Source organism: Cupressus sempervirens, chromosome 4 (genome assembly GCF_028749045.1).
Source record: "Cupressus sempervirens isolate cs-2001-9-10 chromosome 4, ASM2874904v1, whole genome shotgun sequence".
Taxonomy (NCBI): Eukaryota; Viridiplantae; Streptophyta; class Pinopsida; order Cupressales; family Cupressaceae; genus Cupressus; species Cupressus sempervirens.
The window spans coordinates 523,968,835-524,040,923 of NC_143121.1; the positions used below are offsets into that span (position 1 = coordinate 523,968,835).

The 72,089-nt window shown below is 34.6% G+C and overlaps 1 protein-coding gene across 6 annotated transcripts; it reads right to left on the reverse strand.

Moving 5' to 3' along the window:
• Positions 1-19,565: 19,565 nt before the first annotated feature.
• EML3 (Emsy N Terminus (ENT)/ plant Tudor-like domains-containing protein) lies at positions 19,566-59,294 on the reverse strand. 6 transcript variants are annotated; one of them, XM_089825776.1, is made up of 13 exons: positions 59,176-59,294; positions 58,993-59,067; positions 42,440-42,508; positions 31,264-31,443; positions 24,624-24,829; positions 24,299-24,408; positions 23,779-24,025; positions 23,431-23,655; positions 21,771-21,839; positions 21,423-21,668; positions 21,151-21,219; positions 20,940-21,003; positions 19,566-20,853 (listed from the first exon to the last, which is right to left on the reverse strand). In XM_089825776.1, the coding sequence occupies exons 4-13, from the start codon at positions 31,289-31,291 to the stop codon at positions 20,633-20,635; spliced, it is 1,485 nt and encodes a 494-aa protein (XP_089681902.1). In that variant the 5' UTR covers positions 31,292-31,443; positions 42,440-42,508; positions 58,993-59,067; positions 59,176-59,294; the 3' UTR covers positions 19,566-20,632. The 6 variants fall into 6 exon arrangements, with proteins under 6 accessions (XP_089681902.1, XP_089681901.1, XP_089681904.1 ...); XM_089825775.1 differs by lacking the exon at positions 42,440-42,508; XM_089825778.1 differs by lacking the exon at positions 42,440-42,508 and having other exon boundaries at positions 24,624-24,834.
• Between the last annotated feature and the right edge of the window lie 12,795 nt (positions 59,295-72,089).

Below are 72,089 nucleotides of genomic sequence, written 5' to 3' on the forward strand. Positions count from 1 at the left end.
GAACCCCCGCCAAGGATACCATATCCCTTGTAGTTCATTCTGGGTCTGCATTAACCATGGTAAAGAAGTAGAAAACATTTTCTATACTTGGGCAAGATCCAAAAATAGGGCACCTAAAAATGGAGATAGCCAAGCCCAATAAAGAAAAAAGAATTGAAGACATGACTCCTAATGATTTCACTATGCATTTGGTGGACCTTGGAGAAGCCAGACATGACACTAAGGTTGGCTTGTGGAACTCAACCAATGAAGTAATTGAAGGGAAATTGGAAAGACTGAAATTGTCAAAAGTTAGGATGAAGGCTGAGATAGAAGAGTTGAACAGATTCATCATACAATTGGTTACTCCATTGACAACTATCTTCGGAGTGTCAGTAACAAGAAATCCTAATGCTGATGAAGTTCAAGCTCTTATTTCTCAACTTCAGGAAGATAGGCACTTTGGCCAAATTGGTAAAGACTAGATTGGAAAGCTCAAAGTAGATGGAGTCGCCATTGTAGAACAAATTAGAAATGTTATCTTAAGATTAGAGATAGAGAAGGGTAATATTTTAGCAAATAGCAATACTCTGGCTGGAGAAAGAACGAAGTGTGATGATTGTATCTCTCTTCTAAAGATGATCATTCAAATGAAGGCAAAAGAAGTTGTTGAAGCAAAAATCTTGGCAAAGGGAGACAAACCTCTATTCGAATGGTTTTAGAGCATGTAGTTTAGGATAGAAATGATCCTATTAGTAGAAAAAGGACTTAAGGAAATAGAGGATAAAGTGAAGAAGGCCCAAGATAGAGGATTCAAACTTATGAAGGGCTTACATACAAATTCATAGTTAAGTGGCCAAGGGAAAGCACTTATTGGGATAAACGTCATGAAAGAGAATTTCTCCAAATTCTTAGATAGTTTGACTGATGTATCTTTCGGTGATCAAAATAGAGTTGTGAAGCTCCAGAAACTCAGCAGATGCATACACATGGCCACGGAGGATTACCAAATCAATTGAATGCTATGAAGGAGTTGGCCAGAGAGCATTCTAAGTGGATTTTGAGATAAACCAACATATACATGCTTAAGCATGAAGAGCTAATCCCAATCATAGTTATTGCTAAGGCCTATAGGACAAAAGTAGGAAAAGGGGAAGAAGACAATGTGATTCATATTCCACCCCTTTTTCACTTTCTTATGTAATTTTTGTAATATGACAAACTGATTTCTTGACATTTTTCATTCTTTGAGGAGATGAACCAATTGGACTTCCATTGTAATGGTCATCTCAAAATCCTATATGTATGAAATAGAAAGATTAATAAAAGGTTGGCAAATTTTTGGTGTGAAGTACTTGATGTTGTAGAATCAATTGAATGGTATTTCGTATCAACTATTTTTTATCCTATTCGTATTAATTGTAGTTATATGTTCCCTCTTTAATCTAGATTAAAGCAAGGAAAGAACAGAGTTTCATTCCCCTGTTTCAAGGTAGTGAATGGATGTGATAAGTAGCATCATTGCATGTTCAAAGAGGAATCCCTTAAAACATTTTTTTTCCTTTAGCTAACTTCTTCTTCTCTATAGTTTAGATTCTAATTGTTTCAGTTCAGTATTAGTTGTTATATTATTAATCTTTGTGAGTTCATAAGATGTGTGGATTCATTAATTTAATCAATTTTCCACAAGTATTTTTCTACTTGAGTTAGATCATGTTTAGGTATAGCTTGGTTTTACCTCATATGTTCTCGAGTCAAGAACATACCCCATATTAGTTTAGAAATAAAACATAATTCACTGCAAATCTACCATAGGGAGTTGTACCTACCAATTCAAAGAAAAGCCAGTCTATCCATAAGTAGCTTTTCAACTATTTGTAATAAGATATTGTTTATAATTTTGGCATTCAAGAGTCATAATCAAAAAAGAACAAATTTGTTTACCAACTAAAGATTCAAACCCAATCCATTATCTATAAGGACTAATTTTATTTTATGTCGCTATATAAGGACTTCAATGTGAAGTGACAAATTATGGCGTGGATTAGGACCTTGGAAATATTTATCTATGAAGACCAAGCGGTGTTGTGCAACAAGATTTCCAATCATAGTGGTGAATTGGGATGCATTAATATTTTTAGGAACACAAGACTCTAAAAGAGCAGTCTCCAAAATCTCTTTGTGGATGGGTGATGTGATGAGAAGTTCTAGAATGGATATTTGTGCAAGAGTGTTTCCTAACTAGAATAATACATCATAGCGAGAAGCAGGTCTTTGTGAAGTGGATGGTGCAGCAGGCACATGTGGAACTAATGGATTAGTGGGTTTGGGAGTGCCAACTTTCAATGTAATTCTTCCCCACTGAGTGATTGCATTACAATTGGCTGCTTGTAGGACAAGGGTATTTACATGAGTGTCCACTTCTTCAATGTGGCCACACATGGAGTCAAAACCACATATATCATTTGTTTCTATTTTACCAAACAAGGAGTCAAATCCTGATATGTGGTTAGTAGAATAGTCATAGCGGAGTGCATTTGATGTGAAAGCTTGGTTTGCATTGTTTGTATTGTTGTTATTGTCATTGTTGTGGTCAGGGAATGGCTTTTGAAATATCTTCAGTTTAGCATTTTTAGAGGGTGGTCCTCCTTCAATCTCAATTTCCCCATCACCAACATGATTTTGAATGAAGACTTTGAGTTTCATACACTTGTTTGTGTCATGTCCTTTGATGTGGTGGTATTTGCAATACTCATTTTTCGTATACCATTTCAATTTGGGTTGATTTTCATCAAAGGGTCGTGTATTGGGGAATATCATCGAATTGTGATCCACTAATTTTTGGAATATGACATCCAAGGGTTCACGAAAGTTAGCGAACTTCCTATTTTGATCATAGTCATGACTTTAATTATTGTTAGCATTGTTGTTGTTATGAGGAAAAAATTGTGTTTGATTGCAAGATTGCTGGTTGTTTTGATTTGTTTTTTATTCTGATTGTCATGGTTTTAATTGTTTTTTTTTTTGTTACGATAGTTGTTGTTGTTGTTTTTGTTTCCACCTTAGAGGTATTTTACAATTTTGACATTGGTGACACCACCATGAGTAACACCTTTGTTTTTGGACCAAAATTTGGGTCTACTATTATTGTTTGTGTCATTGTTTAAGCATGAAGAGCTATAATATTTAATAGAACCCTTGTCTAAAAGTCCATTTTCAATGTTATTTCCTTTCTTGACTAATGTGGCAAAGTCTTCAGGACTAGCCATCTTCATTTGGAAAGACATTTCTATTATTAAATTCTTGATAAATATATCCACAAGGTGGGGAATCCTCAATTTTGTATGGCATGCGATTAGCAAGATGCCTCCACCATTGTAGAAAGTTAGCAAATGTTTCATCATTTCGTTGTTTTGTGTTGCACAAATCACTCAAAGAGGTAAATGTTCAAAGTTGTAAGAGTATTGTGCTACAAATTTTCCTGTCAAATCACTAAAGGAAGTGATGGAACCCTTGGGTAAGTTCATTAGCTACTCAAGTGCAGGGCCTCCAAGACTTCGTGTCAAGAGCCTCTTAACATAATCCTCACTATAGGCCACTTCTTGACATGAGATAGAAAATTCCTTGAGATGTGTGATGGGACATGTTTCTCCTGTGTATTTTTCCAATTTAGGAATCTCAAAGTTTGGTGGAAACGGTATCATGTTAATGGATCTTCCAAACGGAAAGGGACAAATTTCCTCAAAAGAGAAATCCTTCAACCTTTGTTGCTCATGTTATGGACCAAATTTTGAAGTTCATGCAACTATTGGGCTAGATCTTGGTTTGGTTGCATTTGTGATTGTTGGGAATTGATGAACCCTCCTCCAAAGTTGTATGGATTCCCAAACGTATTATGAGGTGGTGGAGGTGGCAGTGCGCCACTTTGGCCAATGTATTAATATGCAATCGTTGGAATTGGCACAGATGTTTTCATCATACTTGTTGGCATTTGTAAATAAGAGGAAAATATCAGTTGTGTTGGAATTGCCATCTGTTGTGTAGATACTTGCCCAATGTTTAAGCATCCTATAGTTGGACCTGTCCAGGTTGACTGCGGAATACTAGCATGTGTAGTAGTGTTGGGCATAGCACTAATGATTTTTTGAATATGTTCCACACTTGATTGGAACGTAGGTTGTGTTGAAACACTTGATGTAGGTATGAAACTAGTTCTCACCACAGGTTCTTTTCCCTTGCCAAATATTTGGGCTATGTGTAAAGTTGTCAACACGGGAGCACCATCCTTGGTAATTTGTCTAAACAAAGTGCTCTCATCAAAACTCGTAGGGACATTAACATCATCTTTAACCAAGTTTAGGAAGATCTTAGTCTTTTTTTCCCTAATAGACTTTTCCAACATTTCCAAGTTGTATGGATCTGCAAGAAATGTTTGGACATCACTAGGGATGTTATTATTGTCAATGGATTTTCATCTTGGTACACTTCTTCATCATCATGTGAATTACTCCCTAGAGTGGTGTTTTGAAAAGGATTCTCTAGTTCTTGTGTGGATGTTGAGTTAGGCATACCAAAGTTTTTACTAAGGGGAAATGTGCTCCCTAATGAGGCTGATCGTGGAGGAAAAGGATTCTTCATCTCTTGTTGTCTTAGTGATTCCAACAAACAAGACATAGGGTTAAATGTGAATCTATTAGAACGTGTTTGTACCATACAATTGTGACCAAACCAATGGGTGGAAGGTTGTGGAAGAAAAAGAAAATGTGAGAGAGAAATTGAACCTTATATAATAAAAGGGGAAACAACCTAAAATGTAAACAAAAGACCTTGTTGATTTGGCAAACCAAGTGTGATGTAGGATAAAAAGTATCTTTCTCCTACCAAAGATGGACAAGTGGTCTTTGGACAAGATAGGACATCGAATAGATTACTCACCATTTGGAGATGGACTTGTGCTTCCAAATGAGTGAGTGCAACTATAATAAATGATTGCTTATGGATAAAGGTCTAGTGTTGTAATCTCGGAAGTTTTGTGACTAAGATGTTCTTAGGCCAAAAGATTAAGGTTCAAATGATCAAGCTCTCTAGAGAAAATTTTGTACATGGAAGATTAGAAATTTTGAAAATGGTTTGATGTGGAAAATGAGGGTGATATGGTCATTATGAGGATAACTCAATCTTCTCTTACTAGAAACAAAAACCTTGGGTTCACTCCAAGGAAAGTAGACCAATTTTGAAGTTTACCATTGTATAAGATTCTATCATAATGGTCATGTCCAGCTTCCTCTTTCTTGATGTCTTTGATAGCATATTGGAATTTTTTATCACTATGTACTAGGTTTTTCCTTTCCTTGTAGGCAAATGGTTTGGATAATTTCACCTTCTTAGGTTTAACTTTATCGATCATGGCAAGAATAAACCAAACCCGATTACAAGATCAAGTATGAAAATTTTGCAAATATTGTGACTAAAAGACCTAATGAATTTCAAATGCTAGACCAAATATAAGAACTCATGAAAATAACCTTAGGTCAAGAGGACCCACTTACAACCATTTCACTCACTAAATGTTTAGCTCACCATTTTACTCATTTTGAACTTGTCTGATGTTTGGTATTGGTTTTGAATGTTTAAAAAATCAAGCACGTTGAACACATCAACAATCCTAATAAGGTTGCCACTAGGATGTACAAAGATTATCTAGAGGGCATCCTCGATATACGCAAGGTATGTGAGGCCCAAATCTGTAGATGAAAGAAAATAGCGCCACACAGCTGGGAGGAGATGGTAACTCAAATCTTCACCTTCACTTCCCAAAGGTATAGATTTCTTTGAGGCTTAGCCAAGAGTGACAAAATTTTGCTTCCAAGAGAGGTGTCTTTCGATTCACCCCCCGATTCTTATACTCTGCTAGAATGCTAGAGTTGAGGTTGTTCCAAGGGGTGATGAAATCCCCTAGCGGGCCTCCTAAAAAATATAAACAAGACCACTTATTTCTTGTGCACTCAAGATCACCTGAAGGTGTGAGAAGAGAGAATACGCAAGTGACCTCGGAGTTTAAAAGACATTTGTTCTTTCCCAATGAAGCTTAGATTTTATATTTACTTTGAAGACACTCGTGTTCAAGCATACATTGTTCTTTCCAACTTGACAGTGTCATCAACATAATAAAAGTGAGTATTCGTCAACATAAAGTAAATCGATCATTTTCAACATAAGAAAAATGTTGAAAATAAACAAATTCCTTTAAGTCATTCAAGATTGAGTGAATTCATTTTTAAGTACCAAACCCAAATATTTCATAGCAAGCTTCTTTGACCTTAGGCATTCAAGAGTGTATTCGTTATCTAAACATTTATTCCAATGAAAGCATGTCAATTTCCTTAAGGCACTCAAGATTGGGTTTGATTACTCTACACATGCATTCCAATGAAAAACATGTTCATTCATTAAGGCATTCAAGAGTTTGTTTGAGCATTATTCATTCTAATGAAATATGTGTAAATTTTCTTAGATCATTCAAGAGTGTGTAATATTTTACCTTAGTGCATTCAAAAGTGTGTAATATTTTACTTTAGTGCATTCAAGAGTGTGTTTGGCTTTTGATATTAGTTACAACATGCATTCCAAGGAAAATGATTAGTTCATACAAGGTCATTCACCATTTAAATCTTACAAGTGATTAAAATTGCTACAAATTCTCAAGTGATTAAAATTACTATAAATCCCCATGTGACTAAAATCACTACAAATTCTCAAGTGATTAAAATCACTAAAAAAATTCCAAAGCTTGTTTCTTGCAATAAAAAATTGGATTAGAAATCCCTACAAATCAACCAATCAATGAGTTAAGTATTAACAATATCAACTAATTTGTCAAAACTTGAAGATGACAGACATCAGGTGCAGACGACAGAACAACATAGCCGACAAATATTGCAGATGACAGAATACAGAAAGATACCATTACTTTTCACTGACATATTGACAGTTGTAGACAACAGACCAATTTGCATAGATGCCAAAATACTAGGACAACAAAACACGCAGATGCCACAATTCAGGAAGTGTTGTCAAGCAATGACGACAAAATACACTAGCAGATACGACAGTATAACAGTGCTTAGGATTTACTCCGCCAACAACGGAGACAACAGAACTGGCTGGATTTCACAGACAACAGTCTAATAACAAGAAGTTTTTTGCCCGCCCACAACACAAATGACAAAATGGAAATATTCACAGATGATGCAGTAAGAATCACAGATGCCAAAACATCAGATGTTCATAGGATTAGACTGAGTTTTTATAACTAACAGGTGGAGATGGAAATCTACAAAGACATTGATCTGTAAGGACACTGATTTGTGTAGATGACAGAATGTCTTTGCAGAGGACATTGCATCCTAACGAAAATGACAGTGCGTAGGTTTTTTCAATGAGTTAATGGTTTTTGATAAAATTTGAAGGTGAAAAAAGGGACGTGAGTCCCACCGGGCATGCCAAAATGTATGCAAGAAAACCTAACCTATCAAGAGCATGCGTAAACAAGCAAACATTAGTTGCACATGTATATCAAATACTCAAAAAAAAAGCAAAATACAACTAACACTATGCTTGAGTTTTACAACTCAATGCAACCGAAAAGAAATGTCCTCATGCAACCTCAAAGCAGCTCAACAAGGGTGCCAATAAGAGGCCTTGTTGGTGAGCTTTAGATTGCAAGGATGTGAATGTGCTCTCCCCAAACACAACTATTGAATCCCAATATGTCCAAGAATGAAATGCAAAGTGTATGAACTAACTAGATATGAAGAAAGTGTTCCCAACAATGACTATGGATGCAACCATGTTCAAAACACTCAAGGAAGGTGAATGTGAATGCAAGAAATCAAACTAGATTAACAATGCAAATGCAAATGAACTAGCAACTACCAAAGGTTAGTAACAATGCAATAAAAACTCTAGAACTATACTAGCATGATAACAATGCAAATGAGGGAGATGAAAAATGTTTGAGACAAAGGCTCTATTTATAGGTTTGAGAGAGGCCTTGGAGAGGTGGCATTTATGTAGCATCCACATAGGTGCCACAAGGGAGACACATGGGTTGAAGGGAAAAGTCATGCAAAAGTCAAAAATAGCCTTTATGATTGACAAGCTCAAGGTGTGCTCACACATGTGAGAAACCTTGGGGGAAGGAGTGGGGGACAAAGGTGTAAGAGGTGCAAGAGGTGTAAATGAAGTGGAAGCTTTATTGGATCATGAGCTTCTCACACATGTGTGAGCAAACACTTAGGAGCTATAAAGGTGATTTAAAGAGGTTTAGGATAATAAAATGGGATAAAGTAGTGGGTAGGCTTAGAAGGATGAGAGTGATGGATGTAGACTAGGTTTTATGATGGGATTAAGATTAAGTTAAATAAGATTTAACTTAATCATAGGATTAAAGAATTTAATAAAGTGGAGGGAATTAAATAAATTAGAATTTAAAAGGGGATTTATGGAGCACTATGCATTAAATGAATTTAATATATTAGAGGGGTAGTATTTAAATTAAATTTAAATACATTAGGAAATGAACCTATTTAATTAAATAAGTAGAAGAATATGACAAATGTAATTAACTAATAAATAATTAATTATAATGTCACAGAAAATTTTAAAGAAATTAATATAGCGTTTGAGACGATTTTAAGCGTCTACACTAATACTCTAACAAATAAAATAATAATCAAAACATCACATTTCCTTACTGATTCGACCAAGAAATAAATTTCCTTTCTCTTTCCAATGATCAAACTGTCTTCCATGCAAATAATCCTCAAGAAAATCTGAAGAAACATAAGAATATGTCTCCATGATGTATCTTGAATTTTAGATCACAAACCTACACCATTGAAACTTTCTAAACTAAAAACTAGACCACTATCAAAGATAAATCACCAGTAAATACCAACAGTAACTAGTCAACATCAAAACCTTTATAACTCAACCAAAATAGTTCACCACCATTTGTGATGGAAAACATAAAATGTACTTCTAAATATCAATCCATAATGATTACAAAAATAGTTGAACCAAAATATGTCACCAACAAACCAATCTTTGAGCTAAACAATAAAAAATACTTAGTTTGATACATAGATATGTTGACATTAATGAAAAAATATTAATACTAAACATGACCAATAGAAATTTGACTCTCAAATAATTTATGAACTCTAGCAATATCTAGTAATTCACCAACACTTCTTTATTCCACGTGAAAATAACTTGACTCTTGGATGGTCGATTTAATCATTGGACTTAACTAGTCGAGATATAACCATATATTCTCCTACTTATCATATTGGATCATTCCTAATAAGCTGACTAAAAATGATAAAAGATGCTTGATTCATAGCACCTCATGATACATAATCATAGTTAATGACTTTTATAAGATAGGTCTAGATGGTATATTTCTTATATGTTTGGAATGAGAAGATTCTAATTGTGTATTAGTGAAGGTCCATTAAGGCATTTGTGGATTACATTCAAATTGTCTCTTGCTAGCCTAAAAATTACTATGATCTAGCTACTATTGGCCTAACATGGATATAGAAGCTACCAAATTTTCTAAAGTCTTGTAAAAAGTGTGACCTAAATGAAAACCTGATGCATGCTCTAGCCAGGGATCTCCTACACTTTATTAATCATTTGCCCTTTTAGAAATGGGCATTTGACCTTATAGCTCAAATTTATCATAGTTCATCCATTGAACATAAGTATATCATCATGGCTACAAAATAATTTACAAAGTATGTCGGGTTAGTTTCACTCATTAAGGTGACTGGAAAACAAGTGTCCATGTACCTACCCTATGCAAGTATGAAGGATGAAAACAAAGATTCACCTTCCAATGTAGGCCCAATTAACACAAGATAAAGTGTCAATTCATAACCTATGCAAAAGGATTGAATAGCTTGGAATTACTTCTCCCTCACCTCCACAAAGAGAGGGTCTTTATAGGTAGATATGTAAATCACAATCTAAAAGAATGGAAATACGTATTGAAATAGAGAATGGAAGAAAATGCACATTAAAGGGTACAAACCTCCAAATATATTATCAAATCATATCAAAAATTGTTGGAACTTGGTTTCTATACCTAAAACTATAAGATCTATAAAACCTAGAAATTGTTCGACTGTCAAATGATGAGAACTTGCAATAGAGTCAACTTGCAAGGCTAGGGAAGAAATGTGTCCCCATCTTTTGGTGCTTGATTATGAAACTGATTTTGGCTCTTAGTGTAATCGCCTAAAAATGGTCATCTAGACTATTACCCCCCTTCTCAGCATTTTAGCTAAATTAATTAATCATTTTCCTAGAGCAAATTGCTAAAAATCAATTAATTTGATTGTAACCTATAGTTTGACTATAATGGGTAAAAGTACAAACTTGTGTCACCCTTTTACAAAAGAAAAGGTTAACAAAAGTATAATCGTTCAACTTCAATGACATAAATCTTGTATTATTATTTAGAATTTGAGAATGAAGTAAACTAATGAAATGTGTAGAAAGGATGAAGTTTAGGATTATAATTTTTAATAATTATTTGCAAAAAGAAATGATAGATTTTCCTATTTTTTAAAGATAACTTTTTAGCTACTGAAAAACATTGAAAATTAGGGGTCTAGTTCCCACCACAAAACTACAAGGAAATAAACTTATTTCCTTTTGATCTTAGATTATGCTATATATAATATATGTAGCTAGAACAATCAAAAAAAAAAAATGACTTTTGACCTATATTTTCTCTTTTATGACGATTCAAATTTCAACTTATTCAAATCGATAGTCTTCATCTCCCACCACATTTTTGAAAATAAATCTATTCCAACCAAAAGAAAATTTATAGATTCTTGAAGAGGACTCTCTCCTCTAAAACGTCCTATAATTTTTGAATTTTTCTTATATGATTTACTATTTTTTTCTTTCTCAAAATTGACATCTTCTCAAGTGTTAAAATATGTACTTGTAGAATTTTTTAATTACAATAGATTATATCTAATTAAAACACTATGAGCTCTATAAAATGGTGTTTATATGTTATTAAAAAAAATTCATAAAAAATAGTAATAGTTATTGAAATGTCAGTTTTCTAAAATAATTTAATTTTTTTGGTAATTTGATACTATCTACTATAAAACATGTATTTAATAGACATTTCCAATTGGAACAGTGTGAGACTGTATATAACTTAGCTAGAATAAATTTAACATTATCATATGCTTGAAAAAAATTTATTTTTAGATAGAAGTACTCAAATTAATCATTCTGATTAGTCAGCCTAAAAGGTGACACAGCTTTGTACTTTCACCCCTATACTATCCTAAGTTTATTATTCCATTAAAATAACATATCCCCTTTTAATTATATAAAAGACCTCATTCTTCTAACCCACTCAATGTGCACACATAAAGTCCTTTTTCTATTTTACAAATTAAAAGAAAAGGCTTTTTGTCTACTTGAAAAGTCAACTCTTTTCTTATTGGTTGACTTCTTATTGAACATGGATCATGCTCAAAGTCAACTCCTACACTTGATCATCAATCATCTTGGTTTCAATCTCAACCATTTGTGCATCTTTAAAAGAAAGAGCTATCCCCCTTTTAAAGGATCCATCCACACTCTTAGTATTGTTATGTTTCAGGTTTATTGTTTGAATTCTTGAGAGCTTGTGGAGAACAACTTATTCCTCATCTCTTTCAATCATCCATGGCATTCTAGTTTAGATTCACGTAGTTTAATTCGTCTGGGTTTGTAACACTCTCATTTGTTTAATCTAGTTGCATTCTGCATATTCATGTTAGTTTAGTCTACATTTGCATTACATCCTTGAGGAATTCCTTGTGGACATTTGCATTCTTGCTTCTGTCTCAAAGAACCTCCCATTGCATGGTTTACTAGCAAGGAATGTGTTTCTAAGGCTCAGCTAAGAGCCCTTTCATGCTTAAAACAAATTTCTTGCACTCCATGGATAGCGAGCTCTAAGCTAGCATTTAAGCTTTCTAACTCATGGAATACCTTGGGTAGAAGGGTTTAGAGTGTGACACTTACTTAGTGTACACTTTGAAGTTTGAAAAATTATGTATTTGGGTCTATACTTTGTTCTACTTTCTGATATTTACAACTTGCAAGAAAAAAAAAATTGTTTATTGATGGGGGGTTTGCCTTGGTCAAACCCAAATTTAGGAATTAACCTTGAAATTAGAATCAATATAGAAATAGAGATGCTAATTAGTAGTAGATATAGATATAATATGAAGCAATATAAATATGTGAATATAGCCCTAAATTTAGAATGTAATCAAATTTGTTGATGCAATAGCCTTGACTAAACTTCAAAAACTCTAGAAAATGAAATCATAGCTAATCAAAACCTTCATCAATGAATTTTCTTGAAATTCAGCTTAGAAGAGAATGTAGACCTTGGAGAAATAAATGTAGAAGATGTAATAAAGGATCTTAATGTATGAAAGGTGGTCTTGAAAGTTGAAAATTCTATCAAAGGCCTTGCATAAACTCCTTCAATTGCTTGTATGCTTGAATCATTGGTCTTCAATGGAGAATTTTCTTGAACACCTTGAATGTTTGGGCACAAGAACACTATCAATTGTGGATCAATATGGAATCTTGGTATGTTTGATGTGTACATATAGAAAATGAGGCAATTGAGTGTGCTTATAAAGGATTTAAAATAAACTTTCTCTTGTAGATCGACCAAGCAAAGAAATGATGCCTCAGATCAACCCTGACACAAGGGCTGAGAAGGGGACCCATAATAGGTCCTGGAACCAAGATGCACTACGTCCCCATACTTGGGTAGGGAGGAACTACATCCTAGTCCTAAGATAGGGACATAATACATCCCAGTCTTAGGGCCCATAAAGCTCTGTAATTCCCCTGGGGTCCTAGAACATGTATTGATTTTGATAGATTTTGTACAGATTTCAAGAAAAGCCCTATTTTGGTGTAGAAAAATATTTTTGTGATTGGAAGATGAAAAGGAAGAACATCATGTGGACAAGTGCTTCCTCAAGTTTTGTAGCATGAAATAGGAATACAAAGGAGGATCCATAAGATCCTACTCCAATTCAATCTAGGCAAGATAAAAAGAGATATGCAAATTTATAATGAAATTGCATTAAATATGTTCTAAACCATCACTAAATTGAAGTGTTTTCAATTTAGTATGATACATTTAGCCCCCACTTTAGCAAGAGTGAGGGACTTTGACATACTCATGATAAAGTAGAGCAAAACAATTTTAATGAATCACAACAAGATAGAATATCACTTAGTTAAAGGCCATGTGTCCCCTAGATAGAGAATCTGCAATCAACACCCATGCACAAGGTGGCAAAAAGAAGGGAAAAAAAGCCAAAAATCCAAGATAGACACAAAAGGAGGTTAGTATTAAAACAAACCCAATTAACTAGTGAAGAGACCTCAGCCATTAATGTCTCACCCACTAGTATCATATTTGGAGGGTTATTACAAGAGGATAAGTGATGACATAAGAAAGAAAGGAGTTGTAATGCCCCAGTAGGGAACCCAAGAGGAATAATTCTATAATATCACCAAGTTTGTTGAACAACAAAAAAATTTATAAACAACATAATGTAAATCTATAATATCCTTGTCTGACCAAGCATTTGGTCCATTGTTGAATGTGGATGTCATGGTTGCCTCTCCCTCTGTGGGTCGAGATCTTGTGGGCAATCTTTTTGGCATGGTTTTGCCTGTTTCTCCAGTTGAGTCTAATGTCGATGATTTGGTTTGGGAGAAGGAAGCTTCTTTGGTGGAGGAAGGTTGGACAAAGGTTAAAGAAAAAGAGTACAAATGATCCCAATAGTCCTCCGATCGGCTTCTTAGATCTCACTCTTTTGGAACTAAAGGGTCCTAATTGGTTTTATTGAGTTGTTTTTTGGTGGCAGAAGTGAACTACGTAATCTGTGAGGCCACCCTGGTCACTTGTTTTTGGTTGGTGACCTATTTCACCTCTAGTCTATTGTAACTTTTGTTTGGGTTCCATTGAAAAAAAAATTGATGTGTAAAAGGTTTCAGGCACCCTTCAAAACCTGTTTTCCTTAATCAAAAACATAATGATAAAAATGTGAAAGCGATATATTAAATACAAATGACTTACACAATAAGCAATACATTCAAAGTTACATTTCTCAAGGATTCTATAACGTTGGATCACACACATGTAAGTTTTACTAATTCAACTTCAATAAATACAATGTCCATGTTCATAGATAAACCACATATAAAAGATCTCATAAAAGAATACATACAATAGCTAGGATGCCACAAGGAATTACTGGAATGCATAACATCTGATGCACATGCCACAGGGTATGTAATGATAAAATATAAACATGATATAATACAACATCCCATAGGATTTTTAGAAAAATAAAGTACAATATAAGAATGCATCCACTAAATATAGCAACAAATCTCCATATGATAAGAAAAGAATGCTATCACGATACATCCAACCTATGTACACATAAGATGAATCTCAAAGGAAAAAAAATTACTAGAACTCGACCTTGTGGAACCTAAGTAGCTCACTCACGCCATGCTAAGGAGGTAATGTCAGGTCTCATACGAATAACAATCCACAAATCACAAGGAACTAGGTAAGGGAATCCTGGTAGCTCTCTATCTCAAAGGTACTCATGGGCAACAAAGTAAAACATCTATTCACAAAGGAATCCAACAACACGTAGGAAGCCTGGTATGTATATAGGAAAGTGTCATTGTGTAAGCCAACTCTTAAGGTTTTATTGGTAATCTCTTTGGACCCCGACCACCTAGTGGCTCTATACAGCATTAGTAATCCCTTTGTACAAACAAGGAAACTAATTATGTAAGGTCACAACTAAGCACCTCATCACACTCCCATCATAGCATGTACTAGCACCTAATGCATGGGCCAAGAATACTTAAGTCTTTTTAATTCATGTTAACCTCTTTATTGTTTATGTAATCACCTACAATAAATTTACCCGGCAACTACTTCAAGGCCCCGACCCTCATTGTAATCTCCTTTCACCTATACACATAGATAACCTACCCCAAGCTCATAAGTCAAATGCATCTCATAAAATCACAATAGTCTCATTCAGTGTCATGAAAGCAATTGAAAATATCATTAGTTCTTAAATCAAGTCATCATAATGAATCATCAAATAATTGTAGATTAAGAGCTCCACATAAAAATGACTATATTTCATAATCAGAGACAAATAACAAACATGGCATAACCACTTATAGTTTTTTTAAAGTTGATTGATCACAGAGATAAGTTTATAGTTCATATTATCATTGATTTGGTGAAAATCAATATCAAAAATAAAGCTTCATTATTTTGAGATAATCACATTAATATTCCAATAAAATAAGAATAATAAGTTAACTAATATTTTATTTTGATTCTCCCAAATACATTATCAAGATGTAAATATCATTATATTTCTAATATATAATTATAACTTATTTCTTCTCATTGATGCATATTATTTATTATTATATTTTATATAATTTATAAATATGAAATATTAATAAAAATAATGTTATTTTTATATATTCAAACTAAATAATATTTAAACAAATTTAATTAAAGAAAAAATCACAAAAATATTGATTTTCAACAAACTTAGTGACATAGATTTATCTCTCGTGCAATCTTGTATAAAAGATGATCATGTGTGTGTGTATCCTACATAAAAGATGATCAAGTATATATATTGTGAATGTATGTGTGTGTGAATAAATGTATGTATATCTATGTATGCATATTTGTATCTATGTATGTATTTATATGGTGTGTGTGTGTGTGTGTGTGTGTGTGTGTGTAACTAAATAGGCAATGGAAGGGAGCGGTACATCGTGTAAATTTTAACTCACAGGTGACTATGATTCCCTCCCTCAACCACATTAGACACATCAAACAAAAATGTAAATAGACATGCACACCATACACATGCAATTATAGGATAAGTAATCAATAATCCATATCCATCATCAATATAACCATCATCTTAAAAATAATTGTACACTGTAAAAACATGTAAAACATCATCATCAAAATGAACAACCACATGTAATATCTCAAGTACGCAATAGCTCCAAATATACATGAATGCAACATGATGTAGTGTCAAACAACTAAGTAGCCAAGCATCACTGAATCAAATAACACATGTATGAAAATTGACCTAAAAGAGTTCAACAATATAAACTGAAAGCAAAGTAAGTGGGTACTACAAGAGCAACATCATAAACAACATGGCTTCATGATTTATTCCTACTAACATGAAAGCAAAAAGAAAAATAAAAAGATAAATGATTACCTCGCCCAATAAGGCAGCTACCCTATCGTGAATTACAGGAAGAGCTACTTGTAGAAGAGATGGTATTGAATAGTTTAATGGAATCGTTACCGACTAGTCAACCCATCAAAGTTCCACTGAAAGATCAATGTCCCCATATCACCATGGTGTAACCCAATAAAAATGTGTTACCCGTGTAATAGACTTGGCATGTTTTTTTGAATGCATTACCCATGTATGTGATTTAACATATTAACTTTGATTGTGTTACATGTACATGGGGTGTAGCATATCAAATTTGAATGCATTACCCATGTATGGGACTTAGAATATTAAATTTGAATGTGTTACCCATGTATGTCATTTAGCATATTCTAAAAGGCAAAAGTGCAAAACTATAATAGAAAGGAGGGCATATATATGCCCACCTTATAATCTTGTCTATATAATAGACATGAGAAGGGAAAGAAAGAGGATACCTACTTCACACAAGGAGTTATTGGACATAGCTTTATTGATAAAGAAGAGATGATGACGCATGACATCTCTTGACAAAGAGAGAATCCAAGTTAAGACACAATTTGTCATAAGGAACCAAGAATGTCACATAATAAACAAGTGCCAGTTGAATGAATACATGTTACTTTTAGGCATGATAGGAATTTGTTAAGCATTCTGGGTTCATCAAAGATAAGCTTTCGAATGATGATTGAATTGTTTCATCATGCACTGCAACCGAGTTTCATCAAGAATTGAGACATTGATTTTGTTGGAAACTATACACTAGATCATGTGCTAGTTTTCAAAACAATCAAGTTAGGAAAAACAATCGTTTTTTGGTCAACTTGAGACCTCGCCATACTCAATTCAGTTCAAACTTGACCAAATCACCAATTAAATAACTATCTAGGTTCTACACACTATGCATGTAGTACAACGCCCAACTAAAAACATTATTATCAACTTCCCTTTTCCAAACAGGCATTACATGCCAAAATCGTGCCTGTATGAAAAAACACATTACATATTTAATTATTTGGCATTGTATACATGATAGCTCTCCCATGTTGAAGAGCCACTTGAAATATGGTAGTTATCATTATGTCTGAGTTTATCACCACTATAAAGATTAGTTAAGATCCACAATTAACGAAAATACAAAAATTCTTATTGCACAATTGAGGACTAGCTCTCACCACTAGAGTTGTGAGACGATCAAGATGGAAAATTCCCAAAGAGGGGTCAAAAAACATGTAATTTTTGCAACTCAAGTAGTTGAAACCAAGTAGCATTTTATCATAGTGAAGCTTATGAAGACATTCGCGAACATTATGATAACTTACAAGTGAACATGAATGAACTTTTTAAAGAGGCAAGATTGCACCAAACAGCAACTTTTAATGCAAATCCACCATAAAAGGGTCCCATTGGTCTCTTAGACATCATTAAAATTCATTCATTAACAGATGAAAGACACTCGATGGTCTTGTTTTTAGATAGTTGTATTACATCATAGATGTCCATCATGTTTGTGTTATTGAATTTCAAAAAGCATACAACATATTGATGGTTAGTGCTTTCTATATATGATTTTTGGATTCTTGGATCAATCTGCATGGCCACTTAAAAGCCATTTACTTAATTTGTACGATTAGAGTTAATTATTATTTATGTATAAAATTTGCTCATTTGATATGAGCGAGTCGATGTTAATTGTAATGAGAAATCTAATACTCGTGAGGCTTAGAATTAAGTTGGGTCAATGTGAGGTTAAAACATGGTGAAGGTAGGAACTCGAAAGTAATTGATTTTTGTACCCTGCCGTCAGAGCAGGGTCAAATTAATGAAAAAATTTCTCCACTCGCCTTGCAGCTTGTAGCGGAAAATGATTGTTGTATGCATGTGAATTCCCCATAATATATGTACTTTACAAAAAATCCGGTCTTTTTATGTCAGAAAATATTGTCGTTTTCTTCTTGATGCAATTATCAAAATAAATAAACCACTTCAGCAATTTCAATCTATTTTTAATCGACAAATGGATGCTCTTTAATTATTCATTAAGAAAAAGTCGGAAACATGGCATCACTCGACAAAATCAAAGTTCAGAGGACAATCTAAAGTTATTACAATGATTACATGCATACATAAATAGAAAAGTAATTCCTCTAAAAAGAAATAGACATCTAATCAACATTGCGCATTGTTAAAAATATAAGTTTAATGATGGCCTTGATACATGTTAATGCATTAATAAGTAACTCGAGAAATCGCTCATAAGTTGAACAGCCTTTCAAATGTACACGCTGATTACTATTTTAAAGGATTGCAGTATTGAGTTCCCAGTCTAAAGTCAGATCAGTTGCATAGTGTTCTGAACTTGGTTCTTTCAACAAGCTTTCAATCATATCAAAACAAACATTTTAAAATACCGGTTATTCCTCTGAAAAATACACGCCTAATTATTGGCATTCATACGAGTATCTTGAGAGTGGCTCATACGTTGAATGGACTTTAATGTTTGATAAGAGGCATAGCTTTCCGTATACTGATCCCAGTCTCAGGTCATTTTTATTAGTGCTCTAAACATGATCCTTTAAAATCGCATCGAGATTAACATTTTAGGAGACCAGTCACATTACAACGGCTAATTAATTTAGTTTATGTAAACATCATATAAGAAATTATTTATTGTCGCAAAATTTTCTTCAAATCAGTGCAAAAAAACGCACTGAGAAGCTTTGGGCTTATTTTGACAAATAAATTAACTGAATGCGTGTCGTGAATATTTCTTATGAAATTTACAGTGAGTAAATATAACCTTATTAATCTTGAAAAATTAAACCAAGTGACCAAAATAGACAATAGTAAAATCTCGGCTTCAGTCAGTAGCGTGGAAGAACAAAATTAACAATTTAAAAGCTAAGATCGTAATGTATTAGTGTACAGACAGAAAGCCCGCTTTAGTTGGATTCATAAAAGAGGCGGACCAATTGTATGTTATGGATAATATAAAGGATTAAAAATCATCGCATCGTACAAGGAATCGAGCTTTGGATAGTCAGCAGTCTGCCCATACCAGTGCAAATTATTTGGTTGAATGTGCAATCTACTTCATCCATAATGAGACACGCCCCTAATTGGACTTAATGAAAAAGTCATGTCAGCAGTGAGTCACGGTGACAGTAATTTATTCATACAAATTGTGCAGATTTCAATTGGCTAATTTGATCCCAACATTTAAACCGTATCATACAATTACGCAAAATAACACGAGCAAGTAAAAGGCCAGTCAATCCTTTAATTGAGGCTTGACAATGGTAGAACAACTTGCAGCTCATGCTAGCTTATACAAAACAAAAACGACAAGTCATCATCTATGTCAGGAGCAATGAGAGAAAGCAAAGGTCAGGCTTGATGGCTTTGCCATTCACTCTGGTTTTTGTCAATGGTAGAAGTTGGGAACGCAACTCGCACTAAAATGTAATATGCAAAATCTTGTCCTGACTGGAAATTACCTATATAGAGGGTAATCCAGCTTTGTACACAATTTGCTGGTTGGCTAGTAGGCATGCAATTCAGTGCCAACCACTCTCTAACCGGTTAAGCTAATCTTTATATATGAGCTAGCAAATAATTTGGAGCTGCTGCAAATGAGATTTCATTAGAGGGGATATGTACCTTATATATTTCAAGGTTACTGCATACACCCATTGGTAACCTGAAGATGGTGCAATTTTTCGTTCACTTTGAAAATCAATTACCAAGTCCATTACCACCTGGGTACATCTGAAGCAGCATGGCATAGTACAGTAGTAGTAAGCCTGATTGAACCTGAGAACGATACAAATGGGAGCACTACTTGGGATCCCTATGTCTTTTAGCTTACTACTTGAGCAAGACATGAGAATGGAGCTGCAGCACATTAGCTTTGATCAAGTGCTGGCTCCAACAGGACAATCTTTTTCTCATTACAGTTCGTCTAAAGAACTTCACAAATTGCTCAACGATAATGATCCCAACATTTGTAATGTATACAAGGGGATAACAATGTCAAATAAAACCAACACGTAATAGCTTTCAAGTACCTGGGCACCATTCTAAGATATCAAGAGCATTTCTACAGCCCATGGAAACTACCAACATGAAAGCTTCCAGTTTGTAGCCTGTGTATGCATACATCATTCCTAGCACAATCAACAAGCTCAAATTTAATGTGATGACAGTAAAATCATAAAGAAAGACTTCTGTGAAGTTCACATATCTTCATCCCCATCTTCCCCCTCTTGTTGATCATCAGAGGCCACCCCGCCTTCACCATTCATATGTTCACCATCAGAGCCATCAGCCCTCCCATCTCCTGCAGTATCATCTTCATCATCAGCAACATGTTGATTTCTACTATACTGCCTGTTTCTCCATGCTCTTTCATGATCCACAGAAAGTGTTTGGGATTGATGGGGGTGTCGCCCATCTTCTGCACACATACAAGCTACTCATAAGCATTCTTTGTAATATGGGAAAAATCTAAAATTTGATACAAACAAATAATATAATTCGCACCGCTTTCTCCATCAGATGCCTCAACAAGCCTTGCAATGGCATCAAGCAGTGACTGTTCATGCTCCTGGTAAACAGAATATGATTAAACAATTTAATCAAGTAATGCTTAATACAGATTTCGCACATTAGATCTGAAAAATTCTATATATTCGCACATAAGATCTGAAATATTCTATGTGATTTAAAACATTGTATACTCAGAAACTCTTACTTTGAGGACTTTCTTAGCCTTTTCCATGTCTAAAGGATCAGGATGCGGTCCACCAGTAACCCTTTCCACCTATCACAAAACAAGTTTCGTTCAATTACCTTTGAAAGTTGTCCCTATATAGATCAATCCTCAAATTCTATCAATCTAGGTTCTAGATAGTCGTTATGGCATCACAACAATTAAACATTTGAAAGAGCATAAATTTATTTAAATGCTTATCCCTATACCATGAAAAATAATTCATTCTCTTAAATTGAGAATATAGAGTTCACCTCTTTAAGAAGTGCATCAGTATGGAGTATTTCGATATCACCTGCTACCTTCTTGCCAATCCCATTCTGAGAATGTCCAAAGTCCTTTCTAGACTGACCTTTTGAGACTCCTCTTCCCCTGCCAGAAGTGGAGACAAGCCCACCGCGACCACCTGATTTTTTACTCCCACGACCAGCTGCAAGTCGGCTTCCTCGACCAGATCCTGCAGGACTTTCCCAGTCCCACAGAATATCTCCTGGAGACATCTGGAATGAAAAGAAATAATTATTTGGAAACCTTGTAAATGAAACTCCTAGACTAGCGAGTAATCAAGATTTGAGTAATCAAAAGGGGGAAAGTGGCAATACCTCCTTCAAGTTAACCCATTCAAAAGTCTCCCTGCTCGTATTAATATCATAAATGAGTGCATGCAGTCCCTAACCATACACAACCCATTTTTTAATCAACAAGGGCAAAACCATATATATTAATATATATAGCTGTTTAGTTGTTAACAGTGTCCACATCTCTTGTTTGGAGACTCCAAGCAATGGGATGATGCTCACATTTTTTCATATGGTAAATGTAATATCACTCTTTCTTTAAGGTACCATGTATTCTGATAACAAAATCAACTTATAACTGGCAAAAAAATGGGACCTGAAGGAAAACAAGAATGGCTGTACATGTGCGGGCATGTGTGCATATTACTACAATACAAAAAGCACATGTAAAGCTAGATAGATAGAGAATAAACCGAGAATTATAAATAACCACAAGAACTAATAAAGTTTATTCTGCAAGAATCCATTTCTACAAGAAAGATCTGTATTTGGTGAAGGGTCAAAAAGTCTGGGAAAGGCCAGTAGACCAGCAGCAAGACAAGTGGAATTTGAGAGAAATCATGAGGAAGAGTTGCAAATTTCTACCTTCATGACTAGTTGGGCATATCAAGTCACTTTTGAAGTAAATAACCACTGCAACTAATAAAGTTTACTCTGCAAGAGCCCATTTGTACAAAAAAAAATCTCTATTTGGTGAAGGGTCAATAGGTCTGGAAAAGAGCAGCAGATAGGCAGCAGGACAAAGGGAGGGTGAGAGAAATAATTAGGAAGAACTGCAAATTTCTACCTGTACAACTAGTTGGTCATATCAGTCACTTTAAAAGTAACTTATTAAAAAATATCACAATAATCATATCCAAGTATCTACTTAACTGGTACTGTAATCTTATGACAATTCCTATTCATTTAAAAGTAAATTTCAAGGAAAGCTTTAGTTGTATAGTTGGGGTTATGCCTATTGCTATAAGTTTTTTCAATTTCAGATCCTTAGCAATCATGAATAATTGTGATATTCCTATCAGGATTTAACTATGTGATTTTGAGTCAAACTGATTGACCCGTGTTTCATGAGTAGTGATTCAACACGAATCCATCTCTCATGAGAATAAATGGAACACTTAGCACTCATTGGATCTAGGTGATGCTCACAGGGATCCAATGAGTGCTAAGTGTTCCATTTATTCTCATGAGAGATGGATTCATGTTGAATCACTACTCATGAAACAGAGGTCAATGAGTTTGACTCAAAATCACACAGTTAAATCCTGATAGCAATATCACAATTTGACTTGCTGTGGAAATTATCAACTACCTATCAAATCATGAATAATATTCAAACTTGTCATCTATACTAAAAAGGAAAGCATAAGCTGTGGATCTAGGTTTTTCAGACGACACATAAATGAAAAATATGAAAGAACGTATGCTAAAAGATACCAAATTAGTGGCACTGTAATCTTTAAAACCCCAACCTTGCAAAAAAAACACCAAGTAGACAACAAAATATTGTGGCAATGACCCTACGATTTATGAAGTGGGACCTCTTCAAGTATAAGGTTTTTTCAGTGGCCTTGTGTTATAACCAAAAAAAAATGTTTACTGAGTAGCAATATTTCACGTAGATATCATAATTTCCATAAAACAACAATCAAATTATTAACATTTAACTAAATAATTTCAATACCTTAACTGGATCATAATTGGTAATAACAGCCTCATAAAAGCTATTGTCTTCTGGCCACCTTGTCCTCACTTTCTTGCCCACCAAGGGGTCAAGAGCTGCAGCTTCACTCAAACCTGGAGGCTCTGATGGTCCTCGGTTCCCAAACTGTCCTCTCCCTGCTGCTGGAAGAGCAGGAGGTAACTGCTGAGCCTTGATTGGGGCAGACAACACAGGCATTTGCTGACTCTGCAGTAAACAACAGTTCTCTTTTATTATAGAACTTATAAAATACTTGGAATGATTTAGAAGACAAATATTTAAAGCAACAAAAAAACAATAATTGAGCAAATTTAGAAATTAATTCCTCACTGCTTTGGTTTTCTTGTTCTTAGTTCCAAGAGAAGCTCCTCTTTTTGCTGATGATGAAGGTTGTACTGTTGCAGCAGTTGGCAAAGGATGCATCGTTGAATGTGGTGGCATTGGTAGAGATGGCAACACATGAGCTGTTTTCTGTTTCTTCCGTGATGCTGAAACAGTTGGACTAGGGGATGGATCATGGGCTGGTGGACCAATGCTTATTAAGCCACCTTGGTTAAGAGTTCCCTGTCTCCATTCTCTGATCAAACATTTAAATAACTAATAAGAAACCTTTCATCCTGTACAGCTTTTGGAGATTCTCTAGTGTTAAACAAGCAAAACTACAGAGATCTAACAAGGAGTCTCACAAATAACAATGTGTATAATAGTTAACAATGTTTCATCATAAGAATTAGTCCATCTCCTTAGTCAAATGAATGAAACTACCTAAAACTTCAAAATGGGCAAAGATTTAATTTTCCCCATTAAAAAACTGTGTAATTGTATGTATTACAACGAGCATGAATTGAACCTTATTCGTCTCAATAAATCATCTGCATTGACTCTCCCCAAGAGTTCCCTATGCTCCTCATCAGAAACTCTAAGTTCTTTTCTCAACTCAGACATCAAACCCTCTTTTGCCTGAAACAGATTATTTTTAAAGAACCATAAGTTTCAAGATAAAAATATAAAATTCAAGACGTGTAAGTAAACTCCCTAAAATCTACAAGCTCAGCAAACAAAAAAGTCCTCCAAAAACAAAATAAATAGCAAGAAAAAAAAAGAAAATTAATGTCAAATAATGAAATGTGTGATAGAAGACACTGACGAGTACATAGTACAGAATAGGTAAATACCCATGTAATTGCATCTGATTGTGCCTTGAAGGCTCTAAGAACAGAACTGTATGCCTCTTGTTCAAGCCAGTGAATCTGAGGCTCCATATCATTCTGAATTCTAGCATATGACATTGGACCTGCAGAAGGTCTTCCATTCCCAGAAATCCGGCCACCACCTCTTGCTAGTCGATTTTGATGAGAAGGAGGAAGATCATCATCTGTTCCTGCTCTAGTTTCAGAACAAATGCATGAAAATCATTTGATAGTAGATAAAACATTTGAACATTGCAATAAGATAAAAACAGATATAGCATTATCAAAAAATGCAACAGTAAGTAAGAATAAGACATGCAGAAGTATCATTATGGCCTGAAAACAAGAAATAAGAAGCAAACAATGAATTTAACAGCTAAAAAAAAATGCTAGTTGAATATCAGAGGCTCACACTGGCACATATAGTGAAATTAATGACACCGAAGAAAAGAAAACAGGAAAAAAATCACCATCAGAAAGGATCTCAGATACTTTATGAGGGTATATTACATTCACTCACTTTGTTATAATTAAAGAAACTTCCATTATTTTCAAATTTTCCATCCTTTACTTAACAGATTAAAGAAAATGCTAGATAAATATAAGTGGTTCACCTTGTGGCCCATTCAGTAAAACTGAGCACACTGAAGGAAAAAAAAAAGTGAATAAGGAATTTCACCCTCAGAAACTTTATGAAAATGTATTGTGTGACCCCACTTGGTTTTGACACAGGCTAAGCTCCTCACAAAATGTACACAAGACAAAAAGAAAATGACAATTTTTCCTTTTTCCCAGATTCATAAAATATGTAGATCATGAACAGATACTGAAAATTTCGCAAAAATCTGTTGTATATTCAAGTTTTTGAAATTTGGTCATTGGTGCATTTTGTAGGGAGATATCGAATAAATGGCATATTTCAATAAATGTAAACAAATTTTGGTCATCAAATCACTGACATGCAATGGTCTGCAATTCAATTCTGCACAAAAATTTACAGACTATTGTAATTTGATTTTCTTTTTAAATGAAACTGGAAGCAGTACAAGATGATTGACAGCACTTAGTGACATGTTTATGGTAGATAATCTTTTTACATCATTCATTGTTAGTTGCAAGACTTGTGCCTGGGTAATAAGGTATGAGCAATGCTGGATTTGCTCATTTAAAGCTTGTTTTATGATAAGCTCTGGCCTGGTATAATTCTAAACTTTTTATTATAGAACTAAAAATATTGATGCAAAATCTGAATAATAACAAACAGCACTAAAAACTTATGGGGTTACCCACTCATTATATTGATCAATCAGCTCATGGCAAGGGGATGGTCAGCACCTACTAAACTAACTAGTCCATCTGTATATAAATCTCACTCAGCCTACCCATGTGCTAATATTGCAAGGACTTCATATATTTCTCCAACATGGACTACCATGGAATGGTGCACCCCTACACCAGTCTGCTAAGGTTCTGCTCATTTTGGCAGCCTACCACCTGGCGATCCTGCCTCTTCCAAGCTTTTCAAAGCCAAACTCCCTCCTATGTCATATGACTCTACAATATCAGTCTCCTCTCAGCTGCCTATTCCTAATTGAAATGGTCCATTTCTGAGCTGGACAAATTGGCATTGGTGGAAATACCTCCTTAAAGAATTGATTGATCACTTCATATGGCTTTGACCAACCCCTATTGCTCTAGAAAAACTTACAACGAACCCATAGCAAACTCAAAAGGGACCCTAGTTTTAGTTGGGTCCAACCACATCTGAACTATAATTCAATTCAGACGAGAACAAAACCCTGAGATTTCTGAGAAGAATCTAGCATCTTAGAAAAATTACCAAATAGAACTTATCACCATAGTTCTCAAAACCTTAATCTTTGCACTAGTTTGATTTCCAACAAAAAAGCCTAAAATCTTTAAAACAGTTAATGGCTTCGAATCTACTTCTTGGGAAATATGCTCATGTCCTCTAAGAGTGGTCATCTATGAAAGATACACAGTACAAAAGATTTGAAATCAATCGAAGTCAACAACCTAAAAGATTTGTGAGAACTTAAGTAGAATAGAAATCAATTTTGTTTTCCATATATGCAATGTTCACAAAAATCAAAATCAAATCAAGCAAATCAGAAAACCATCTAAAAGATCTTTATTTTTCATAGTCCTCGGACACTTCTTGCCTATGTGACCCATCCCTTGGTACCATGACATTATTTTCTCTATCGATAACAGGTTCTTAAGACAAGAACACCCTCACGTACCTAGAAAACACAGCCATCAAAAGTGGAACACTCCTCTTTAACATTTGTTCCCACAATGATGTAGCTTTCATAGTACTCTTCGTTGTAAGAACAAAAAGAACTATTGCGCTGAGTTGTGCACACATCAATTTGAAATAGAGTATTGATACTAACACCCTAAAAAGTACCATATCCTCTCTTGTTGTCTTCACCCTCCACTTGAAAAATCAACTTGCACAACCAAATCAATAAAGTTAATTTCCAAAAGGCAGGTTACATGCCAAACAAGGGATATGCAGTATGGTTCAAGGTACACCTTCCCACCATCACATTCTTCATATTTGAAAACAAATCTTGATAATTAAACACACACCTTGAAATGCATGTGTTGATACTATTGCACCAAAGGAATTACTATCCTTTTAAGAATACTCTTCGGAGTAATCATTTGAATCAATCTACTTTTTCCTCCTCCTAAAATGCCCAAGCTTACCATAGTTCCAATATTTATCCTTGGTCTTTCTAGGATATTTGGATCTCCCATAGGAATACAATCTATGCGTGTTTGTTTCTCTTATCCCTTTTTTTGAATTGATCTTTTGGTATTCCTTAAACAGCTACACATCTCCTATGAAAGTAACAATGCAACTACATCATCCTTTATGAGTTTCGATGTAGTATCCCTAGATGACATCACAAGGTGATCCTGCGAATCTAGTGAAGGAAACAACGATGTCACGCAAAGATTCTCCTTCATTATTTAAATAGAGTGCATGAATTACAAAACCAACATCCACCCCCCTAAAGGTAATTAACTTCCATCTCAAGAAAAGTTTATTAACCAAGGATTTAGCCCAAAGAAAACCCAACTTCTTCAGCAAAAATACAACATTCGCTTCTTACTGTACATTCAACAATATGAAGTCTACCAAACAAAAAAGTCTAATAAGGCCCTTTGCTTTGCTTTTAATTTTGTCTCAATTTCTTTATGACGTAGTAGCATGTTCAGATCCAGATGCTACAACCCATCAACATTTGTCCATGTGAACCCAAAACTAAAAGTTTGTGCCTAAGAATCAATTTACATCCTTGAAGTGTTTGCCATTTACCTATAACAAGATCTTCTGAAAATCTCTCTCTCAATCCAAGAAGTTATCAACCAAACAAAGCCTAACGAGGCCCTTTGCTTTGCTATGCATTTTGTCCCGATTTGTTTATGACACAGAAGCATGTTTGAATCCAGATGCTACAACCCATCGAACTTGTCAACGGACATCCAAAAAACTGAAAGATCGTACCTAAGAATTTCCTGATTTACATCCTTGATGTGTTTGTAAATTTTTCTACAAGATCTTCTAAAAAATCTCACTCGATCTAAAATGTCACCGACACCTAAAATTTTGAGGTGCACAAGCTCTATACCAAATGACAGAAATAAAAGATGAGGAATATGCTTCATAGTATCATACACTACTGTATAAGAGAGAAGATAATGGGAAGAAATTAAATATTCATTAACTTGTAATGAAATAAACACAAAAGCAATAGAAAACAACAAAACAGTTTGTGGTATTCATTCTGTAATCAGATGTTACAATACACTTCTTATATCATCGTGAGCTTTGGAATAATTCTTTGCAGCATAATAGTGCCTACAAAACTATCTACCTAAACCTCCATCTGAAGCGCTCAATAAATAGAAGCAGTAATATATGAAACCAGCAAACAGTAATCAGGAAACAATGAACTGAAGCATGCCAAAATGTGCCACCCAAATCTCAAGATGACACACAATAAAAATAGCAGATTCCTTCCACTACACACAAGATTTTTAATATCCACTCACATACATGAATGCAAGAAATGAGCTACAGTACAACAAATCTATGACATTACATGCATTGTAACTTTAGTCAACTAGAGCAACTCCATCTTACATAATAATTTTATTTGATGTTGCTCTGACATATTCACATGATTATTTCCATAAACTATTGACATATAAAACTTCAACATGGCTGTAGAAACGAAAAATACAAAGTTTGACTTGTAACAAAAGGCTATTCTTGAAAACAAGATATAGGCTAAGTTAAAACCTTTTCAGTTATATTGACATATAAAACTTCAACATGGCTGTAGAAACGAAAAATACAAAGCTTGACTTGTAACAAAAGGCTATTCTTGAAAACAAGATATAGGCTAAGTTAAAACCTTTTCAGTTATAGCTAGGATAAAAATCATCAAGGTGGTTCTTACTCTAGCTGCTAATTTTAGGTAGAAACTCAATAAAATGAATGGGAAACATGTTTTCCTTAGTGTTAACTTTGATGAATAAAATAATTTAAAGTAACACAGGTTTTAGAAGAAAGCATGAGCAATTGTTAATTCTAGGTAGAAACTCAATCAAACAAGTGAAATATGTATTCCTTGGTATTAATCATGATGAATAAAGTAAAATATGTTTTTAAAGCATAAAACTTGTTTTGATTGTCATGCCCAGGCAAAACTTGCAGACAGTGCTGACAAGTTGTGACAATCACACTGTTTCAAACTGTGTCACAGGGTTCGCCGAATTTTCGGCTCCACATTCGAAATTCGGCGAACCCATAAAAAAATAAACGAATTTGTCAAAGTTCACCATAAATTCGTATGGCAGGAAAAAAAAAAGTGTTTATTACTGTGTTTTTTAGGGTTTTCGACGGCAGAGGGAATGCATCAGTTGACGATGGGAGGAATGCATCAGTTGTTCAGAATTGTGAGAAGATTGCAGGTGCAGTGACGGCGGCTAAGAAGTTGGTTGCTGTAGCGACGGCGAGTGATTCCTTCTGGTCGTCCGCCATTGTTGCTTGTTCGTCTGCCATTGCTGCCCATTTGTCATTCCGAATGATTTCATTTCACATTATTTTGTTTTGTTTTCCTAAGGTGCTCGGTTATTTAGGTTTCAAAATTTATTTTAATTTATATTTTTGTCATTTGTTTTATAATATTGAAATATTAAAGTAAATTTATTATGATAGAAAAATTATATATTTTATATATTTTTTAATTTTAGAAACTATAAAATTGTTAACTGTAATAAGTTATTATTTTAATGATTTTATATTAAAATAGTTTGATATTTGTATTAAAACATTATAGTATTAAAATATTAGAATTAATTTTTATTATGATAGAAGACATTTTTAAAATTTTATAAACTATAAAATTGTTAACTGTAGAAGTTATATTTTTTATTTTATATTGAAATCATTCCATATTTATATTAAAAAATTATATTTATTTTTGTAAATAGTAAATAACATTTTTTTTTTTTAAATAGCATAAGGCGAATTTAATGTCGAATTTTTTTATTTTTTTTTGACTTGTCGAATTTCATCCAAACTTCATAGTTGTCGAACTCGAACTCGAACTCGAACCTTGTGACTTAGGTTTCAAAGCTAAAGGCATGGTTTACCTTAGTAAACCCTGAACTTATTATCTGCATATAATCCAATAGATCATATAATAACCACTACATAAAATGAGTTCACATTATGAATCTAAATGAATCATATTTCTCAAAATTTTACACACAAAAAATACTTGAGGATTAAGACCCAATATACGAAATTCTCAGAGGAATTATTAATGACTTTCACTAAAATAAAAAGAGAATTTTAACCAGAAGGCAAATTAGCTCCAGGATAGAAATTAATTATGAAATTACATTATGACACACTGCTAACTGCAAAGAAAGATATTTACTATTTAGAATAGGCATAAGCTTCTAGTATCAATTTTATAATAATCTTTGAAAAAATATACAACGATGAGCACCCTAGGAACTCAAAAGTCGGGCTTCTTCTTCTTCTAGAGAATCAAAAGGAAATGAAATCACTAATTGGCAAAATATTCAGGCCAACTCCCTCAGGGACCTGACAAGAGAAGGCCTATGCATCTTGGTAGCATTGAACTATATGTTAATTTGTTAAACATTAATGAAGACCTAATAGAATTTAGGAGCCTTGATAAACATGACTTGTCTGATCGAGTGAACCACTTAACTACATACTAATGATTCAAATGACCTCAACTCGGACAATTATAAATAATTCCTCTGCATCATATATATCACTGTACGAACCATTGTTCCCCTACGAGATGTCAAAAACTTCAAACTTATATTGTTTGATATGAAGTGAGTCTCAGATGACATTAAAGCTTTAGATAATGAAGTTAATTCCCAGCAACCATTTCTCCATGTTTTGGCATGAAGATATTAATTAAAGTTATTTCTCAGCAACCATTTATCCAAGTATTGACACAAACATATAAATTTATAAGATAATAATAACTTTGAGGTGCAAAAGTGTTATTAATAAAAGCACAAAATATGAGCTTACCACTGCTGTCTGATTGACCAAATTCCATAGTTTCTGAACCTTTCTTTTCTGTTTACGAAATTCCCCCAAGACTTTGTTGAGAACAATTATTATCCAAGAATATGCTCCCAAGTTTCTCAATATTCACCTATTAGAAGCTTCTTTACAGCCATCCACTTGAAAGTATCAACTAACATGACTCTGTCCAATCAAATTTATCAATTTCAGTTAATGCAACTTTGCTATCAATACACAGAGCTACAAATCCTAATAAAACTTGAATCATATGGGTCACACTAGCTGTATATAAATCATCACTGATGGCATTACACTAAGGGTAGTCATGTAAAATGTAGATTCATTTCAATTCCACATGTAAGAATGCGTATACCTTAACACAATGACCAGATATGCTATGTTATGTTCCAGTCTACTTGATTTCAAACATATTCAAGTATTACAACATTGAATATCATGTAGGCAATAAGATTGTAAATTATTACTGTGTCCATGTCATTCACAAGATATATTAGAAAAGGAAAAGGCATATACCCTCCACCTTGACTAATATAAACAATGAAATCTCGGTTGGCAAAAACAAACCTACGCCAGATGTTATTCACATAGGTGTTGGATTCAATATTTTTAGAAAAGAGCAAAGACTAACCATAACAAATAGCATAGAACGGAACAGAAATTCCCTATACAATTGTAAGCGAAGTTAAAAAATTTAACAATCAATACCATCACAACTTAGTGCCTCTTTATCCCAAACGCCCTTCTAATTTCTGTTTATCCTGAATGGCTTCCAGATCCTCAAAATCATCATCAGTTCAATAAATGATCCTCAAAATTTCAAATTGTTTTGTTGCTAGATAAGCACTAACATTCATCCCCACAAATTTTGCAAAAAATAACTTTATCCCTAAATCAAGTGCACAGCACTATAAGAACAAATTCTAGAGATAGTTTTATTTGAACAATTTTACAATAGTTTTATTTGAACAATTTTACAATTATTTCATGCTTATTAGAAAAAAATTAAAAATAATATTTTACTCCCCCTGGAAACGCATTTCTTATTTCATATGATCACATCTGCATTCAATTCTTTCTTATTTCTAAGACCGTTGTTATTACTTGAGAGTTGTCCATTTGGATCTTGGGGGCTGTGATCTTTCTGTTGATCTATATTGATGATGGCCTGTAGGAAAGAAACTGTCTCTATGTTGGTGTCATATCAATACAGATTTTGCAGTTTCCACTTTTTAAGATCGTTTTGTTGGAAATGAAAATCTGAGATTTTGCAGTTAACAAAAAATTCTGAGACCTCCACCTAGATCTAGCAAATGAAAATCTTATACTTCATCAAAGGCATTCCTCTGATATGTTTTTTCTATTCACTCTTTTCAAATTGTGAGTTTGTGGCTTGTGAGAACTTTGCATAGCCTACATTGACTTGCATTTTTGTCCGCTTAAGACCATGCTAATATAGTGGAGAAATACACTCCAAATTATCCCTCTACTTCAAATTGAGATAAGATGTGTTTGATGTCAAAATTTCTTTCCAGAAGGATCCTGTAGCAACACTTAAGACAATTCTCATTGTTTGCAGTGCTTGCGGTAACATTTCTATGGTTTATGTTACACAACAGTACCTCCCAAAGGATCAGAAGGGATCATCAACCTTTCCAGAAAATACAACAAATACTCCAATAGTGGCGCAAGACACACTTTAAAGATCTCTACGGTAATCAAAGTTTCTACTCAGGCTTTACTAGGGTCCAACACACCTCCAAGCCAAACCACAAAAGCTAGCTCACACCACTCATCACAACATTGTTCCAAGCATCACACTTCAGCCATTCAACACTACATGTATTACAATTGTAACTCTGGATGGCACCCCTAAGGCTCACAATAAGCCAGGCCATCCACAAACACATTGTGCGACTATCAACATCACAGCCACCAAAAAGCGAAGATGAGACCCACATGAAAATGTTTCCACTTCATGAGAACAGTTCAACTTTCCGAACTCTCAGACTTCACGTGTAAGCTATATTACATATACATATTGCATATCTATAAAAGAGCTTAGCATGTATATTAAGACAGATACATGAAAGAAATGGTAGTCATGCATCTTTCTCAAGGAGATGGCATCCAAACAGATAAATTCAATGCATTTACTGCTTCAGTTTTACATCTCTCTCAATTCTTACCCTACTCTCATCTCACAAAGTTTCTGCAAATCCAAATAACTTCCTCTAAATCCTCCACTATAGAGCTGTCCACCAGATTTGAAGCTAGACTCTAGATCAGCTACTCATTATACACCAAGATAAGAGGAAATTTCCAAACAGCCTCTGCTCAAGTAAACACCACTCTAAAATCAGTTGCCAAACTCTACAGGCCTTACCCTAGTTTCATCTTGTGGTTGCTAAAATGACATTGTTAGACATAGATTTGCCTCTGATCCCCTGGAAACCTGACCTAAGCTAGAATTTTATAAGATTGTCATAGCAGTTAATAAGTCTTCTAAGAGATGGATAACTAATAGTTTAAGGACCAGTTTGCAGCAATGAGACTTCATCAACTGAAGACTTCTTATCTGGCCAAAGATATTAATATAATGAAATAACACATTGAGCTCCTTTGGCAAGCTGTGAACTGTAGAGATAATGCTAAATTCTCAACAAACCATTACCACTTTCCCCACACAACAGGAAAGTAAAAAACTAAAATTCTAAATCGCCATCCTTCTTGCTCAATTCAAAACTCCAGGAAACAAAGCTCAGCGGCAACAAAACAATCCTGTCTACTTACCAAACAAAATCGAAGTGCAGAGGAGGAATATAATCAGTGTAAGGATTTAGATAAGCTGTATAATTTTCTCCAGGAAGCTGACATCTATAGCAATAGGGATAGTGTAAAGGAGCAGGTTCCTCAACTTTTCCATTGTATCTATGACAATTTGAACATATTTCCTGGATCCAGCCAACACAATATCAGTTTCAGAAAACATCTATTTAAGGATGCAGCTTAGTTGTAATTGGTAGTGTGGACATTCTCACAAGGACACCCATGCGCAAATCGTCACACACAGTCAACATAGTTTTAGAGGAGATACACCACTTTAATGAGGAGCTACAACTATACATTCTAAGTTGTGAGCACTAATAATGCCTCACAAAATGGGAACACACAGTATCTCAAGAGGCAGAGACAGATATACAGCAGAAAGCCAACAAATCTAATGATATCATTGCAAGTCAACTGATCTCTGGAGAGAGATTACAGATTGAAGAATTCAAATGAGAGCAAACTCTGTGCTCCTGCACACAAGAAATCCAAACAAAGTTGACAGCAAGAGAAAAAAAAGATTCACAACTCTCTCTTTCATCCAATGAAGTTAACACCACAAAATGATGAGATCTGAATCTAGTTTATAAATATCAGAAGGAGCTATAGCAGAAATGACAAGGAAACAACTGTTTTATTGAAATTAAAAACTGGTGAATCAAATGTTTGTCATGCTACTATTGATGATGCGAATTGATTACAGCACCAAAGATATGGACATCCTAATTTTCAAGGAATGCATATGTCCACACAAAAAAATGTGGTACATGAGTTACCAACTATATGGTTAGATTTCCTATAAGTGCAAACAGATATAGGCAGACATCGGAACCTATGATTTGTGTTGTCCCGTATCCAAGGAGAGCATAAGTATCAAACACTTCAGGATTCAACCTGGGCAAGCTCATTTTCAACCAAGGCTCAGATTCAGGACTCATACCCAGCAAAGACTTGGCAAATTAAAAAATAATAAAATATAGAGATTTTGATGGATATTAAACTTGTAGATTATATTATAAAACCCTTCAATGAGTAAGCTAAGATAATCAAATAGAAGCTACTTTGCTGACTACAAGTATAAATGTAATTTAATTATTAGGAATTTAAACTGAAAAATGTCAACAAAAATGAAAGATGTTAATCTGTCATCCAACATGGCCCAAAAATATTTTCATTTGTCGCTTTATAAAAGCAAAGTCAGGATTTGAGAGCAGTTCTCTCGGTTGAGTCAAGGTATCTGACATTTTCATGATTTATCACTTTTGACCATCCTCCAAACCCTTATTCATACACTTATAATTATGCATTTTCAATTTTTCCCTAGCCTTCATAGAGCTGATCAATTCTAGCAGTGAGAACATGCCAAGTCGAACCAGACTCAAAGGGCAACTGTGTCGCAAAAGAATCCTCCAGATCCTTCAAAATCTACATTGCTTTTATGCACTTACATTTACGCACTTTCAATTTTATCCTAGTTTTCATAGACCTGATCAAGTCTAGCTGTTGGGAGTTGCGATGTCTGACCAGACTCCCAAGGCAACCAACTAACAAGTCCCCAAGCCTTGTTTCAACCTGCTTGAATAGGGCTCCCCAAATCTGTCCTAGAATCTTGTTAAACTGCTCTATACCACATACAGCTGCATTAAAATCTCACACATTGTCTGTAGAAGACCATACCATAGTAAGACTATCAAATTTGAGATGAGTGTGCATTTGTACCTTGTTCTCAAATCCGTGCCTAAGTGAGCTTGACATTGTTATAACCGAATAACAAGGTCCAAATTCGAATTCAAGTTCGTCGATCATAAAATTCGGATGAAGTTTGGCAACGGTAAAAAATTCGGGAAAAAAAATCAACATTAAACTTAACCTATTTTTTTTGTTTGTATGTAAATATAAGTAATATATCACCAAATTTGTCAAAATATTGTCACATTGCTAAATAATTAAACAAAATAACTCAATATTATTTTAAAATAAAATAATGTTATTGTAAATAACAATATTATATTTGTTGTGATGTGGAGCCTAATCAAACTCGGAGGTTTTTCGGCACAGTCTTTTCCCCATATTATTTCTATTGGGTGGTTGGGGGCAGCGCCCCCAAAACCAGGTGCGCTCCCTGTTGCAGTACAAGGTGGGGTCGAGGGGCAACGCCCTTGAAGCCAAAGATGCCCTTATATTGTAAAAGGCATCGACTACTATTTTTCTATTAGTCTAGCCCTAATTTTGTATGCAGCAAAAGCTTGTATAAAAAGGCTTAGGGTTAGGCATTTCATAATGTAATGGTGATACTGTAGCTTCTTGCGGCAGTATTGAGCTGTAATATCAGGTTGTAATCACTGGATAATAATAATATTGGACTTGCTGTTGGTGGATGTAGCCCAGGGATTGGGTGAACCACGTTATATCTTGCTGTCTTGTGTTCTCTTTTATGCAATCTACTATTTTCTGGTATCGGTTATATTTGCATATAACTGTTATATTTGCATATAACTGTTATTTCTGTCTGAGGTTAATCCTAACAACAATATTTAAAATCATAAAATTCAGATGAAGTTCGAAAAAGGTAAAAATTCTCTGAAATGGGAACTTCTTGGATGAAATTCGGCATAACAAGTTAGTTATTGAGTCAGCTGATTTTGATATCGTTACTTCCAACAAGTTGCTTATTGAGTTAGCTGAAGTAAACAGCTCTGCTTTCTCCCTATGTGATTCACAGCCATGACCTCACCAATGAAGAGAAGGTTACCATGAATCTCAGTTGTACAACATACACCCATCTAAGCTTTGTGGTTGACAAAAGGTGCTCATACAAAGTTAATTTTCCTCTTCTTGGGCACACAACAATATGATCTGAGCACACAACAATATGATCTGAAAATGGGGAGGATCAATACAGGCATATTCACATTTTTTTAATTTCAGTTATGTTCATCACTAAGGTTAAGTGATTAACAGCATTAGTTTTAGTATCCATTATCTGCTGAAACTGCAACTTTTATTCTGCTGTTCACTTAATCATAATGCAGGTCCACGTACTGTACAGTGATTTTGATATGAAATTGGGAATAGTGGAACAAAACATTTATGAAGGATTGCTATTTCAACTGGACATTTATCAGATTGTACCTTTTTTAATCTTGCAACAGCCAGTAGAAAAGCATAATAATAAATTTCTAACTTATATCCTTATTCACAATTGAATAACTTCATTGGATGTTTTGATCTCTTTTCTTATGCAATGTTTAAATTACATATGCTTATCTCAATATATGGGTAATATCCTCACAGAATGACCACAAACAAACTTGATTGAGCCTAAGCAATGCAAAACAAAACACACACACACACACACACAAACATATATAATAAAAATTTGAAATTTAGTGTCACAACCTATTGGTGAAAAAAATCTCAAGACAGTGAAATTGCTTTTAATTGAAGGCCAAAGAATTGATCAGTAGAAATAACTGTACACTTTACAAATAACTTTAGGGAATTTTGGCAATAATAGTGAAATAAAGTATTATGCTGATGTTCAGCACATTAAATTAGCAATTAGGGGGTAGAGTTACACAAATGTGTGCAAGAATAGGATTTTGAAAATAGTTGGCAGTGCATTTTAAACAAATAGAATGACAGTTTTATAGATCAACACAGCTAAAAAAGTTTTTAAATAAAATATGATGATGAAAATGTCACAACGGATATGTTAAGTTATAAGAAGAAAATCCCATAGAAATAGCAGGAACTAACATAAGAATTTTTATTGACATTGCACAAACATAAAAAAATCCAATACACAATTTTTGCTCCTGTAGAATATTACTCTTTCAAGGTCTATTGTTTTTCAAATGTAACTTTTCACAATTTTGCTGAAAAGTTTGCCACCCTTTTAGCATTGTCCAACACATATTTACAACATTGTTTGGTAACTACTTGGGCAGATACAAGAATAAATGATTAGTACAATTTTTCCAAAACATACACATATTCCCAAGTCACTTTTCGAAATGATAAAGTTTGAACATTACAGAACACATATTTAAACATTATTCCCAGCGTTAGAATTGACAGCTAGATGACTGTCATCTAAGTTATCAGTTCAAAACATGATGTGTATACATGTACGAGAACCCAGAAGATGGATACACAAAAAAAAAATTCAGTTTTGGATGCGTTTGGGTAGGGGTGTGTGTGAATTAAAAAACTATATATACACAAAAAAACTAAAAAATATACAGAATTAAATCATTTGATAGCATGGAACTTCATCAAGACAACAACGATCAACAAAATCTGTATTGGTTCTTTTATATGTAAATGGGAAGAAATAATAAGTGGCATTTACAACTTGGTTGACTTGAATATCTTGTTTCACAAAATCTTTAACAAGGAACTTGTTCTTAGTTATCGTAATCTAGCTTTTCTAGTGTTCACAACACAATGTTGTCATTAGCCTCTCTTCTCATGGTCTTGTAGGCTAACCAAGAAATAAAAGGGACTTAGAGACCATTTCGCCTAGGCAGTTTTGAGCATACTTACTAAAGTCATTCTAGGCATGACTTACTATTATCAATGCCAAATGCCAAAGATATGCATTAAAATTTTAAATACTTGATCATTGATCTATGTTTGCAATTCTAATTAAAAATCATTACATAGAAAATAAAATATTAAAAATAAGGTTTTTGAATCAAGTTTAAGCCTACTTTTCTATCTCTGGGTTCTGGGTTCTCACAAGTTTGCGCAATTTTGTGTTGGGCGCGCACAAGGTGTGCGCCCAGCACAGTGGCTGCGCACAAGTCTGTGGATATGCGAACCAGGGTGCACCCACAATGTTGTTCAAGGACTCGGGGTGTGAACCTAGTAGCTTAGCTCAATAGCGCTAGAAATACATTTCATCTCATCAATTGATGAGAAATCTTCATGGGAGGTTGCCATAAGTGCAGATTGTCGCACTTGGAAAGACTAGAGAAGCCGAACTACATGTCTGACAAATAAAGTCAATTGTTCAAATTTCCCATTTAGTTGTTGCATGGCTTGGTAATTGTCATCCATTTTTGAAACAATAGTAGGAAAGGTAGATTGCATTTTCTCGATTTCAGATTGCCTTGTTTGAACTCCCAAATTCACTTTTGACACTTAATGGTTGCAAGCCTCTTCCATCTTTGGCAAGAACAAGAATGATGACATCTACCACCCTTAATGCCTGAGAAAAATAATTTGCAACTAATGATCTTGGACATCTTTATTTGTCAGCAGTTATTGAGAATTATTGCAATTTCAGATATATCTTTACTAAAAGGTTTAATAACTCTTTTTTCTTACCTTAATGACACTAGTGAACCAATTAGGAACAATACTGGCAAATTAATCAGCACTCTTCAATTAGTCCCCAGCCTAGTATTTTGGATATCTTGAATGGGTAATTGAGCACAAGGTGAGGAAGAAAGTGCGCTCAATGTTAGGATGGAGTTCCCTAAGCAGAAATAGAAGAAATAGGAGAATGGCCCTTGTGATTTGATTCTCAAAAATTTGTTCCTTCTCTATGTGTCTGTCAGGTGTGAGAAATTTCTCTATAGGAGGTACTTCTAAAGAACAAAATAAAAGCAACTTCATCGCAGAAGTGTCAAGAGTTTACCTAGGCTAGATAGAGAGGAAGTCAAGTTGAAACCTGATCAAGGAGGATGAGACCATCAAAAAATTCCTTTGTGGTATCTTTCTTATATTGCATCTCCCACTTTAAAGATATACTCATTTTTCTTTCCTATATATTGGGCATTTTCTCTTCCTTCCTCTTCTATTTTCTCATGTAAGTTGGGGCTCTCTTGCTCCTTCCCTTTCTAGTTCAAGGTTTGTGATACTCAGGCTTTGAGCTTCTAACCTTGTGAATTACTTTTGAGCTGGTACTTTCTAATGCTTACTTTCTCAATCTTTTCCTAACAAGATTCAGATCCTTTAATTTATGATCAAGCCATCTCAAACATTCAATACTATACCCCCAATCCATAACCCACTACAAATTATCTTCTGAAGACTAATCTGCACTAGTAATTGGTAGATTAAAGATGCCTCTAATATTGTAAATATAACATTAAATTATCCCTGTCGTCAAATATGCATTTAGGTACTCAACAATTTCAAAGGTCTTTTTAACTAGAACGTAATTAATCAAGAAAAATCTCTCTCACCTCCTTTTCAACATGTATCAGCAGAAAAGTCTGCTAAGCTGAAGTTGTGTCTGTGCATAGACCCTACAAACTTCTCAGTATCTCCTAAAAGATCAATAAAGATATTTTACCTTGTTTCATGAAGCTACAAATTACTACAAACTTCTCAATATTTCCTAAAAGATCACATAAAGACTTTTATCATGAAGGTACAACTTAAGTTTCAAGACTTCCTTGAAACTTTTTGCATGAGAAAGGGAAAATCAAAAATAAGCATTTATGTCAATTGGAAATGATACACTAGTCCTACTTGCTAGATAGCACTTTATGGACTCCACATAATTGCCTTGCATTTTCTTGTGAAACCAACTTGTGAATTCACATATTTGGGCAACCTACATAGTGCACTTTTAAAAACTCCTACTCTGATAAGGTTAGAATATATGTTGCATCCCAAAAAAAATTAATCTTTTAAAATAATATTATAGCCATTGTAATGGTTAGTTAGAAACTCTCGGATATCATGATCTTATGAAATGGAAGTTATGATTAACTGAATTGATTCGTGTGTAAGTGACTTGTTAGTTGATTATTGTTATTTTGACTAAAAATGAATGCTTATATTCTTAAAGATAAATGTTAGTGATGGATAGCTGTTGTGACAGTTATCAGTTATTGTGTTTTCTTGATATTTCAATTTAAATGGAGGAACATGTTATTATTGTGGAATATGGATTTTTGGTTGCAGAAGCAGACAAAGGGGAGGAAGATGGGATTCAAGGAATGGGGCACCAATATAGTCCATCATCAGACCATCAGGTATGGGTTCTAACTACTTTGATGAAGGATTTAACGGCTAGGCAACAAAGTATACCTTGGACAGTCATGAGTTACTTGGTCAATTTTTTATAAGAGAAATATTAAACATTTAATATCATGAGAAGAACTGTTACCTCTCTTTTCTTTTGAGACTGTGTAAGTGATGAACATTATAACTTTACACACACACACACACACACACACACACACACACACACACACACAAGTACATACATACATACATACATACATATATATATATATATACATATACTGCCACCATGATATGCAGATTATATCTATCAATTGCACTTACATGTATTTATACATATACATGTGTGTGCCTAGAGAGAATATAATGATAAAAAAGGAATTATACGTACTTTCAAAATTACACACATGTATAGATATATGTATATGTGGGTACAACTATAGGTAGAATTCAAGAGCATGATGACATAACATTTATATATACATATATATAAATATATTTGTTTTGAACCATGAGAAAGTATAATCTTTATGTCTTAATTTTGGCTTCATATCGATGAGCACTGCCACCATTCATATCGGCTTTACTTTTTTATTTCTTTTGAAAGTTATGAAAGTTTATTGTAACCAATATTGGCATTGATCGATTTTCCCGCTTGTAACTAAAGCGGGCAAGAGACATTACTTACTCTCCCCGCAACAAGAGTAAAGCACTCGAAATCATTTCTTTCCTCATGCGATTGCTCTAAATCAAACTTCCTCTCTTTCCATTGCACCTTTTTTGAGAATAGCGTATTGGAGGATCACATTCATATACCTCAATAACAGCATCAGCTACGCTTGATAGCATTTCCGTGCTGGAGCCGTATTGCTAGACCACAACATCAAATCCAAAGTTGCAATCTCAGGTCATGAAATCTTCGACCAGACTTATTTCTTTTTTTATATGTACGTCTTTTATGTTGCATTCTCTGAAATAAATTCTGCAACGAACGATAAAACATTATGTTTAATGCATCCATGATTTGAAAAAGTAGTGTAGCCGATACTGAGGCTCAAGAGTATAAAGAACTCTGAAAGAACATCAGCTCTGCCTTCCATTTTATGTAATCATTCTTACATGTCAGGTGCTACTAAAGACTTGTAGAGCCCAACCCAAAGAGACTCCTTTTTGGCTGTTCAACAATTAATTGAACAGTGCTTAATGCTGAAATATGGTATAAGAATAATTCTTTATATGTCACAAGAATATATCAGACTTATACAGTGGTGTTATAAATATAGCAGTTGAGCTAAGAATCAGATTTGTGTTCATAAGTCCTGATTGATGAAAAATACATAGATACCTGCATATCTCCAAGATGCACCCAAGACCAGCTGGGTCGAGTATAAATGGGTGAAGAGGAGAAGTATCCCTGCAAGAAATAAACTGAAAATCAGTAACCAAAGAGCATGAATATCTAAAGAAAAAGGGAAAATTGTTTAGTCCAAGTCAGCTCATGATTGTCCAAAGTATATTCAGTTGTCAACTCGAGCGGTGGTGATCGGGTTGTTTATTTGCCCATCTAAATCCTTGGCCAAGGTAGATTAGAGGCATGCTTGCCACGAATGATCACTAGAGGCCAAGAGTGCTAGCTGACAAAGGGAAAGTTGACAGAGGAATTCCTAAGCCTTGACTATTGCTTAGCCGACACTAACACCAGAATGCTCGGATGGCAGAACTATGGTGCCCCAAGTGTCACCCGAGGTAGAGAGGGCATTTCTCATAAGAGATTGTGTGGGGATATGATAAAGTCCGTGGTTGGGAGGTTAAGCCTATGTCAATGCTTCTCCTCTTCCCCTGATGTCGAGGCTTGCACAACTCATCAGCAGTTATTTCAGTTCATGTATGAGTTCTAAATCCTTCACTTGTACTCACCTTATGTTACTTGAAATGTATAGTTGCATAGTTAAAATGATTTGTTTCTTTCAAAATGAAAACGTAAAAGTTAGTTGTGATATTTAAATTAGTTGTCTTTCATATGAAACAGATATAGTTGTTGCTTAAATTTTGATTATATCTTGTATAACAAATTTAGTTAATAGCTTTATTTCTATAAGATGTAATGGGTTATAATCTCATAATATGTTCTCTATTTTCAGCTTAGTAAAAATGGTATGTTACAATATGGATGGCCTATAGAGATAAACATTAATTATAGCTTTCTCCATCCACCCAATAAAATAAAATACAAAGGTGTTGCCTACTATTTTTAAGTGATTTTGGCTTTCCTTGAGTTCTAGTTGTGAATGGAATTTATTAACTCTTTCTCCTTCTTGGACCAATTATCCCATATCTAGTTAAGAGAGCCAACACCACAATGGTAAATTGTGAGCCTCTTCTCCAAGAGGTTTTGGGTTCAAATCTACTTGCACTTAATAAATAATAATAATTAATCATAATACATAATAATTAATCTTGGCTTCAGCCTCTTACCGATCTAAAAAAAATTATCCCATATCTAGTTATCCTGATTGATAGCTCTCCTTGTCATTAAATAAACCACAATATTAAATCATAAAACTATTGACCTTCTTGGACCTGTGATTATTGACCACAAAATGTATCGCTGATGTGAACTGCCCAATCAATTCTTTTAAAATCTAAATGCCCAAGGTTGAAGTTCTTTAGCATTTTGACTTCCAACTACCTTGCTCAATGAAGTTATCAAATAATTTATCTCCATTAATAATTCACTCCTATTAGATGTCTTTGGGAGCCTTGTAAAAAGGTTGTCCTCACTTTAAACAACCAGGAGTACTAGTAATTCAAATTTCTTCTTAATTCAAATTATAGGATTCATTACCAACCTAACATACTCGAAGAACTGAAAGAGTTGGAAAGTGTCTTCAATATTCTCAGGAGTGATCCCCAAAAGAAGAAGTTATTAATGCACCTCCTATTGCTCCCTTTATAGCCCAAATTGATCTGCTACTACACTCTTCACCAAATTATACCTAGTTATGCTTTCTTCACGAGCAGCAAATCAATGCCTCAATACAACTCATCTTTTTGCAGCCTGCTTTTTCATGTGCCTCTAAATGGCACTTATAATCATAGTTCTCAGACTCTTCACGAGTCTGAGAGTCAACAAGTCGGGTCATCCCTACTGAGTAAAAACAACCTATGACCTTGACTCTCCACGTCATGACTATTGACTTGCCTGGGTGACTCGGCTAACTCGCCCAACTCACCTGATTTTTAATCTTAGGTTTTAAAATTTTATTAATACATCTAAAATTTACCTTAGTACGTACGTAATCGATGTATGTTTATGTATGTGATCAAATTACCTTCTATTTCATGAGGTTATAGCGTCTTTAAGCTTTATTCAACAATGAGTGCATGGAATGTTCTTTCTGTCTTAAGAAATCTCTAAACTTCAAGGGTTTAGTCACTTTGCTAAGTCACGACTGAGTACGAGACAGTTCACAAGTCGAGTTACCCTTGCCAAGTCAGAGTTGGGTCCAACTCTAGGAACTATGCTCAGAATCAACATCTTAAAAAACTATAGAGCTTGGACACAACATGACATTTCTTATGCCACTATAGGTCAAATCTTGGTTAACCATGCCTTCTTAGGCAGTTTGAATCTCATGGGTCTAGAAGTTTCAGGAATAGTATTACTATCCCTTCCTTTGCCATTCATAGGCGAAGACATCAACCATCTCTTTATAGACAATTCAACATCAGACAACATTGAATTCCTGAAATTCAGGCTTTATGAGAGCAACAGATTTGCGTCCACAAGGAACTTAATGGAAGACCATAGGACCTGTCCTGGAGCTTTACCAGCAACAAAACCATGCCATATGTTTTTATTGTTGCCAATATTCACAATATAACGTCTTCTATCTTGTTTCAACACCTCCATCTTCCATCATAGTACTCAGATTTTATGGTGCAGGCAACACATTTTCATAATTACTCTTGAACAATATTGAGCAAGTAACAAATAAACAACTTCAGCAAAGATAGAATACTACAAAGTGCAGAAAACATATGCAAACCTATGAATTCAGTTTAAACTATCAATCAACTAACATAGGAACTGCACAACTAATCAAAAATAATACATAATACTACTAGGCACAACCGTTTCACATCACAACATCCCACAAATTCAAGAAACACCACAAAAGGTAGTGGCATGTCCCATTTCTTTTGTAACAACTTAACCAGCGTTATATCAAAAACAATTATTGAACTCCCAACAAAACCTTGAACGTAAACAATCAAATGTTAATTTACTAATTTAAAAGATAGCATAAAGAAATTAGGATAACTTTCCTACACCCCTGCATTCTTCTTAAATAAGATTCATCTAAAGAAAAAAACATAGCAAGGGACTAGTGGAATGGTCATAAAGAGGCAACAAGATAAGCTCAAACTATATTGGAGTTACTTTATTTCACTAACAATAAATCAATGTCTAATACGTTTGTTGTTAGTAAATATTACTCAACAAAGGCCCAAAAAAGAAAGCCAAAAATATTTAGAGAAAATGGACGATAAAGATCTTCAAGGCCTCTCGATAGCAATGTCAGGCATAAGCTTGCCAACATAATAAAGCCTCCCTATGGCAACAAGAAGGAAGTTATATCCCTTTCATTATACTCAAAAAATATACAAGATTTAAGAGCAAGCGTTTTGCAAAAACCATAAGCTTAAGATGGCAAACAAGAGGAATCCCAAAACACAACCCAATAAACATAGGTCAATGGCTTCTCAACAAAATTGCTTTTCTAATCATAAGGTCGTTCTTATTTCTTCCAAGATCTTGCCACCAACTGCTAGCCGTCTCAAGTGATGAGCCTTTTTTGTGAAATGGACAGATAAATAGCCTGCTCATTCGAAAACTCACAATTGGTGGGAACATAAGTTCAAGTAAAATCCCTGACCAATGGCTTCTCTATGGAATGTGCCAAGGCTGAATTGAAAAGACATATACTATACCACATATTGTTTATGATGAATGGGCTATGCTTCTATATCAAAGATTGGGCACCTAGTTCCAATCTTTTACTGCAAAAATGTTGTGCCCAAAACCCTATTTATAGTCATCGAATAATATTCCCTCGGCAGCTGACTAAGCTGAACACCAAGATATTTCAAAATCAAAATAATACAGATGTTGAACACCTTGTATTACCACCCAAATGAAGGATACAGTAAGGTGTCATTCTTATTAATCAAGTTGTGCTAAACTTCATACTAGACAACCAAGCTGACCTTCATTATCTTTGCCTATTTTTAAGCAAGACAAAACAGATATACATAATAAAGCCGACTAATTCCAGGACAATTGCAGTGATTGCATTCACAAGAATTAAATTTAGAACTCTTTACAAGGCTGAATTATCCTACTGTAGCAGCTGTCCCCCCTTTTACGTAGTTGGCACTTTTGGTAAGGTTTGAAAGAAATTAAATTTAATATTCTGTCTACCTCCATTCTGAAGAAACACATCCTTTACAAAGAGACACACCCCTACATTACCAAGGGAGGGATGTTCAAGGGACTTCGATGAAATGAAGAGAAGGGGAACATGGGAAGGAAATCAAGAAGAGCCATGGGCTAATTTGTGCACGGCAGCAGTAGTATAAATATCAGCAATTACGCAGGACTGCAATAATTATCCAAACAACACTCCTTGTACATTTTCCAGCAGTCCTTGGGTATAGCAGTCTTCAAAATAAAAACCAAAGGGTGCAACCAGAATACCTAAAATTTAGTTAAGCAATTAATTAAAGATTGACAAACAGTCACATACCATCACAAGAGACAGCCATCCTAAAGGAATGTGCGCCTTCAAGATCATAGAAGCTACGTACAAAGGCTACAGGGAAGACAAGGGTGATCGATCGTCAAATCAAAATCATTACCAAGGGAGAGATATTTAAGGGTCTTTGATGGAAAGAAGAGAAGAGGGACATGGAAAGGAAATCAAGAAAACCCAATGGGCTAATTTGCACATAACAGCAACAGCATAAATAAAGGCAAATCAGCATTAGCGATTATGCAGGACTAGGATAATTATCCAAATGACAGTCCTTAATTCATTTTTCAGTGATCCTTGAGGATAGCAGTCTTAATCAAAATGTGTTTTACAATAATAATCAATGGGTCCAACCAGAATAACAAATTTGTAGATAAGCAATAATTAAAGATTGACAAGCAGTCACACATCCTTCACAAGGGACAGCCATTGTAAAGAAACGCACACCTTCATGATCATAGAAGCTACATAAGTAAGGCTACAGGGAGGACGGGGGATCATCAAATTGAAAACAAACTGCACAACCAATTACATCAAGGAAGATCAATCAGAAAAATCTGCCCAAAGCATTCAACACAAAAGCAAGTAAATCTAAGATCAACTCATTGATCTCTTAACAGCAAATACATCAAAAGAGTTGATTTTCGGATCTGGCATTATACAGAGGTCTGATATAAATCAGATCTGCCCTTCGCAGCACTCTAAATTCTCACAAATAATTTGTGGTATCCATGCATACATACAAACATATATATACAATGTAAAGACATAAACTAGTTTTGAACCCTAAGAACAAAAAGGTAGTTTTGTTGGATTGACCATAGTCTAATTTCTCTCACATCTATACAAAACCATTGCTAAAGCATTGGCTGGTCACTGTAAAACCATTTTGGCTTCTATAATTTCAGAGGAACAAAATGGATTAGTGCCCAGGTCAATTCCAGATAAAGTGACCATAGCTCAATAGACCATCCATTCAATTCAACATACCACAATCCAAAGTATGCTAGTTATGTTCGACTTTAAGAGAGCTTACTTCGAACAGGATACCACAGCCCTTTCAGATGGTTCCTATGAAAACATGCTAAAGAATGCTAGAACACTTCTTCACAATTGTCCTTTGACTTGAGAATGTCGACTTTGGCTTAGTGCTAAGCACTTCTTCACAATTGTCCTTTCACTCGAGAATGTTGACTTTGGCTTAGTGCTACAGCTCGGATAAAGTGAAGCTCTCCCAAATAACCATACTTGGTCCACTCTTATATTTAAATACTTACTCCTTCATACTACTCTTCAAGAGGTTTAGGAATGAAATAGAATAAATTTTGAAGCTAGAAAGGTGTACCTCGCTTCTTCCCTTAATAATCAAATTGCAATAGTCAAAGTCATCAATGTTAGATTGCTTCACTCTTCAAGGCTCCAGATTGACAACTTAGGACTCTCATTTTTGCCAAAACTGGTTCAGCCTCCACCATCCCCAAAATCATGCAGCTAATGGAATTGATTACTAACTCTGATTTCCCCTGGCTATTTGGCAAGCTCCTCAAAGCGGATGGGCAACCTAGGACATTCAAGAGTTGATAAAATCTTGTGGAATTCACATAGTTGAACTCTCCTCATATCGTCTCCACTGTTAGTCAAAGGCACTAATAATAAGTCCAAATTTCAAGTTTTTAATTATATTTTAAAATTGGCAAACACAGTACTTCAATAAAAATCAAAGGAGATTCCTCAAATATCACTTTTGCAATCCAATCTAGAACCATTCCTAGCTAGAGGCTTCCAGCTAGTAGTCTCGCAGAAATAATAACAATTTGTCTTTTATATTTTATGCTTCAAAAATAACTAAAAAAATCAATTTCCTTCTAATAACAAAAATCTGAAATTATAATATTTTTGACAAGTGACAAAAAGCATTACTAAGCTGGTGGGGCAATTTCTGGCCCCACCCCTTTTCACCCGCTTGCTAGAAAGTAAGGGCTCCTATTTTTGAGAGGAAGATTCCAAATAATCCCATAGCAAAATAGAATTTTATTAATAGGACCACGTTCTTCCTCAAAAATAGAGTTTTAGCCCCCCTCACGGGACGCCTACCTAATTCGTGGTCTCAAGAAGGGGACTTCCTAGAAAATTTCAGTGGGTGCTGCTGAGATTTTTTAGGATTATTTTGAATGGGTGGTTCCACTAATAGTTTAGTGCAGTTTAGGCTAACAGTTTATGCTCCAAAAGTTAATGAAGTTAGTGGGAGCTATTGGTCTCGTGAATTTTATTATTTAGCATATTCAATTTGTGACGGTAAATAAATATAGAAAATAGAAGTATTTGATAATATATTTAAAAACTTCAAATGACTGACATGTGAGAAAAAAAGTCTAAGCTGCCGAGACAATTTCTAGCCCCCATACGATTCCACCTGCATGGTCCCATGGAAGGGGAGGTGGGCTCTATTTTTGTGGAGTCGGGTACCATGATAAAAAATTTGGGTGGTCAAAGGTTTATTCCATAGATAAGCCGCCGTAGGGGACGGGGGACAGCAGAACAGGAGGGCAAGTTTCTGGGGTAGAGGAAAAGAGGAGCTTTAATTTGGGGATGGTTGGGGGATGGTGGCAAGGGACTGAGGGGGTTGTATATACTATACATATGGTACTTAAAATACTAGTTAGGAAAAGATGTATTGCGATATAAGATATAACAATGTAAAAGAGTAAATGCTTGAACATTGCATTGAATTGGAACAATAAACATTGAACATAAATAGTCAAATCAGCAAATAGTCAACATCAAGACTTCCCCCCATCCTCAGTTGAAATGGTGGAGTCTAGTGGCACCGTTGGGAATGGGGGAAAGAAGTCCCCAAGTCCCCGATGCATCCCCATCATCAGGATGTGGGGCAAAAAGTGGGGGGAATGCTTCCCCATGTTACTATGGTTTATTCGGAACCTTTTCCTACAAAATTAGAGCTGTGACTTTTCAACCCTCTCAATTTGAGCAGGTGGAAATGGGGTGGAGCTGAAAATAGCCCTACCAACTGAGGGAAATTTTTTGCCACATGTCAACAATTGCTCATTATTTTTCACCAAAACTTTAATGATAGATTTAAAATCTTAGGCTATCTTCACTCCTGAATTTATGGGTCCACCAGCCTCATCAAATTGAGGAGCTAAAAAAATTAAGCTGAAACAAACTAAAATATTCATGGAACCATTCACCACTAAATATTCCTGAAAAGTTTGTGCAGCCAGCTGCTCTGTTTTGAAGGAAAGGCCCCTCCGTGAGACCCCAGCATTAATCTGCAGACCTAAAGGGCAGGGCCTATTATATTTCAGAAAAAAATTCCAGTTAAGCTTAAGGCAATTTTTACAACTTAATGTGACCTTCCCCCACTCATTAAAAGTAGAACCTAAAGCCCCCTCATGAGATCCCACCAAGTAGAATTGGCTCCTCTGGCTTACAAATTTTTTAACACTTCAATCATCCAGAACTTTCTGATGCCTGCTAGGGAAAAAATTGAATAAAAATCATTTTATTTATTTATGTTTATCTATGTATTTATAGTTCATCCATCAGCTCCCCCAAATTTTAGAGCCACTGTGCTGCTAAATTTAGTGGGTGCTGATGAGTTTTTTTGGATTATTTTGAAGTGGGTGGTCCCACTAATATATTATAGTGCAGTTTAGGCTAAAAGCTTATGTTCCAAAAGTTAATGAAGTTAGTGGAAGCTAGTGGTCTCGTGAATTTTGCTAGCATATTCAATTTATGAGGGTAAATAAATATAGAAAATAAAAATAAATATTTGATAAAAATTAAAAAAACTTTGAATGATTGGCAACTGACAAAAAAAAACACTAAACTGCTGGGATAATTTCCAGCCCCCTTACATTTCAATTTGCATGGTCCCATAGAGGGGGGTGGGCTCTATTTTTGTAAAGTGGGAGGTCCCATGATAAAAAAAATTGAGTGGTTAAAGGTTTATTCGGAACCTTTTCCTACAAAATAAGAGCTGTGACTATTTAACCCTCTCAATTTTAGCAGGTGGAAATGGGAAGGGACTGAAAATAGCTCCACCAGCTTAGGGAAGTTTTTTGCCACATATCAACAATTGCTCATTATTTTTCACCAAATCTTTGATGATAAATTTAAAATCTTAGACTATCTTCACTCCAGAATTTATGGGACCACCAGCTTCATCAAATTGAGGATCCAAAAATTATAAATTGAAACAAACTAAAATATTCATGGGACCATTCACCATTAAATATTCCTGAAAAGTTTTGTTGATGTGAGTTTTGTATCACTTACATAACATATTAGGATTTGAATATTCGATATAGGATATCAAACATGCAACTCCTCTCTTGAAAAGTTATTGCTCATGGGATATGAGAATAACTCCAATGTTCCTTACTCTTGTGGATACTCACTCAGTTTTATCAATGTGATTTGCTGATAATCACGTAGGCGGCCTTACGCTATTCATTCAAGGATGACTTGGGCTTTGGTGGAATGATGGTGATGGTGGCTCGGTTTGTGAAATGTGCGGGTGGCAGATAATGTTAGTGGTGGTGATGAAGGATGTGTCTGCCAGTGATGATGTTGATGGGAAAGCGATGGTTGTGGAAGGTGAATGGATGTGCTCTGATACTTAACTTACTCCTCTAACTTGCTTTTCTAAAGCTTCGACTACCCAACTACTCACTATTCTACTCCTACTCCTATAAATGGAAGTTTAGCAAATGGACGGGGACCGAACCTAATGAGAGCTGACCAACGGCCTCACTTCCACAGGTACAATGATTCAAAGGAATAATAAACTAGTTTGCCACACAAGGCTTCACAACCAGCCGCTAGGATGCTAGTGGTCTAGTATTGATCCCTATCAAACATCTACCAATGCTACCATATAACTATCCATCTACTTCACTCCTACTTAGCAACTTGAAATGAAACCAACTTTAACAACTTGAAAGGAAATCTAACTAAGTGGAAGTAGAAAACATGCAATAACACCCAATGTTCTTAATCAACATGCAAATCGAAACAATGAAAAAGAGAGCAATTTTGGTATTATCTTCACAACAATTTCTCCAACCCCTTTACAAATGAGAGCAAATGGCATTTTATAGGGGCCAAAAATACAACGGACGGTGGAGATCAAAACAAGATCAATGATCCAAATTGGATCCTCAAAACCCTAATTAGGGTTGCCACCCCATCGGCCAATGAGAAGCCGCCACCTCATCAATGGACCAATGAAAAAGTGCAAAAAGTAGCAACCAATGAGAAGGCACCAAAATGGTGGCCAATCAGAAATAGACACTTGTCCTATTCTAGAAGAAAGGGAAATTGCCACTTGAGCTTACATCAAATGATCTTCTAATATAAATCTTCCTTTTTCTTTCGTCTTCTTAACTAAGGCAATGAACTTAGCTAGCCTTTCGTTTACTTCTTCCATAGGAGGACAAGGTGTGTGCTTCGCCCTGAGTTCCACTGACTTCGCCACGCCACTTGTTGCTTGTAGTATCCTTTCATGATCCTTCTCATATTCTTTCTCAAATCCAATAAAAGCATTGAGAGAGGAAAGGGTGCCCAAATGCTTCTTTTTTTATAGCAACCTTTCCCAACTCATCCAACCTCGATCCAAAACTTGTCTCATTGATATCCTCTTTGCCAAGGGGGATTGTCCTTCCTTCAATCTTTCCTTCATCCGTATCATGTCCACTATACCGATATTGGTGTCGGTTATTCTCTTCATTTTCGAGAATAAGGGCGTTTTGGGCATCATATCCTCTTTGTCTTTCTTAGTGTTTGCCTGCTTGGGATTCTTACTTGCACTAACATCCTCCATGCTCGTCGCTCTATTACGGGATGGTAGAGTGGTGAACCAGAAGGCAAGAAGAACCAAGGAGAGCAATCCTTAGACTAGAACGAAAGAAGGATATCAGCTTAAGGACCCCTTGGAACTCTAGATGATGAAAATTCACCTTAACCAATAATCTTACAGCGACTTTTTGGAATTAGGACTTGACCTTAAGAACTTCAAATCCCTTGCAAATCAGAAATTTATCATGCAATTCACCTCCAAATAAAATTACCCAACCTAGGGCAAAAATCGCAGCCTCTTGAAAAAATCAGAATTTTATCTTCCACAAACTTTGGCTCCCACAAATTTCGCCCTCCACAAATTTCGCCTTGCAAGAAGAGTGCAGATCTGTTCTTGCAAAATCAGCAACACCTTGAGAAGGAGAAGTGAGAAGTGAGGAAGAAATGGGAGAGAGGCCTCCTCTTATACCCAATTTTCTTACTTCCCCCAAGCTAGCCGACTTAGACCCTGGGAGCAAGAAAAACAATAATTAATGCAAAATTATGACCCACAATTAAATACTTTACCAAAATTAATTTTGCCAAAAGGAAAATTGCATTTTAAAATTGCCAATTAGTTCTAAATTGCAAAAAGAAATTAAATGGTGCCTTGGAGACGTTAAATATTTCCATTTAATGAGGATTTAGTAATTAATACGTCATTAAAATTGGATTTTGGCTAACCAAAAGCCATTTTTCAATATTAAATTACCAATTTCATTAAAGGCAAAAAGTTTTCAAGGCACTTTTAATCTATTAAAGCCATTTTTTTGCAATTTTTACCCAAATCGATTTTGCTATGCCAATAAAAAAAAATTTGACAAAAATAAAATAAAATTTCTTCTAGAGCCAAAAATTAATTTTCTTCACCAAAAAAAAATAATTAAGATTTTTCAAAAGACCAAATTTAACAAAAATTTCATTTTTTGAAAATTATCCAAATTTATACAATTATATCCAAATTTTCAAAAGAAAATGTCTAAGTGCAAAATTTACAATTTTATCCTGCCAAGTTGGAATTAACTTTGAAATTTGTTCGGCCTAAAGATAGAATTGGTGGCTCTAGAAAATCAAGTTGAAACTAGGTGAAAATAAATCTAACCTTTCTCCCATTGGCCCGAAAGTGTCCAAGGCTCAAAATTCTCAAAATTGTTGGACAATCCAAAAATTTGCTAAGGCGATCAAAAAAAAAGGGGGTCCCCCAAATTTTGGGGCGATGGTGTGAAAACCTCACAACATCTAGCATCAACCCAAAGAAATGTTCCTGAACATTTCAAGAAATAAGTAACTTAGAACAAAAATCTCAGGATGGCCTATTTGAAATCTACTTAAGGTCGAGCACTCAACAAGGGAAAGAACTCTCAAGTTGAACCTAAGCACTCTGATCATAAGTTACTCACGTGTGTGCAAATGATTTATTCCCCGCTCGACAAGAACTCGATAATCTCTTAGATCCATTAAACTTAGCTATTATAATATCCTTACTTCAAAAGCACCCTGGATAGAGCCCCGCTGCCAGTCGAGCATCTATAGCCCCAACGGAGTTATCGCTATGGCACCACAATCATGGTTCTACCTTTAGTGATTACTTTTATAGCACCGGTAGAGATGATTGCACACCCTTGAACCAAATTTCATTTTTATTTTCACCTTGATACTGCTTTTTTCTTTTTTCTCATGATATTTTCTCCCTTTTTTTCCCTCTTTTTTCTCTTTTCTATCTTTTGTTTGGTTTGCAGGCAATGAAGCTTGTGGAGGGTCTGCAAGACCACAGTGGCGCTGAAGTAGGTGTAAGATTTTTACTAAGTCCAATTTCACTTCGAAACATCAAGAACTCAAAGCAATTAAGTGTGAGTAGAATGTTATAACCATGCCAGAGATAGCTCAAGAACCTCTATCAAGTCTAACCCAAATTTAGTACAAGTCCTATCATAGAATGTTGTAGAATGGTGTAAGATTTTTACTAAGTCCAATTTCACTTCGAAACATCAAGAACGCAAAGCAATTAAGTGTGAGTAGAATGTTGTAACCATGCCAGAGATAGCTCAAGAACCTCTATCAAGTCTAACCCAAATTTAGTACAAGTCCTATCATAGCTTGTGGAGGGTCTGGAAGACCACAGTGGCGCTGAAGTAGGTGTAAGATTTTTACTAAGTCCAATTTCACTTCGAAACATCAAGAACTCAAAGCAATTAAGTGTGAGTAGAATGTTGTAACCATGCCAGAGATAGCTCAAGAACCTCTATCAAGTCTAACCCAAATTTAGTACAAGTCCTATCATAGACCAACGACTAAACACATCCTTTAACCTCTGAACTTTGTTGAGTGTATTTGAGAAATGAACAAGACAGACTCCGTTTTGTCACCAAAAATGTAAAATATACACACCTCGCCCACGAGTGATAACATGGACCCCCCTTTGCACCTGCAAAGACCCAAAACCAAAATGCCCTCTAAGTAGAGAAGTTAAAAGATCTCAAGTCAAATGACCTGATACAAATCAAACTCGAGCTCCCTCACAACACCCAAACTAAGCAGCTGAAAGAAAACTACCCTAACCAAAACTAAACAACTAACAGAAAACTACTCTAACCAACTGAAAGGGAAACAAACTACTCTCCTAAACCAAATGGTCCAAGACAAACCTACCCTAACTATGTACTAACAATTGAGGCAACACGTCGAGTCCATGATTAATCCAAATACAAGTTGTTTCTCCAAAATTTCCATAATCAAAACTTTCAAACCTTTCATCTTTAAGAGCAGGGAAAGAAACAACCTGGCATGACTCAAATTCGAATGGAACCTAAAAATTCTCCACGGTACTAGGAGGTCGAAATTGGTGGTGCACCATCCCTCTAACATCTACATCGAACTCATTGGTAGCCCAAGCAGGATCAATCTTGGAATCAAGCTCATGAAATATTGTCTTTGGGGGCTTGTCCCTGTGAAAAGTGAACCATGAATCCTTGTGAATCTCTTCAAGTGTATCCTAAAAAATCAAGGATTCCTTGATATTCTCCCCATCAAACACCTCTCCAAGTTGCCCGAACATAATATCCAACTATAGCATCAACCCAAACTATTCTTTATTTTCCTTTTCCATGGGAGCAACTTGATCATCACTCAACAATCCTTGTATATCCTTATAAATAGAAGCTCCATCATCTAGCATGTAATTTCCCTTTGGACTCTCTTCAGGAACATCTTGCCATTCTTTATATAGACTATCACCAAACATAGCACCTTCAAGACTGATAGGAGAACCATCATACGCCTTTGTGAATTGTCCATCAACTTCCATTTCAAGTGGCAAATTTTCTGGAGGTCAAAGTTGATGGTGAATCATGCCACCTGCTAGAACTTGATCACCTTGAAGTGCCTTGGGCAATGACTCCTTTTGTATTTCTCTTGTAGGATCTTCAAGCATCTCCCCAAAGAATGTGGTGGAGCTAGCATCTTGTATTGGTTTATCAAAATTTTCTTTATATTTGAACTCTCCTGTAATATCTTGTAATTCCTTGTTCAACTCACCCACTTGATTATCTTCCTCTTTAAGGGTATTTGAAACTTCTTGCAACCCATCCTCAAGAGTCACCTCTTGAATTATACATGAATGCTCACCAAAGATTTGTAGTCCTTCGTGTGTCTTTACCTGTTGATTTTTTGCTTCATCAACTTGTTGAATCTCAACCTTCTGTCTACCATGTTGATCTTCTTGTTTTAGAGCCCCTGGGATTCTCTTTTCTACTTGTTATAAGGCCACTGTACACAAGGAGCAAGATAACTCTAAGTGGAATGCATTGTGAATTCTGCACCAATTGGGTAATAATAAGTCTCTTATTGGCATTCGGTTACTCGACTCCATTCCTTGCTGTACAAGTTTGTGCTGCCAACCACTCTATTTTGAAAAAAAGCCCCTTCCATGAGACCCCAGCCTTAATCTGCAGCCCTAAAAACGAGGGCCTATTATTTTTCAGAAAAAGAAAATTTCCAATTAAGCTCAAAGCAATTTTTTCAACTTAATGCAACCTCCCCCCACTCCTTAAAAGTAGAATCTAATGCAGGGGTCCCATGGAGGGGGCTTGAGCTCTATGTTTTGGGAGCTGGAGGTCCGATGGATTTTTTTTTGGGGGGCGGGGGGGTGTGGGGGGCTAAAGTTTTAATTAGAATCTTTTCCTATTTTAAAGGAGCCCCTACTTTTTAGCTTTTTCATTTTGAGTGGATGAAAAAGGGGTGGGGCTAGAATTAGCCCCATCAGTTTAGGAGAGAATTTTACCACTTGTCAATAACCTATTTTCATTTTCCCACCAAAAACAAAATAATCCTGCCAAAGTTATGAAGAAATACAATTTTTATATTTAAAATAATGTTATCATAAATTATAAAATTTAACCAGTTTCATTTTAAAGTTCATGGGACCACCCCAGCTTCCTTGTTTTTAGGAGCTAATTGTTTAAAGGGGATTCACATTCAAAAACTCATGAGACCACTTCCCTTTAAATGTTCCTAAAAAACTCAGCGACACCCGCTCTATTTTTAAGCAAGTAGGTGCCCATGGGACCCCAGCCTAAAGCCCCCTCATGAGATCCAACCAGGTAGAATTGGCTCCACTAGCTTAAGAATTTTTTGACAGTTCAATCATCCAGAACTTTCAGATGCCTGCTAGGGAAAAAATTGAATAAAAATCATTTCATTTATTTATGTTTATCTCTGTATTCACAGTTCATCCACCAGCTCCCCTATATTTTAGAGCTACTGTACTGCTAAATTCATGGTACCACCAACAACAAAATATTCCTGATAAAATATCTCCAGCATCAGCTAACACTGTTTAGGAAGCCACCATCCATGGGACCCCAAGCTAAGCTGGTGCATTCAGCGTTACAAATCTCCTCACTACCTTAGAAAAGTTTCTATCACTTGCCAATCATCTATAGTTTTTAAATTACTACCAATTAATTATTTTGGCACTTTATATATTTGTAATATACAAAATAATAAAATTTCTGAGCAGCAGTTTCTGTAGATTTTGGAACTTCAGCTACACTACAAAATTCATGACAACAATTATTTAAATATGCTCCTAAAGAATCTCTGCAGGATCCCGCTGCAAAAAGTTTAAGAAAAAACCAACCACATAACTCCAAACTAAGCTGGTGCATTTGCCTGCGGCTAGAAATATCCCTCACCGGTTTAAGAAATTTTCTACCAATTGCCAATCACCTATCCGAAATGTTTTAGATTCCAGCCACTTAATTCTTTTATCATTTTAAACTTTTTATACTCTATAAGATGCAAAACAATAAAATTCCTGAGGCCACCAGATCCTATAATTTTGGAGCTTTAGCTGCAGTACAAGATTCATAGAACTGCAGCCTTAATTACTAAAATGAGATACTTTTTGTAGACAAATGTTACAACCATCAGCTTCCAATGATCATTTCTCTACATATAGAAATGCTACCATGCACACATAAAACTCCTAAGGCTATTCTGTAAACTTGCAACCGCTGTCGTGCACAGCCCCTAAAAAGTGTCCGCTTGACTGTCATCACTCGATTCCTTAGATATAGAACTCCGTTATTTACTGAATAAACAACTCTTCATCAAACTCCTGGAAATGGCATGACCACCCCCGAGAGCAATTTCAAGCGGCTACCTCGGGCCACGGCCGGTAAATATTAGCAAATACGCATCATCAACACTGTAAACCTGAAAAAACACATAATATAACTAGTTCTTTTTTAAAACCTTGCCAATGAAGCCTCTCCGTTCTGCAACAAAGAACTCGCATACAAAACTCATTTAACGCAAACTCTGATCCGAATGCCCTCACGAATTTTTTCCCCGAAATTCGAACAAAAATAATACCAAATACATCAACGGCGTCAAATTCGATGAAGCGAGCTATTCTGCAACCATCTCCACACGACATTTAATAAAACAAAAAATTAACTTTAACACACAAGCGAAAAACTCGTTAGCCCTAATTGAACAAAACCCTAGGTGCCGCTAGTGACTTGAAACCCTTCCATTATTTAAAAATCTGATTTTTGGGTAACAGAAGCCTCAAAAATAACAGGAAAGCTGGCCACATCGGAAATTTACAGTAGTTAGTCCCAAAACGAAAACCATGACAAAATCGGACGCAATGCAGTGTGCAACAGTTGTACAATTAAGAGCTTCAAAAAAAAACAAAAATTTAAACAAAAGTACTCACCACTGGTATCCAGCTGGCCCTGGCACTTTCCACTGCTTCTTCTTATGTAGCTAATTGCCTTGGCCAGACCAATTACTGTGAAAAATCATGAAAATGCACAATTTTAAGCTCCTTCGAAGCCGCTCTTTTATAAATAGGGTGTGGAATGTCAAACGGAGCAGTTGAATCAATTTAAATTATTACAAATCTTATGGAAATGAAGCTGCAGCTATGCATAAACTTATTCGTTTCAGCAACCATGGAATTTAACCCGCTCCAGTTCGTCAATGTTGCTTACTGCAAATATCGATTGGAATAAGCTCAAAAAGTCACGGACGCGAGGCTGTTTATATATAACAGTTAAATTGCGTTTTATCTTGTTCCTATATATAGAAGAGCCAATCGCCTAATTTGTTATCATCATTATTGTCAATTTGCATATTCTTGGATGCCTCCATAGAGAAACAACTTCGAATTTTTGGATGAAGCTAGAGTTTTCTAATAAAAAATCAAAAAAAAAAAAAGTTAAAGATATATTTTTTTAATTAAAAGAGTTAAGCTGCAAAGTAATAATGGTTAATTTCTTACAATTTTATGAAGGCATATCTTTGCATGTTCTAAAGAGATAGATTCTAATACAATAGCTAAGTACTTGTTCTTAATGGCTAAGTACTTGTGGTTAGTTTTAGTATAAATTTAATTTTCAATTAATAAATTTATTATATAATATAGAATATTTAAATTAATAAAAATATTATATAGTATTTTTATAATAATAATATATATAAATAGTTTTTCTTAAAAGAGTAGTATATAAGTATATGTAATATTTTGAATGAATGAAAAAAATTAATTTGCAAACTATAATATTAAGAATTCTAAAATGTATTAAGGTATGATGTTTTACAATCGAGCTAAAATTACATAAATCAATTATTAATTATTAAAAATATAAATCTTAAAACTACTATGTTTTTAATCCATGAAATCCACCTTGTATAAGAATTAAAATGATTCATGAGAGAAAAAAGTATTTTATAGAAATTATTAAGTTAAAAATGTTGCATCTAACTATGCACAATGTATTGATTTTATAATTAAATTTATAAATTAAACTACATGAAACAAAAACTTTTAATAACGAGTTAGTGCATGAAATGCAAAAAGTATCACAAGAGTACTTAGCCTACGACAAGTACTAATAACTAGCAGTTGCACGTTTATTTAGGTGCAACAATTAGCCGATAGGAATTATTTTTCTTCATGAATGCAATCTAGAGAAAATGTTAACTCAATTGTAGATTTCGACATTATTACTTGCATTGAGAACATCTCTCAATCTTATATGAAAGAATACCAAATTTTTAAAACTTTCCTTTTAGTAAATGGCTACAGTTAACAATTGAATGCCTTTGATAAATAGAAAAATTATGACCTGACATTTATTCAAATATAAATTAATGATGAAGGTGCAATTATGATTGTTGAATTGTGGAAGACTAAAAAATAGTTACATGACATTTGCTCAAATTTGAATTATAAAAGAACATAAATTAAATACATTTTAAATAAATGGGAACATCACAATATCAATAAAGATGTTATTTTTTATGGAGGCATTCTCATGGTTGCCAATTTTTCAAACACCCCACAAGATGTGAGTTAATGATGCACATAGTGCAAATGATCAAGTTGCTAAAAAAACACCATATTTTGATACTAAAACAACCAAAAACAAAGAAGCTCAACATCAAAAAACAATAGCAAAAAAATCATGTAAAAACAAGACTAAAATAAAATCTATCATTTTAGTGTAAAATTTTCACATATGCTTTTCTTTTTATCAATTGATTGTCCCAATTTTATGAGATTTCTAATCATTCTTATTTTATTCCTCTCATATTCAAAATTAGATTTCGGCATTATTACTTGCATTGAAAATAGTTGTGCATCTTATATGAAAGAACTCCAAAATTTTAAAACTTTCCTTTTAGTAAATGGCTACGAACAACAATTGAATGCCTTTGAGAAATAGAAAAATTATGACCTGACATCTATTCAAATTTGAATTTAAAAAATGATTTACTCCAATAAGTTGTAGACATTTCAAATAAATGAGACAATCATAATATCAATAAAGATGACATTTTGCTCTGCTTTGACATTATGACGAAAAAAGCGAATTCATACTTCAAACTCAGTCGCCCCTTCACGAAATTGGTCGTGCACCAGCAGAAGATCTCTCCTCAACCCATTTTGGCAATCAATAATCAATTTGAAGTCCTTTCGCAATCAAAACCAGGGAAAAGAGAAACCAACAAGGCAATTAATAATAGCTTTGAATCGTTTGTGCAACTCCATTCCAACCGAATTTCAAAAATCTACAATAATCAATCTCACAGAACAAAAGATGGTTGGCAAACAGTGTGGAGTCGAAAAAATCAAACCCGTATTCAGCAAAAATCAGATATTGGGAAAGAAAAAATTCCAAAGCAAAAATCGGACCACCATCAAATCAATTCTGCGGCAAAATTCGAGTACAACCCTTGCTCAAAATCAAAGGAGAATCCCCACCAGACGAAGCTCCCAAAATAGCCCTGTAGAATATCAGAAGTTAATGCAATCCCTATTGGAAAACGAATGAGAAATTGCCACATAAATTGGAAGGCTCCACCAAAGCAACCCAATGAGAGAGATAAGCAAATCATCTATACGGATAGAAGGAAATCGGTATACATACCTCCACACTAAAAAATAGATCAATCAACGCATAAAGGAAGGATTCAAGCCGGCCCTAAACAAATACCCACCGAGCATAATACCTCTGATGAAGAAATTATTATAAGCAATCCTTATAATGAAAAAAGATGGAAGGATTGCGAGGATAAAGGCATCTATGTACATTGGAATGGTCTATCAAGGAAGAGATCTAGGCTGGTACGCATCATTTCCATGATATGGGGCAACGAGGTAAGTACCCTTAACTCTTTTGCAAATAAGCTCTGGTTTATTTTATGTAGAACTAAACAGGACAAGGAAGAAATTCTGAATTTCGATAAACTATTTTACAAGGTCATCATATTAAACTTATAAAATGGCAACCTAACTTCAATAAAAATCACATTGAAAGTTTGGAAGCAATTAAATGGATGGAATGTAAAGAAATCCCATCAGAATTAATGGAAGAAACTACCATTAAAAAAATTGGTAATTCATTAGGAAATTTAATTGGATTTCAAGATAACCCTAATAAAGTAAATAGGATTAGGGTTTTGGTTAAATCTGATCAAAATCAACCTATAAATAGAAAGATTATTACAAATCGTTCCATATATAAATTAACTTTTAAAGAATACACAGGAGAAATACATAAATTTTTAGATGCTAACTTGGCCAAATCTCGAACTATCAATAACATTAAAGAACATTTAAAAACCAAAAGAAATATAGGCAAGAAGGCAACAAGCAAGGAAGTAGATACTGCAACGAATCCAATCCTACAAGAAAGAGGAAAATTTTCAGATCTAAGACCCCTTGATAGCAAAATTGCAGTAGGAACAATCGAAGAAAATGGGGATAAATCGAGGGAGATAGAAGTAGAAGAGCAGATCAACTACCAGCATTCACTCAACAAAATCAAGAATTGTATGGACTGTCAGAGAGAAAAAGAGAATATTAAAGAAATGGAATCAAATATAGTTAAATTAAATCAGCTTTATCATGAAATTTTGTTGATACAGAATGACCTAATTGATCAGAGTCTATTAGCAGAAGAGTCACATAAGAAACATAAAGGAAAAGAGATTCAAGCTTCTAGATCAGAAGGCATATTAGAAACAAATGCAAATTGGACACAGGGAATGAAGATGAAGGCAGAATCGATTCACATTGGATCGATTGAACTTAAACTAAAAGAGCAAAGGACAGGAAGCAGAATGGAACAAGCTTTAGAAACATGAAAAGAAATGGTTAATCAAAATAATGATAGTATGCAAGAAGTGAACACTCCGCTAGCAGATTCAGCACAGTGGAGCAATATAACCATTAGAAAGAAAGGAAAGGGAAAAAGTTATAAATTTTGGAAAACCCCAAGTAATGGGAGAGACATGTTTGCTTTAGATAGAGAGGACAATGATTCAGTCACAAAAGTAAACCCAAGTTCAAAAGATATAGAATCCTTGTGGGGAAACGAAGAACGACAGAGTCTCATCAATATAGATGGCCACAAAGAGAATGAGGAATTAAAGTGCACCTAAACAGAAACAGGAGAGAATCAGCAAATTAGTACGCAGTTAATCACAGAAATAATCTCAGAGGATTTACAAGAAGGGGAGGTCTCTTTAATAGCAGAGAAGGTATTGGATGAACAAAATCTTGACAAATTAGGTATTGCAATGAATCAAGAAGGATTGAAAACACCAATTTGTGGAAAATCTAAGCAGAAACATGGAAGGAAATCACTTAAAGAACTTAGAGAGGTAGCAGGGCAGGTTAAGGACCAAACAAAGATCTTTGACATACTTAACAATGGGAAGGGGAAGTTCCTTCCCAAGGAGCTATGAAGATAACAACTTGGAATGCTAGGGGTCTTAATGCCTCTAGCAAAAAATGCTTATTAAAGCGTAACCTCAACCTTCTTGACTTCAAACATTTTACTATTACAAGAAACTAAACTTAGCAAAGATGAAGGACTAAGAATGAGTCAGAAACTGGGAAAATGGACATCAGTTTTCCAGCAGTCTCAAGGAGCCTCGGGAGGAATAGGAATAATTTGGAACCCCCGACAAGCTAATATGGAATTACTCTCTCTTCAAGCAAACTGGATGGGAATGAGAGCTATTAGCACAAAATCAAACCTGCAATTAGTAATTATCAATGTATATGGACCGACTTCTATAGATGATAAACAGACAGTCTGGAATGAGATCAGCTCTTTCCTCAATTCAATGCCAAAGGAAATAGCCATTATAGGTGGAGATTTCAATGCGGTCTCAAGTAAGGAAGAAAAACAAGGAGGGATGAGCCAAACTAATAAAACCATGGAAGGATTTAAAAGCTGGATCCAAAGGGACTCTCTCATGAACATCAAAACCAAGAATGGAATTTATGCTTGGAATAACTGTAGGAAAGGATTCTGTTATATTGCCGAAAGATTAGACAGATTTCTTCTAAAAGGTGAATTAAAAATGGACAATTTGATAACAGCAGAAATATTACATGTGGCAGGGTCAGATCATTTTCTAGTAAAAATGGAAATCAAGGAATAGAGTAAACCTAGCAGAAATCCTTTCAAATGTGAGAAAATGTGGTTTTTGGACAAAAGCTTTATGGATCAAATTAGAAATTGGTGGAAGGAGAATCAGTTTGAAGGATCTAAAATGTTTTGCCTGGTCTCCAAGCTTAAAAACTTAAAACATAAGATTCTCAATTGGAACAATCAACATTTTAAAAATATATTTAAAGAAAATTAGACATTGAAGATAAAATGAGCAAATTGAATAAAGAAATTATTTTGAAAGGAATGAATAATGAATCATATCAATTAGAAAAAGAATACCTTTTAAGACAGGAAGAAATTCTAGCAAAAGAAGAAATATTCTGGAAGCAGAAATCTAGAGAAAAATGGCTCCTAAAAGGAGATTGTGATACAAAAATTTTCCACAATAGCACCATTAACAATAGGAATTATATCAATATAACCAAAATTAGGAATCTAGAAGGGGGGCAAACTGAAAATCCAGTAGAAATAGCAGAAATATTTACTGAATACTTTCATAATACACTCAATGACTTTGAATCTTCCAACAAATGTGCTCAAGAGGAAATGCTAAAACATATTCCTAAGCTGATCTCAGAGGCAAATAATAAAGTCCTTAATGAACCTATTTCCCTTACGGAGGTCAAGACCGCACTCTTTAGTATGAACCCAGACAAATCCTCGGGTCCCAATGGCTTCCAAGCCTTCTTCTTTCAAAAATGTTGGGATATCTTAGGAGAGGATTTATGGAAAGCATTAGAAGTGACTCGTAAAGGTGGCTCCATCTTAACTGAAATCAATCACACATTTTTAACCCTTATACCTAAAAAGCAAGTAAGTGTTGCACCGGGAGATTTTAGGCCTATTGCATTATGCAACACTATCTACAAAGTGTTTTAGAAAATTCTAGCTAATCGTCTCAAAAAATTCTTGCCCAAACTTATCTCAAAAGAACAAACTGGATTTGTTCTAGGCAGATCTATACTAGATGACATCTCAATTATTCAGGAAACCATCCATTCAGCATTAAAAAATAAAGAAGCTTGTATGCTACTCAAACTTGATATTCAAAAAGCATACGACAAGGTAGATTGGAGATTTCTTTGTAAAACTTTAGAAGCCTTTGGCTTCTCCAAACAATGGATTAAAATTATTTATCAATGCTTATCAACCCCCAAAATCTCTATCCTTATCAATGGCTCCTTGGAAGGTTTCTTTAATATTTCAAGAGGTATCATACAAGGAGATCCAATTTCTCCTTTCCTATTTATCATAATGGTAGAAGCATTTGGAAGGGCTATTAAAGTAGTGCAAGGAGAAAGGAAAATTATCGGGGTAAAAGTCACTAATGGAGTTGAAAATACTACCCATCAACAATTTGCAGATGACACAATCCTTGTTGGAATGAGCACCTTGGAAGAGGCGGATCAGATGCAACACATCCTGAATACTTACCCAAATGCATCTGGGCAAATGATAAATGCCAAAAAATCAAAAAAATTCTTTCTAAATATTGATATTGAAGTGGAAAATCTAATTTGTCAAAAACTAGGATTTAAAAAAGGCAAATTCCCATTCAGATACTTGGGGATTTACCTGGATAAAAATAAGCAAAGTAATCCAGGTTGGGAGCATATTATTAGTAAAATTGACCACCAAACTAAATCTTAGAAAGGTAGATGGTTAACTAAGGCAGGAAGAGCAACTAAAATCAAGGCAGCATTGGCAGCCATCCCTTCTTATCAATTGTCATGTTCTTATCTTCCAAAACAAACCAATGCTAAATTGGAAAGTAAACTACAAAACTTCTTCTGGAAAGGACTGGACGACAAGAAAAAAGCAACATTAATCAGTTGGAATAAGATTTGTAGACCAAAAGCATATGGAGGATTAGGTATCAAAAACCTTGAATGGCAGAATGAAGCATTAGGAGCAAAACAAGTTTGGAGACTCTATCAAGAAAGCGACAGGAAATGGGCAAAAATTTTATACAATAAATATCTTAACCCTTTAGATAAAACCTCCCTCTTTAGAATTAATACTCCTCCCAAAGGATCTGCAGGTTGGAACTTTCTACTGAATAATCATAGTTTGATTTCTAAATATCTTACATGGGATGTAGGGAATGGAAGGGAAGCTTTGTTTTGGGAAGATTCCTGGAATGGAAATCCTCCTTTGATTAACTCAAACTTCTCCCCTAAAACTTTATTACATCTGAAAACCCTTTGGGGCACAAAAGTCAAAGACTACCTAGAGGAATTTGAATTAGACTTGGGAAAGGCATGGAAATGGAAATTAGTTTCAGAATCCAACATCAATCCAGAAGATAAGAATAAATTGGAACTGTTATTAAAAAATCGGATCGTTGCATGTAAAGATAAGGAGGATAAACTTATCTGGGCAGCATCAAAGGATGGAGCCTATAAAGTTAGAGACGGATATAGGATGAAAACCAACTCACAGCAATGGGATGTCAATGCCCTTCCTTTGAACCTATGTTGGGATTCAACAAATCTTCCTAAAGCAAGAATGTTTCTTTGGGTAGCTATGCAAAAGAAAATATTAATAGAGGATAGGATTAGGAAAATGGGTTTTGAAGGGCCATCTAGATGTCCCCTTTGTAAAGAGGAAGAAGAAAACGCAGATCGCCTCCTATTCTCATGTAAATTCTCTCAGGAATGCTGGAGATGGATTCAAAGGAAACTCAATTGGTCTTCCCCATTAGCAGGACATTGGGAAGGTCATTTGATGGGATGGCCAAAAGAGGATCCTAAGAAAATATATGGAAAACTCTGGAACATATCTTCGGCAATAGTTATGTGGGAAATTTGGAAAGAACACAACTGCCTAATCTTCTCAGATCAATATCTCTCAGAAACAGTTCTATTTTCAAAAATAGAAATAGCAATTTCGGAAGTAATGAATAGTGCTCTCAAAAAGAGACCTAGAGAAGAGGGATCCTTCTCTGATTGGGATGCAGAAATTAAAAAGCTATGGCCACTATTAATAAATCCCCCCTTAACTTATAAAAAGAAGAATGACCTTGCTAGACTTTCCTACAAATGGGAGCCCTCCCCTTCTGGGTGGAAGAAACTGAATTTTGACAAGGCATCAAGAGGAAATCCTGGGAAAGCAGGAATAGGATGTATCATTAGAGATGAATCAGGTAACTGGATTATTAAAAGATCAAAATCATTAGAAATAGTTTCCAATAATATGGTTGAACTGGAAGCGGTAGAAGAAGGAATTAATCTATGTATTAAATCAAATATTAAAAAAACTTATAATTGAAGGGGATTCCCAAATCATTATTAATGCACTACGAAAAGGAGTCACACCAAACTGGGTATTAAACTCTAAACTAGAAGCAATTATAAATTCTCTTTCAGCATTTGAAGATATAAGATTCGCTCACATCTTCAGAGAAGGCAACAAAGAGGCCGATATATTAGCAAATCTTGGAACCAATGGTGTTAATTCCTTAACTTTCAATCATTGATAAATCCGCACAACAAAGTTGGACTAATCATAATCTTCCCAACTTCAATATTTAGTAAGATCTCACATGTATCAGACAGAGTACCATTTTACGGGAAATCCCTCACTTTCGCCCAGTAATCCTTTCGATATGATGATTTTGAGAGGAGTTGTATTAATCATTCGCATGCCTTCCCATCATTAGGTATCTAGAAATTTCGACTCATCCTATTTATCAGCTACTATAGGGGTTTTCACAAAACATTCCCTCATAATTTGAAGTTCAGCTTTAAACTAGGCATCAGTATAGCCAGGGTAAGATAGATTCCAACATCAGTCTGTTTCATACTCATGAAAACCCCACAATGGCTTTCTGTGGGCCAATCACGCAAGAGCGATGGAATAGGATTTTGAGACCCATAGATGACATGAGCCGTATAGCAGTTAGTCGGGCTTTAGGGGAAGGAGTGTTCAATTATGACTACTCTTGGAGGACTAACAACAACATAGTTCGGTTGTGGGTAGGTTGTTTGGCTCGGGCAAGGATTGAAAAATGGGATATTATTAGGATCACCCATAATATTTTTGATCCTTATTGGTTAGTGGGCTTGGAAATTGTTGTTGCAAACATTGATGATTGGCTCCGCATTCCTCTCCCAGAAGCATACATAGAATTTGAGGTCAACAATCAGGAATTGGAAAGGAGCCCAAGACACCCTTGCATGTTTATTAGGGATAATATTAAGTTTTTCAACGAATGGTCATGTATGGAGACGAGCATCAATTTTCTGTTGAGATGGGGCATCATCAAAGACCAAGGAAGGGACTGGCTAACTGAATACCTAAGGGCATACGATGCCTATATCCATCAGAATGTGGATTGCAACAACATGGAGGAAGTGGAATTCTATCTTCCAGACTATGACAAAACCAGTAGGAGTAGGTCTACATATGAATTTCCTCCTGGATCAATGGTTAGCTCTCTACATGAAGCGTCAGAAGTTATAATGGTTTTCAAAATGTAAGTCTAAATAATCTCTCAAGTCAGTCTGAATACTATCATAACTCAAATTTTGGCTTGTATCACCCAATTTAAAAATAGGGTGTCTCTGTAGATAAGTCGTTCTTGTTATATTATCGAGCGAATATGTTTCTTATAAAACTTTCTCTTATGTATCTTTTCAATATTAGAAGGGATATGGTGGTTACTGTACATATTATCATATATTAATAGAAAACGTATTTAGCTACTATACAACCTCTTGTATGTGGTATGACATTCGCTTTGCGTGTCTCTGGTTTAAATTTAGAATAAACTTTAAATGGATCTCTCATTCTATTCAAGATACTAAGCTTATGAGATGTTTATTTAGATTGTAAATCACGCAACAGTGTTTTTCGAGATCTTGAAGAAACTCTTTGATACTGTCGATGGATTTTCGGTTTGCCCTCCCCTAGAATCTAGTTTATCATCTCAATTGGTGGCATAACCTTCTTTTAATCACGCAAGGAAATTAATATTTAAAAGATTAAAGAAGTTGTTTCACACCTGTACTTTTATCTTTATTTCAAAATCTCTAACATTATAATATTAACTACATATCAATAAAACATTATTTAAGACAGACTTTTCAATTATTGTAAAGATCTAATAAAAAGTATAACAAACTCGGTTTATTAATAACCTTTTTCAATTTCATCATGAAATTTATCCTAGGTAGAGGTCCTTGTGGCTCCTTATTATATTTGGTTTAGTTTCAAGTTTCATTTAACCCATAACATTTGTTGATGTTGGTGATTTTAGATAGATGGTGATTATCTTCCCTTCTATCTGATTCCTCTTGGAAAGACATTTGCATTACACTGAATAATATTTTGATGTAATCACTGGGGTATGCCCCTTTTACCATTGTATAATATAGGACTGAGGTCCCGAGCTAGACAAGAGGTTTTCTTTCCCCGTTCTTTCCTCCCTGTGCCTGCCAGAACGGGGGAATATTTGTATATCTATTTATTAATAAAATCAATCAAGGCTTAGGCCGTTTACCGAGCAAAATAAAAATAAAATAAAGATGACATTTTTTTATGAATGCACAATTATGATTGTTGAATTGTGGAAGACTAAAAACCAATTACATGACATTTGCTCAAATTTGAATTACAAAAGAACATAAATTAAATACATTTTAAATAATTGGGAACATCACAATATCAATAAAGATGTTATTTTTATGGAGGCAGTTCTCATGGTTGTGAATTTTTCAAACATTGTGAGTTAATGATGCACATAGTTGCAAAAATGACGACTCTGATTAAGTTGCTAAAAAGCACCATATTTTGATACTAAAACAACTAAAAACAAAGAAGCTCTACAAAAAAACCATGTAAAAAAAGATTAAAATAAAATCTATCATTTTAATAATCATTTTAGAGTAAAATTTTCACATTTACTTTTTTTAATCAATTGATTGTTCAAATTTTATGAGATTTGCAATCATTCTTATTTTATTCCTCTCATATTCAAAATATAATTTAAAGTTATATCAGTAATTTTTAAATTTAAAAGTTCAAAATGAAAGAGTAAGAGTTTTTCTACAATGTCAATACAATCAAATAGATAAATTATGGTTTTTCCATTTACCGTGAATAACAATGCATTCAATGAGATCACCTACATTCAAGGCTTCCACATTATGTAGAAATGTTTGTTAGAGCACTTCCTTTCATCCACTGTTGGACTATCTCTGAAGTTATTCCACTATTTTTTGTAAGGCAACAAATAGTTCTTTCTATCTACTTCTTGCATTTGAATGGGCATAAAGGGTCAATATCTTCCAAATTCTAAAATCTCGATGTGAATTATTTAACAAAAACATCACCCCTATTTTTATGAGAGGTCAAAGATCCTTGTACATCAGTCCATCACGCATTGTTTTCTGCAATTATTATTCAACAACCTCCATGGAATTTGGGAGACTGTGCATTACGAAGGTATATGCTTAAAACATGTAACATTTGGAAAAAGAAATTCATTTGATAACATTAAATTTATAAACGTGATTTGTACACTTACCTTTCAAACAACAGTGGACTTTGGATTTAGAACTCACCTCCCACATGAAGGTTTGGACAACTAGTAACAAGCTGCAAAAAATGCTCTCTTCATTCACCCTTGGTGTGAATTACGCCATGAAATGTTTGGAAGAAAAAAAAATATGTTAGAGTATTACAAATATAGGGTTGTTAGTCTCAAATTTCAGAAAAAAAAAAACACACTAAAAATCTGAACATAGAATCTAGGGATGAAATACTCACATCCAGTGCATAATGGTATTGGATTGTATGCCCACACTTAAAATTGATGTGACCCCTTAGCATTTTATCCTGCTAAAACATTTTATGTTTCGAAGTCCAAAGATTGGTATAGATGTAATACATAAAAATCAGTTGAACTGCTTCATTTACACCTCCCTTAAACCACGAGTTTCCAATTCCTCTTCTAAAAATAACTACAAAGTCAGATGGAAAATTAGAAACTTACTGCTTGATGACGATGGTAAAAGTAGTAAAATCACTTTAAAAAGAAAAGTTTATTAGTGGAAAATAATAAAGTTTATTTTTAATATAAATTCTTAAAAAATAGGTTTTAATCATAAAACAAAAATCCGATGAAGTCTTATAAAATTTCTAGAAAAATATAATTTATGGGAGCAAATCGACTTAATAATGATTAATTTCTTAAAATTTAATGAAAAATTATGGGTCATAGTGAATTTGTATACACATGTTCCTAGAAGTAAATTTTGTTTAAAAAAATAGTTTTTAGATCAAAGCTAATAAGTAAATTTTGTTTTAAAAAATTGTTTTTAGATCAAAGCTAATAGAAATAAGTTAAAAGATGCAAATTTTTTTATTAAAAAGGAAAGTCATTTATTTATATCATTTGTTAATTAATATATTGTTTTTTTTTTTTATAGGTAAAGATTTATTCTACTTAATATAGATATTTACTATCTTTAATTAAGTTAATAGGCTTTGTGTGGGAACTTTGTTCCCCAAAATTATATTTTTGGACACAAAAGTTGTTAGCACTTTTTATTTTATTTTTCGATAAAACACAATGTTTTTATAAACTTGCTCATTTTTGTGAATATTTTTTTTGCCATGGTTTCTAATTTTCATAGCTATCTTTGTGTTTCTAATTGTGAATGTTAACTCTATTTTGTACTATATTTTGTGTTGCTTTTGCTCTTAAATGCTCATGGAGAATTTTCATGACGAATCATCTTGCCAAATAAGCTCTTGGGATGGGAGGCTAAACTTTATTGTGCATTTAGTGAATCTTCAACTGGAGTAAAACATAGATGAAATTATAGAAGCTTTG

Excerpts from the sequence above, each read along its gene's own strand:
- EML3 (XM_089825775.1), bottom strand. The coding sequence starts at position 31,291 with ATGGAATTTGGTCAATCAGACAGCAGTG. Across the intron at positions 24,830-31,263 it reads TGGTCAATCAGACAGCAGTG|GAACAGATGATGATCTTCCT; the intron begins GTAAGCTCATAT and ends AAACTAGAGCAG. Across the intron at positions 21,840-23,430 it reads CCAATTATGATCCAGTTAAG|GGACTGCATGCACTCATTTA; the intron begins GTATTGAAATTA and ends GTGTATGGTTAG.